At 45.3% G+C, this 72,089-nt stretch overlaps 1 protein-coding gene across 1 annotated transcript; it reads right to left on the bottom strand.

Moving 5' to 3' along the window:
• Positions 1-5,136: 5,136 nt before the first annotated feature.
• Positions 5,137-48,772, bottom strand: LOC146863368 (cytochrome c oxidase assembly protein COX18, mitochondrial-like). The gene is made up of 7 exons (XM_085643170.1): positions 48,681-48,772; positions 45,568-45,690; positions 34,659-34,822; positions 7,483-7,604; positions 6,813-6,910; positions 6,488-6,500; positions 5,137-5,310 (listed from the first exon to the last, which is right to left on the bottom strand). Exons 1-7 carry the CDS (start codon positions 48,770-48,772, stop codon positions 5,137-5,139), a joined length of 786 nt encoding a protein of 261 aa, XP_085499296.1.
• Between the last annotated feature and the right edge of the window lie 23,317 nt (positions 48,773-72,089).

Below are 72,089 nucleotides of genomic sequence, written 5' to 3' on the forward strand. Positions count from 1 at the left end.
TTAATTACACAATTAAATTCAATAATTACTAATTAATTAATGAAAAATTATTTATTATTTATTAATTAATCAATAAGAAAATAAGTTCTTATCACCTTTCACATCATTTACACATATAAACACCACAATACACACCTAAAATTAATTACACAATTGAATTTAATAATTACTATGCGTGCCGACAATGGTAATCCATCTGTATTAGTGTTACTGGTCATGTCGGCCGCATTCGATACGGTGAGTCATACAGTACTGGTGGAAAGACTGGAAAATATAGGGGTGAAAGGACGGGCTCTGAAGTGGCTTCCAATCATATCTATTAGGGAGACAACAGGTCGTGACCATGACACCGTTCACCTCCATTAAGTCTCTGGTGCGCCACGGGGTGCCACAGGGCTCTGCAATCAGCACTATTCTTTTCAATATCTACCTGAGCCCTCTGATCCTATTATCAAGTCCTTTGGAATTGACCTGATCAACTACGCTGATGATACCCAATTAGTGTTTTCCCTTGAGGGGAAACAAGCGGTGACCATGGATACATTCCAGGAATGTATGCGCCAGACATCAAGCTGGCTCAGGAAAAACTCCCTGCAATTTAATGGGGGAAAAACAGAGGTGGTATATTGCTCCACTACCAGAATGTCTCAACATCTACCTTTAGAGTTCAAATTCACCCCCGGGGATGAACCCCTGGCTCCATGGCTGCGTAATTTGGGGGTCTTGATAGATGATAACCTCCAAATGGAGTCACAGGCCAATAAAACTGTCAGTATCTGTTTCTCCCGTTACTGCCTAGTGATACTAGACCTCTTGTAGTAAGGAGCATAATTTGGAGTAGACTGGATTACTGCAACTCCCTGTATCTGGGAGCACCACTTTTCATCTTGCAGGGGTTGAAGAGAGTCCAGTCTATAGCAGCAAAATTGGTGCTAAATAGGCAGCGTAGGTCCTCCACGGCATTGACCTTGAGGGATCTTCATTGGCTGCCTATTAAGGAAAGAGTTTGTTTTAAGTCGCTCTGGATTGTGTTTAGAGTAGTACATGGCCTGGGTCCAGTACCCTTGCAGGAGAAATTTACTTGGTAGAAGCCTAAGAGGCAGCTTTGATCCTACCAGATTCAAGAAGTCTAGGATGGGAGGCAGAGCATTCGGGGTTGCGGCCTCACGCCTATGGAACGAGCTGCCCCAGAGCATTAGACAAGCCAACTCCTTGCTATGCTTCAGAAAAAGTCTGACAGCCTTGCTGTTCGCATGGAACGAGCATAATGCTTCTCACTGATAATCAGGTCAATATTTGGAGTGGTCATCTTCTAAGTCGCAGCGCCAGGATACCCACAGGGTGACAGTTGCACTATAAAAGTGTTTTATACAATAAAATACTAATTAATTAATTGCTTATCACCTTTCACACCATTTACACATATAAACACCACAACACACCTAAAATTAAACAATTAACATAATCAATTATTAATTGACTAATTGAAATTAATTAACAACTAATTATTAAACTATTATTAATCAATTAAGACATTAATTATTCAATAATTTGTATATAATTAAATTACTTCCCACCCTATTCCCCTAAAAACCCACAATCCGTTAAGGGACTAAAAACGCAAAATTCTAATTTAGAAAACAAAATTAACTACTATAAATTAATATTTAAATATATATATTTAAATTACTTCCCACCCTATTACCCTATAAACCCACAACCCGCTACGGAACTAAAAACGCAGAATTAAACTTAAAATAAATTAATAAGTAGTAAAATTCTAAAACATATAATAAAATGACAAACAATTCTCATTAAAAACACTAAAATACATATTATTAATAAATCGATATTTATGTAAACTATATTTTTTGTAATCGATATTACTTACCTGTCAGTAGATATTCTTGTCAACTATATTTTTATTGTCGATATTTCTTCCCCACAATATTTTTTGCGGCGATATTTATGTCCCACGATATTTCTCCGTCGATATTCCTGCTCTGCACCAAAATTTGTTTCTAAATTGCTATGAAACAGACATTATTCTTTTGTTTTCTATTAATGCATGAGGGATGGTAGGAGCTTTGAATTAAAACGTGACATTGAAGTAGCAAATCGATCAACGGCTGTCTTAAAAAACCTTTGATATGGTCAACACCACTTTTTTGGGGGGGCTTAATATAGAGAATGGGATGAGTAGTGGTAGGTAATAAGTAAGCTGGATAATGGGTAGTGTTATAGTAAATACACATCATGCTTAATAGAAAGGACTGTTTAATTTAAATATATGAAATAATTTAATTGAAATTGATGGAAATTGTTATGATTATGGTGCAAATTAATTACTGTACATCTGTAAAAAAGATGAATGAAATTTCCCCCATAATATTGTAACTGAAGAGAGGTGGGAAGCACATTTTATTATCTCAAAGGAAATGGAACGCAACAGAGTGTGTGTACAACAGGCAAGCAGTTCCCCCAATATGATAACGTGTGCTTGAGCTAAAAATAAATGCTATTTATTTTAAAGGGAAAAAACAGTGTGTCCATGACGCTCGTTATTTGGCACAGTAGTGTTGAAAATTAGCTTAGGTTGTGAGGCGCAGTTGCAAATATTGTTTAAAGAATTGAAATACAGCCTTGCTCGAGGTGGAATAAAGGTAAATTAACAAGCCTTCAGACGCAAGGTCCGTTTAGTTTGCTTCCCATGCTGCTTTTACTTGCGATGTTATGGGGGGGGGGGGGGGGCTGGATTATTGTGTTTCTTTTACATGTTCACGTTAACACATTTGCACCACAATCACAAGAAGGTGAGGCACCACTGGGACTTGAATGAGAATCCCCACCTTGAAATAAGATAAAAAAATCCCAGCTGTTCGCAGCTGTGCACATAACGAAACACATAGCAATTTTGGTCTCGTTACCTGCAGGTCAGAGGCCTTTGAAGCTGGGGAAACCCTAAAAGCCCCGGCGTCGCCACAACTGCTTGCGACTATGGGGCAAATTAGATAACAGACTCATGTAAAAAAAAAAGATGAGTGAAATTTAACTTGTAACATTGCAAGAGAAGAGAGCATTGGAAGCACATTTTCTGATCTCAAAGGAAAGAGAAAGCTACAGAGTGTGTGTTTAACAGGCAAGCAGTTCACTCAATGGGAAAATGTGTGCTATAGTTAAGAATAAACAAACACTCATGTGCAAGGTCCCCTCTCAGTCACAAGGGTAACAGAAACTCATGCAAATGAAAATTGCTAAACAAAATAAAATAATAATAAACCACAGCAAGGCTGTGGCTGAGATGCTGTTGCAAACAGTAGTGAAAACTAAGTAAACAAGCAGGGAAAACAAATGGCAGGGAGCACACGGCAGAGCCAGCTACAAAAGGTGCACATTGGAGAGTGGCCCATCAAAAAGAAAAAATTGCTCCCAAAAGTGCGAGCAGTGTAAGGACACAAGTACTTGGGCCATGCTCTAGGGGAGGCAAACAAATAGTAAGTAATGGGCGGCCTTCAAGCCCACGAACAGTAAACAACATTTCTCAAAGAGACTGCGCATGCGCTGTCTACACATGACCTAATAAGTGCCAATACAGGCAACACATTAAATAATATCCCCAGTGTTTTAACATCGACACTCTAGTGTCTCGACTGGGCGGCAATGCGGCATACACAAGTCCCTTTCTAGCTAGGCTGGCTATTCCCTATTCAGTACTGGAGGTGGATTTCAGATGTGGCCCTCCCTCAGTGCTTAATTTGTTTTAAAAAAAAAGAAAAGGTTCCAGGGCTCTCGTAAGGAGGCTACTGCACCTTCCACCACCCATTGCCCCCTGCCATGCTGCCAGTGATAGTAACAACACAACTACTAACATCACACTCTACACATGTGTGACAATACGGACTATTCCAGGCCCCCAAAGCAATAAAAATGACTTGGGTGGCAAGTAATAATAATTGTTAATGTATATTACATTAATAATTAACTGTTGTTGTGGTCATCTCTAAATTGGCAAAACAGCACCACCTTGTGGCAGGCAGACTGTCACAAACTCCGGTATTGACAATTAAGCGCCGATGCTGAGCACCGGAAACATCCAGGGCAAATTAAGTACTGCCCTCGCTAGTCCTAATGCAACAAAGTCTACGTTTGTCCTTAACAGTGAACTTCAGCAAAACTACATTTGTGCAAGTCCCCAACAAGCCTGCCAGCGTCAGTCTTTCTCAACCCAGTGACAGCCTGAAAAGTGCAGGAGGAACTGGGCGTATCTCTGCGGGTTGGCTGGCTCTGCGAAAGGGCGATGGCCCTTACTTCACGGTGGCCCCCATCTGCCATAGGATAGTCCCCAACTAAGTTCGTGCAGCAGTTTCAACTGGAGCTGGTGTCTCACAATTCACTCCCCTCTGGGTTTCGCTTCTTCCAGGTGCTGTCCTCCTCACAGCGTCACTAGTCTCGGCAGCCAGGAAGAAAGCTGCTGCTCCAGACTCTGGGCCTGTAGACTTCACTGCATGAATGAAGCCCATCCCCCACCCACCCACACAGCAGGGAGGCTAGCAGACCTTGGTCCCTAGTGCTGGTTCCAGCAACTAGAAGTCTTGGTGATTTTCTATCCAATTGAACAGTGCCGCTGAATAAGGTGTGGGACTTGCGCTCCCACCTTTATAGTCCTAATCCAGACACAAATTTGATTTAGTGTCTGGTCCTTTCAAAATTGAATTGTGGGAGTCTGCTACTTTCATTTGTCCTATCTTTTGCTAAAAGGACAGTTTACACAGTACTTTCTGGTATAGTCAATACAACTGTATTTTTGCATATCGAAAAAATAAGCGTGCTATGAAAACTAAATATTTCACATAATTCTGGACTAAATCAAAAAAAGGAACGGAATCAAATTTGATTATTACATTTAAAGGGGGATCTGCAGCAATGACTTAAGGTATTTGAATTGAATTATGACATTCTTTAATCACTTGTCCTAGATATAAAAAAGAAAATGTAGGTGAAACATAGTAATTCTTGTGCACCACAAATTATTTTAAATTTGGAGTCCACATAATTCGCCAACAGTGGTATCCCGATGAATACATGACTAGATATTGTTTATTAGAATGTTTAAGTTGCTTAACTTTGGTGAAGGAATCATTTCTTAAAAAAATATTTTGTGTACAAAGCAGTTGCAATATCTTGGTATGGAGTGTCCGAGTCCGGCTTGGTGCTGGGAATCCGGCATGCATGGCGCAGTCTTGGAGAGCGGAGAAGGAGATTGTGTGCTAACCCCACACAACTGGAGGAAAACCAGTACAACGCCATAGACTAGAAGGAGAGAAGAGAGAAGAATTGAAACAGAAGCCATTTCTCTGAAAAAATATATTGAGTACAAAATCTGCTTTGTATTCCTTTAACAAAAAGAAAGATGCAACAGTCAAACAAACACAACAGCAAGAGAGCTCACAAACACACATTAAGAAGCTTGTCTACTTGGCACTTTTCTCAAATAATAGCAACCTCGTGATTTTATAGAGCAGTTCAGGCCTCACCAAAATAAATGCATCAATACTGCACTCTGCAAGCTAATTGGTTAAAAAGTCTAAGCTTGGCCTCTGGCTGGTCGCTTCTTAAAATGACTCATGCTGAAAAAGCAGACGGAAGATTTTGCTTGGTAACAGCATGGGGTAGGACTTATCTAAGTAATATCGCACAATGACATTGGCAATTTGTTGCTTCATAGCAGCAGATTTGAAATCACTCCTTCCACCAGGCCACTTTGGGTCCATTACCCAGCCGCTCAAACTCTCCTAACTGGACACCTGAAACACCAGCTACTTAGGCCTGAGAGATCCCACCACCTTTTAGTTATCCACAACATGGAGCCCACAGTTTTACCACACTTTCTGGCAACTTCAGGACCATCACATCTGTATATGCCTCCACGCTATTAAGACACCTCTTATCTAGTCCTAATAATTCCTTTTACAAGTCGCTGTCTTCAAGTCTAGTGTGCCAGTAGGTTGAATGGGAAGGAACCAAAATAACAAGTCTCAGAAAGGACTAATGTGATCAAAGAAACTCTACACTAAAACAAAGATATCTTCCCAACATGGCATCACATGGCATCCATAAATATCCATTATCTAAAAGGAAATGCACAACCCAATCCGACATTCATTACAAACAAACTTCCCTCAGTCAACAGCACCCACCAGGTCCTACAAACCACCCCTGCTGGAGGACATTAATTTAGTGTCGTGTCCCAACACGTCTGCAGCCAGCCCTTCCCCACCCACGTTGCATCTGCATTAACTCCCTAAGACCAACTTCAAGTATAGATGATCCATCAAAATCTATTGGAGTTCTAAAACACCAAAGCAACCCACGACCAATCTACATACGTTCAAGCATATAAATTACCAAATGATTCAGCCTACCCAGTCAATCTTCTTCTGTGCCCACCCCCCTCCCTTCTCCCCTTATTCTCGCTCAACTGCAAGACCCAACTCGGGATCCTGGATGTCAAAGATTCAGCCATCGATCAACTGTACTAAACAGAGACCCTTGGCTCCTGCTGCTACATTGCTGGAGTCCTGGAGAGTACCGCGAGATGATGAATACTTCTAACACACTATTAAAAGCAGCGCACTGTCCATGTGACATATTTGGCATATGAGAAGAAACAAATATTAATAAGCTTCTTTTCGATTCAGTGTGAGGGTTGTACATGTTGCACTTGGTGGATAAGCTGCCTCAACTGGGATTTATGGAATGATGTTAAGGACAGTGCAACAAACAGACCTATCAGTGGTACTTACAGAAGGAACAATGCAGTGATGGGGATCATAGCTACAGAGACTGCACGGATGAAGTTGGTAACATACTTCTGAAATCTGGACAGCTCGTTTTTTCTTATTGCAAACATCTGTAGAGAAAGATACTTTTGATTACAAAATGGGAAACAGCTAGTTGTCAGAACAAAATGGATTTAAAGTTCAAAAGCAGCAGAAATGTACTAACTCAAACACCACAAACATCCAATAGAGAACACCACATATACAGTAACACATGTACACCAAATGCAACAGTGATATGCCATATTGTTGCCTATCACGTTGCTCACAACTGTGCCCGCTACCCACTTGTCATACACTATGTACAATTCTTTAGACTGTCAAATAAATGAGTTCCCCAACACTACAAACCACCTAGAAACACAAAGTAAATACCTTGCAATTGAGGAAAACAATGTATAGAATATTTAACATACATAGAAAAGCTCTACAGGAGATGTACCTCCTTGTGAGCCATGGACAGGCCCTGTGAGTGATGCATAGATAGGGTTGACATTTTTTGACTCGGGCTTGTTACTGAGACAAACATAGGTGGATGTTTTGTGTACACCTGCCTGTGATGAAGATAGGGGTAATATTCTTGAACGCGAGGCACAAAATTTGAAAGCAATCTTCTGCATAATGAGATTTTAAAAACAATCACCTCCACGATGAGTAAATTCAGGACTCCTAGCGAGATTGGAATAATCCACGGAGAATCTGGAAGAGTGAGGTCAGGAAACCACAAGGTGCCGCCTTCTGCTAACTGCATCCGAACAGATTCAACTGTGACCCAAAAACAAGTATTTAACACTCTTATGGAAACATGATTATGTATAGAAGTGATTTCAGTAAGAGACGTACATTAGGTGACAAACAACTCGCATTAGAAATATATGTTCCCTGTCAGTGTTGCATTGATTGCTCAAACATGTGAGTGAAAAAAAAGTGTAGGTCATTAAAATAGTATATTTGATCTGTCATGAGACTGAGTTAACATAAAATTTGTTTGAGTGTGATCAAAGGCTTTCAGGCATATCTTCAAAGCGTAACATTACAATGATCAAACATGGTTAGCGTGTCTCTACAGCAATGACAGGGAATCCAAAAGTATTCATCATATTTCTAGCAAATGAATGTAACGATGATAAAGACTAAGGGCCTGATTCACAAAGGTAACTTACTCTTTTGAGTAAATTTACACTTTTGAGTAAGATTACTATGTTTCTGTAGTCACAAAATACAGTATTGTAGTTACTTCCACTTTTGTGGCACCCATAGGTACTGCAACACCTTCCTATTTCAAATATTGGAACTAGGGACTGGAAAGAAAACCCTATTGGAAATAATGTTAAATTAAATTTAAAACAGTGAAACATATAAACATAAGTTAATGTTAAAAAGTATGCAAAAACAGCCAATATTTACTACTGAATTATAAATTATTTGATATTTTTAGTTAAAAAAATTAATGTAACAATTTGTACAAAAGTATAAGTTACTACAAAAGTGTCATTTGTGAATACCGAAATAGTAAACTTACTCAAAAGTGCAGTTCTTGAATGAGGCCCCTGGTTTGCTTTGAACATTCCCGAAATGCTTTTACATTTTATGTCTCTCTATCAGGTTTCCCGAAACCACAAACCTGCACAGAACATTAATTGACTAAGATAACGCGGTCATAAGGCCTAAAAATAAGGAAATATCTATAAAGAACAGCAAAGGGTTAAAATAATAACTTGGTTAACTGTACCACCAAGACAGATAACAAAGCTAAGGTGACAAAGTATAGCAGAAAAAAACAACTACAGATATCAGGCCAGAATTAGAGATAATGATGGAAACGCTTCATGACGGATGCCCGAAAGAAAGTATTACGATAAATTCTGCCACTGAAAGTGTAACTTTATGACTGGTTCTTGGCGCCGTTGAAAGGAAGGATGAATTTAAAGGAGACACTTATTGCATGGGAATTCCAGACCATGTTACGGTGTTATCTTGAAAGGTTTCCAGTCATCTCAGTCTACATTATTAATCATATATGGGTCCCTCAGGAACCGATAATATACGCAAGCGTGAATCATCCAATTGTCAATGGTAATGTGTACCACATACACAAGTTCAAGGTTGGAAAATAATGGACATTCTCCTAAAAAGCATTTGTGAATTTGGAAAATTATAATGCTGATTGTACAATTTAACATAATATACTTGTAAAGCGTAACGTGAGCAGGCTGCTCCAAAAGATGAAATGTGACAGTGGCATGGTGTTTGTGAGAATCACACATGGGAGTGTCGGGGAAATATAGTACGTATATACATACAAGTAAGGCTACTACTGATTTATATGCATGGAGGGCTGAGACTAATAATTCCCTCTGGGTATTGTAACTAAGGAGTACTCACAGTTCATAATGTAGGAAGCTGACTCTTTGCACAGTATTGTTCTTATTGGTATACTATATAAAGAGTCCATGTTTTCCCTTATAAGTGAAACCTTCACCTAGAGAACAAATAATATCCTTCCAGTGATTCCTAATAATATAGAGAAACAAATAATATCCTTTCAGTAATTGTTAATAATGTTCCCAAGAGGGATGTAAAGTCGCTTAAGGGAAACGTCAAGTATTTTTTATATAACCCTCACCCACCAAAAAGTCTTTTGGTGGCATGCTTCATCATCGGGTTCTTCTGGCCTGCTTTAGGACGGGGCGTGCTACGACTGACAGAGACGTGGGAGCACTTTTTGGAAGTAAATACTATGTGATATTGTGAGAGTGGAAGGGTCAAGAAAGGGTAGTCTAAAAAATACCTGGCTCCACGGAAACTACACTTTATTATTCCTGTTGCCGGTATTGTTAAAAATGGGGGTTAAAGAACTATACACTATAATTAGTGAAATACTCTCTGGTCTACATGTTTCAAGCCTTCCCCTAGGCTTTTACCCGGGACCAAAAACTTGATCCCTCTAACCACTCACGGTTTAACCTCAATAGGTGTCCCTGAAAAATGTTCAGGTGTGATGTGCCTTCAAAACATGCATGAATACAATACCTAATCGGTATGACTTTTTCTATCCAATCTGAAAAGATAAAGTAAATATTAGTTACTGTTAATGGTACTGCTTAGGAATAAAGAATCACATTTTGCATCAAAGCGAATTGCTAGTTTTGCGGGGGTTCTGCTGTACCGCACTTACTATGTCAAAGCTGCTCTCTCACCCACAATTGGCCTGCCCGTAGCTCCGACGAACACTGTTTGGATGAAAAGATACGGTAAATAAACCCGATCACTTCCTTGTTGTCTAGCGCGTGCGTGTATGCGCTAGATCGCTAACCTAGTTAAAGGTCGCCTATACAGGTACTACTTCCTTCATCCTTAATATGGTAGTTTCCTGTCTGTTCGAGTGTGTGTGGCCGCACTAGAGCATTGACCTGCACAAAATGGCCGCCATATCTGGCATTACTTCCTGGATGGTTATGACGGTCGATAAAGGTTCGAGACCGGGTATTATATTCGGAAAAATAAGAAATATTTAAATAGCTTTGCCAGCATGGGCTAAAAAACGGGTGTAGTCAAAAATATTTGTGACTAACGCCAAGTTTTACTCAAGTAGGACCCCGTGAGTGATATGACTGGTCGACAGAACAAAGCGGGTTTCAGGTCTGGCCAAATGTCCTGGAGTGTATTTTCAGATGCAGGTGGAAGCTAAAATTTAAATATCAGAAAACATTTTGTGTAACAAACACTTTATAGAAACACTAAGGGTCCCTGTACACATACAGTGATAGATTGCAAAATACCATTGTGCAAGGTAGAGGTTGACTAATTTTTTTTTTTCTAGGTTTGTTTGTGGCCTAATTAAATTGGCCCCAGGGTATATCATCGTTCAATCTCCTCATGTGTGTGCCAATGTGGAATACCCAACGCTGTTCCTTTTCAAACAGTAGAGACTCCTTTTTAAATTCAGATTGCCACAGTTCAGAACACGCCAATGTTTATTGATTATTTTTGTGACCTGGTTTGAGCTTGTATTGTATGTTTTAATACAAATGGGTCGGTCTTTTTGTTTTGGTGATCTCAATTCTGACAATGCTACCCTATGGTTGTTTGTGGCACGTTTTGGGGCTTTGTCTACCACTTTTGCGGGGTATTTTCTTTGCTACAATTTGTAATACAACATACAATACAAGCCTAAACCAGGCCACAAAAATAATAAATAAACATTGGCGTGTTCTGAACAGTGGCAATCTACATTTCCCAAAAACAATGTTTTCCCATAGAAGAGGTAAAAGCCTGCGATATATGGTAGTTCATACTAGACCACGCAAGACAACGGAGGATGAACAAAAACCTTCCTTCCACCACTTCAGGGGCATCACCTCTGTGGCAATTGCAGCGTGTGTTATCTGATCAAAAGAAGCAACAATAACGTTCAATGACAACTCTGGATGGGAACAATGTAGTTTCTCAACCTGCAATACCAAAAATGTGGTCATTATATGATCACTTGCCCATGCGATCTCCATTATTTTGGGATGACCACACACCCAAAACATGAAAATGTAAACATAGGAGTAATGGCAGATGCTGAAAGGCAACAACAAAAATGTCTTCGCTCTATATGGAAATAAATCACATGATTCAGGACCTTCAATGGACAGTGATAGAACAAGTAAATAAGGAGTCTAAACTGTTTGAAAAGGAACAATGTTAGGTATTCCGCCTTGGCACACACAAGGGGATTTGAAGGATGATATACCCTGGGGCCAATTTAATTAGGCCACAAACAAATATATATAAAATTAAAACAATTGTCAACATCCCCTTGTACAATGGTATTTTCCAAACTACCACTGTATGTGTACAGGGACCCTTAGTTTTTCGTTTAAGTGTTTGTCACACAAACTTTTTTCTGATATTTAAATTTTTGCTTTCACCTGCATCTGAAAATACACTCCAGAATATGCAGGATATTTGGACAAACCTAAAACCCTCTTTGTTCTGTCGACCAGTCATATCACTCAGGGGGTCATACGGAGTAAAACTTGGGGTAGTTACAAATATTTTTGACTACACCTGTTTTTTAGCCCATGCCGGGAAAGCTATTTCAATATTTCCTATTTTTCCGAATACAATACCCGGTCTCGAACCTTTATCGACCGTCATAACCATCTAGGAAGTCATGCCACATATGGCAGCCAGTTTGTGCAGGTCAACGCTCCAGCGCGGCCACACACACTTGAACAGACAGGAAACTACAATATTATGGATGAAGGAAGTAGTACCTGTATAGGCAACCTTTAACTAGGTTAGCGGTCTCGCGCATACACACACGCACTAGACGAGAAAATGATTGGGTATATTTACCGGATCTTTTCATCCAAACAGTTTTCGTCGAATCCACGGGCAGGCCAATTATGGGTGAAAGAGCAGCTTTGACATAGTAGACTAGAGTCATTGAAAATGACATTCAATCCAAGAATGTTCCCCAACAATCTACTGACCAAGAATCTACTCTTTACTCACAGATGAAGGACCTTTTTAGCTTTCCGATCGAAGTTCCGAAAAACAATGCCAAATGGCACTCCTTCTCACCCATCCCTGAACACGAAATCTATAGCCTACACAGCAACCCTTCACACTCACTTACTCCCTGCTGACGAGAGGCAACTACCTCGAAACACGTGTCCAGGGATGGCTAACGCTACACTTACTTGCACTCAAGACTCGGGCATATGCGTACCCGCCGACGCTGACTTCAGGGACCACAATTCTTTGGGGCAACACGCTGGTAGGTAGAGCAGTGTGAGACCAATTGGACTCTTGTTAATATTCAGGCTCCTTGAGCCGGTGGAGCTGACGAGCTCATGGTTACGCACCTGCGCGCTACGAGAGGTACTTTACCTGAGAACACTTATTTTAGCAGCCTACACAGCAACCCTACACAATCACCTACTCCCCGCTGACGAGAGGCAACTACCTTGAAACACGTGTCCAGGGATGGCTAACGTTACACTTACTTGCACTTAAGACTCGGGCATAGGCGTACCCGCCGACGCTGACTTCAGGCACCACAATTCTTTGGGGCAACACGCTGGTAGGTAGAGCAGTGTGCGACCAATTGGACTTTTGTTAATATTCAGGCTCCTTGAGCCAGTGGAGCTGACGAGCTCATGGTTACGCACCTGCACGCTACGAGAGGTACTTTACCTGAGAACACTTATTTTAGCAGCCTATACAGCAACCCTACACACTCACCTACCTCCTGCTGACGAGAGGCAACTACCTCGAAAGACGTGTCCAGGGATGGCAAACGCTACACTTACTTGCACTCAAGACTCAGGCATAGGCGTACACGCCGACGCTGACTTCAGGGACCACAATTCTTTGGGGCAACACGCTGGTAGGTAGAGCAGTGTGCGACCAATTGGACTTTTGTTAATATTCAGGCTCCTTGAGCCGGTGGAGCTGACGAGCTCATGGTTACGCACCTGCGCGCTACGAGAGGTACTTTACCTGAGGACACTTATTTTAGCATCCTACACAGCAACCCTACACACTCACCTACTCCCTGCTGACGAGAGGCAACTACCTCGAAACACGTGTCCAGGGATGGCTAACGCTACACTTACTTGCACTCAAGACTCGGGCATAGGCGTACCTGCCGACGCTGACTTCAGGGACCACAATTCTTTGGGGCAACACGCTGGTAGGTAGAGCAGTGTGCGACCAATTGAACTTTTGTTAATATTCAGGCTCCTTGAGCTGGTGGAGCTGACGAGCTCATGGTTACTCACCTGCGCGCTACGAGAGGTACTTTACCTGAGAACACTTATTTTAGCAGCCTACACAGCAACCCTACACACTCACCTACTCCCTGCTGACGAGAGGCAACTACCTCGAAACACGTGTCCAGGGATGGCTAACGCTACACTTACTTGCACTCAAGACTCGGGGATAGGCGTACCCGCCGACGCTGACTTCAGAGACCACAATTCTTTGGGGCAACATGCTGGTAGATAGAGCAGTGTGCGACCAATTGGACTTTTGTTAATATTCAGGCTCCTTGAGCGGGTGGAGCTGACGAGCTCATGGGTACGCACCTGCGCGCTACGAGAGGTACTTTACCTGAGAACACTTATTTTAGCAGCCTACACAGCAACCCTACACACTCACCTACTCCCTGCTGACGAGAGGCAACTACCTCGAAATACGTGTCCAGGGATGGCTAACGCTACACTTACTTGCACTCAAGACTCGGGCATAAGCGTACCCCCCGACGCTGACTTCAGGGACCACAATTCTTTGGGGCAACACGCTGGTAGGTAGAGCAGTGTGCGACAAATTGGACTTTTGTTAATATTCAGGCTCCTTGAGCCGGTGGAGCTGACGAGCTCATGGTTACGCACCTGCGCGCTACGAGAGGTACTTTACCTGAGAACACTTATTTTAGCATCCTACACAGCAACCCTACACACTCACCTACTGCCTGCTGACGAGAGGCAACTACCTCGAAACACGTGTCCAGGGATGGCTAACGCTACACTTACTTGCACTCAAGACTCGGGCATAGGTGCACCTGCCGACGCTGACTTCAGGGACCACAATTCTTTGGGGCAACACGCTGGTAGGTAGAGCAGTGTGCGACCAATTAGACTTTTGTTAAAATTCAGGCTCCTTGAGCCGGTGGAGCTGACGAGCTCATGGTTACGCACCTGCGCGCTACGAGAGGTACTTTACCTGAGAACACTTATTTTAGCAGCCTACACAGCAACCCTACACACTCACCTACTCCCTGCTGACGAGAGGCAACTACCTCGAAACACGTGTCCAGGGATGGCTAACGCTACACTTACTTGCACTCAAGACTCGGGCATAGGCGTACCCGCCGACGCTGACTTCAGGGACCACAATTCTTTGGGGCAACACGCTGGTAGGTAGAGCAGTGTGCGACCAATTGGACTTTTGTTAATATTCAGGCTCCTTGAGCCGGTGGAGCTGACGAGCTCATGGTTACGCACCTGCGCGCTACGAGAGGTACTTTACCTGAGAACACTTATTTTAGCAGCCTACACAGCAACCCTACACACTCACCTACTCCCTGCTGACGAGAGGCAACTACCTCGAAACACGTGTCCAGGGATGGCTAACGCTACACTTACTTGCACTCAAGACTCGGGCATAGGCGTACCCGCCGACGCTGACTTCAGGGACCACAATTCTTTGGGGCAACACGCTGGTAGGTAGAGCAGTGTGCGACCAATTGGACTTTTACGAAATCTATAGCACCCTGCTAGCGATCAACCCTGCCAATCATTTATCCGATCCCCTACCACCATCTGTATTCAAAATGATAAAGACCTCTATTCTACCACTATGGGTAAAAATTGTTAACGCCTCTCTGAGGCAAGGTTCCTTACCTGACTGCCTTAAAATAGGGCAGGTAACGCCTATACTAAAGAAAGTCAACTCCCTCTCCAGTCTCCACAGATCTCAACAACTACCACCCTATATCCACCATCCCCACTCTGGCGAAGTTATTGGAAAAATGTGTTCAAATCCAACTTTGCAAACACATCGAGAACTTCAACCTCCTAGATAAACACCAATCCGGCTTCCGGCAAGGTCACAGTACTGAATCAGCACTCACTCATATAATGGATGACATCTTAAAAATGTAAGATCATAACGAATCGTGCTTATTGATACTCCTTGATCTATCTTCCGCTTTCGACACGGTTAAACGCGACAATCTACTGGCCCTTCTTGAACGAAGGATGGGCCTTACCGGTCCAGTGTTACAATGGTTCACCTCCTTCCTAAGCAACAGAACCCAAAGAATTAAGATGAAGCAATCAGTCTCTCAACCATCCATGGTCACCCTAGGAGTTCCACAGGGATCAGCACTATCACCAATCCTTTTTAATCTACTCATGGAACCCTTTGCCAATGCGCTGAACTCCGCAAACATTCTATATCGCCTATACGCCGACACACTCAAATATATATGAAAATCTCCTCACCAGATGACCTCATTTCCCTCAACGCCATTCTACATAATACCCAAAACTGGCTCAATGGCAACCACCTCATGCTCAATACCAAGAAAACTGAGTTCCTCCTCATCTCCCCCCCAATCACACACCCAAGATAGACTTATGGCTGAAGCATCTAACTTCCTTTGATTGTGCCCCACACATCATAGACTCCGCAGAATCCCTGGGAGTCACCTTTGACAAACATTTAAATATGCAGGTACAAATCTACAATGCCACCAAGGGAGCCCATTTTCAGATGAGTATCTTAAGGAAACTTAAACCCTTCCTCCCACAGACTGATCTAAAAATGGCAGTTCAAGCGCTAGTACTACCAAGACTGGACTATGGAAGCACCACGCTGTGCGGTCTTCCAAAATACAAGCTAGCACCGATCAGGGCATCGTTTAACGCTGCGGCCAGGCTGGTCTCCGGAACAAAAAGAAATAACTACATCACACCGGCCCTGAAGGCTCTGAACTGGCTGCCCTACGAGTCGAGAATACAACTAAAGATCGCCTGCATGACACATAAAGCCCTAAATAGCAACACCCCCAGCTATCTAGCGCAAAAGCTAGAGCGGTCAGGAGGTTGCAGACATACGCGAAGCGCAAGCTCACTACTACTAAAACCTCAATCCTTCCACAAAAAGAGAACTGGGTGCAGAGCTTTCTCAGGTATCGCACCGAAGATCTGGAACAACCTTCCACCAGACATACGTAGAATCTCTTCTTTTACCACCTTCAAAAAAGAAGCAAAATTGTTTCTAATGAACAAATTAACATCCTAAATATTTAACACTTTGTTGCCTATTTGCCACAAATTATATCCAAACACCAATGTCTACCTCTTTTGTATTACATGAGATTTCCGACTGTATGTATAACTTGTGAGAATTATGTACTGTAAAGCGCTCTGATACCCCTGTGGGTCATGTTCGCGCTATATACAACTTTATAAAAAAAAAATAAAAAAAAAATAGTAAATGCGGCACAGCCGAACCCCCGCAAAACGAGCAATTCGCTTTGATGCAAAATGTCCCGGCAGCGACGGGTAGGTCACCGGTCGTGTTGCAGACAGCGCAAACGACATGAGGAAGTCCCTTATGCATGACCTGCCGGGTATTGATGAGGCATTTAAAACAGCCCAATTAGGGTAGATCCAGTACTACCAGGTACTTCACACAAATAGATGTTTGAGTGGTTAGCAGTGTGAGTTTTCACCACATCACTACCCTTGTTGGAGATAGATTACATAATTTCTTTAAGTCCTGACGAAACGCCCCCAGATTAATGATTAGGCGAGAAACATGTTGACCATTCACACAAAAGAGCACCTCATCTGAGACATAACCTTAGCCTTGCGCCTCTTGTTTTTCTTTTACTCAGGGTAAGAGACCCATTGATTAAAATTGTTGTTGCTGGTACTCCCAACCCTGTTTTAACTCACTTATTCAACATATTTCGTCATCTACACTCCCTAGGCCCCTCACGGCACCAAACGAATTTAGGAAAAAAGATCTAAGCCAAAGTGCCCCTCATTGGGAGCCCGTCGGGTATTGCAGCGCCGACCCGACAAGAAGCAGCCCGATGATGAAGCATGACACCCATCTGGGTGTGTGAGGGACCTATATTCCAATAAAAGGGATTCCCACCTCTGAACCATTCATGGTCGAGCAATCTTACATTCCCTTCAACTGACTCTGTTTTAACTGACCAGGAACAGCGTATCACTTATTCTTCTATTGACTCTTTATTCTTACACAGTATTCTTACTCAGAATCTTGCCTTTTTTCCACAGTGTTTGACTAGAAGCGCCTCTCCCCTTCCGTGCATTAGCTCATGGGGCTTTAGTTAGGCTACGAACATGTACGTTTTTCTAAAGCCTTTTTATCTATTTATGCTTTATTTTTGCACCATTTTGAATTACAGTGGCATACCCCCCGGAGTCTCCCGTGTGTTTTACTTTCATGACATCTTTACCATCAGACTTCAGGATCCTATGCATAGAGTGTGTGTTTTATGTTGTATGTACTGTCTGTCAAAGTTTGTTTAAAAAATCAAAGGGGTAGCACAACACTCACTGATCATTGATAAGAGTAGTTGTGCACGAGTGAAAATATATCACGTTTTTCTTCCACCTATTTGAGGATAACATTATTCAATGAATGTACCATTAACAATAACTAATGTTTTTTACTTTATCTTTCAAGATTGCATAGAAAATGTCATACCGATTGGGTATTGTATCTGTGCATGTTTTGAAGGCACATTACACCTGAAAATTTTTCAGGGACACCTATTGAGGTTAAACCGTTAGAGGGATCAATGTTTTTGTGCTCAAGGAAAAACCTAGGGGGAAGGCTTGAAACATGTAGACAAGAGAGTATTTCACTCATTATAGTGTATAGTTTTCTAACCCCCATTTTTAACAATACCAGCTACAGGATGCTCCCACGTCTCAGTTGGTCATAGACCGCCCCATCCTGCAGCAGGGCGGGAAGACCTCGATGATGAAGCATGCCACCAAAGGACTTTTTGGTGGGTGAGGGTTATTTTAAAAATAAATTGTCTTTTCCCTTAAGAGACTTTATATCCCTCTTGGGAACTTTATTAGGGAACATTATTAGCAATTACTGAAAGGATATTATTTGTTTCTCTATATTATTAGTAATCACAGCAAGGATATTATTTGTTCTCTAGGTGAAGATTTCATGAATGAAGGGTGGACTCCTTTTGTTTTTTCATAAATTTCCAAGGAGGCAGAGTCCACAGCATCCCAAAAACTTCGTTTCTCCCTACCTTGTTCTTTTGAGTTCCCTTGTAAGTGGACAGGGGCTTGCTCTAGCAATTCCAAGGTGCTTTTCTGGGGCCGTTTATTGTGGTTGAGCAGCTTTAGGCTTATCAGAGAGGAGTGTTGGACATCTGCAATACACACACACACACACACACATTCAAAAATTGATACACATGACTCAATAAGGACATCCACTTCAATTTATAAAAATAACTCTTATCTTTATATAAGTTTTGGCACCAAGATCGCAAAATCAGGTAAGTACGTTTTGAGATAGAAATACTTTTAGGTTTCAAAAGTGACCATGCAATTTTCAGAGGCGGCAATGTTATTGTGTAGAGGAAAAACAAATACTGCATACTGGTACTTCACAATGACTTGTGGGACCAATCTCCTGAGAATAAAGTAAGTACGGGGCAAGGTCCAAGGCAGCACTAATAGGTCACCTCGGGTAGCACTGGGGTGGCCAGGTGCAGAGGTGCTTTTCAGCGTTGGGTGCCCAATGTTATCCGATGAGGAAAAACATGTACTGCATTCGGGCACTTCACTGCGACTTACAGGACCAATCTCCTTGACTTAAGACGAGTATCGGGCAAGATCCAAGGCCACACTAGCAGGTCACCTCAGGAGGCTCTGGGATGTCCAGGTGCAGAGGTGTGTTTCAGTGTTGTGTGTCCAATATTAGTCTAAAGGATCTGTCAGGTCGGAAAGAGGCTATAGGTTTGAACTGGGGAGCTAGTCAGTCTAAACCAACAGGGGGGGTCAGGCCTCACGATGCTAGGGGATGTGGGGACACCTTCGGTCCACTTCCACTTGGGCCAGGGGCTGTCGCGGCCTGGAATCCTCAGGATCGTGCGTTGCTCTATGGGGTCCACCTCTCGACACCCTCAAGGTCTGAAACAATATTCACAGACTCTATGAGGTGGTCCAGTGGGGGAAGGAAAGGATGGGGACAGCGGGGAGGGAGACCTGTAACGAGAAAGAAAGAAAGAGATCAGTACAGCCCTACCCTAGCTGTCATGCTGCTCTATCCCTACCCCTTCCCAATCCTAGTGCCCAAGCCCTACCTGTAAAGGAAAATAACACGCTGCTCTGGCTGGAACCTACAAGACGTAGGGAAGCACTTCCTGAGATCTAGAGCAAAGATAAGAAGCGTTATATAAGCGTTCCATCACCCTAGGGCCTCAAGGTGCACCCCCCGCTATCGGGGTTGAGATAAGAACATACCATATACTCAGAGTCTCACAGTAATACAGGGGAGCGGAAGAGCGGTCCTCCAGCTCACTCACAAAACCCCTGCTGCGAATGATACAAAAGAAAACAGTAAACTTCTGTGCCTGCAGAATACCCCCAATCGTAAGTATCACACACTAATCATAGGAGCACACGTCAGCAATGCATTATGGGGACATGTCTAGAAACAACCAGTGTTCAAAGGACAGGACATTTCATAATCAACAGAGGTATTCCTTGCAAGAATTGGTAACATCCCTGGCTGTAGGCATCTGGAACACGCCCATTCCGTAATGGGCACAAATAGCACAATAGCACAAAAGTACAAAGTTTCCGACTGCTTATAGAATCAACTGTCGGTGTGAATAAAGTACAAAGCAGCCAATCGTGAAAATGGAGTGTTTCTCACCACTCACATCGCGCCCTTTTTCTCCCCGCATGAACCTTGGAATTGCCGGTTCGCCAACGCGGGAGAAAGGCGCCTAAGGTGCACGGCTCCCAGGGGAGTCGGAAGAACCGGAACCTTTTGATTCCACACAATGAATGGGGATTATACTCATGGGTTTGGGATTACGTTTGTCCCACTGAGAGGACTGGTAGTCGCTTCGCATGGACCCCGTAGAGGGAATCCGCCAACGAAGTAACAGGACAACAACGAGGGAATGGCCACAATACCTGGGCTGAGCAGAGGTCCGAGGAATCGGAAGCGCGGTGCTTACAGCACCCTTACCAGCCTCCTGGTCGATCTCGGCGCAGCTCTCGGCATGGAGTAATCGGCACCGTGCAGGTGTCCCGGAAGCTCTATGTCCGCTTCTGCTTCTTGGCGTCATGACATCACTGCCGTCAGCCGCCCGCGAAGGTTCCTGGGGATTGTAGTCTTCCCATTCGTTTGCGCTCGCGCGCGGGTCGTCAGTGTTCCTTGAGACCTCCTCCCATGAGCCCTGACAGTACATCCCCTTCCCGAAGAACACTGACAGAGGCAGGGTTTCCTGGGATAGCGTTGATGAAACAATCTAACATATCGTGGTGCATGAACCCCTTCCGCTGGTTCCCAAGAGTTCTCTTCATCACCATACCCCTTCCAAGCTATGAGATACCACAACTTAGAGCGGTGGATCTTGGAGTCAAGAATACCCCTTACCTCATACTCCTCTTCCTCATTTAATACCACCGGGGGAGCCCCCTTCTTTCTGGCTGAACGCGCTGGTTTTAGTAAAGAAGTGTGAAAAGCAGGATAGATACGTAGAGAAGAGGGTAAGTTTAATTTGACCACTACGGGGTTAGTGAGCTTCACAATGCGATAGGGACCAATAAACTTGGGGTTGAATATGCTGTATTTTTTAAATCTGATGTTTTTGGTGGAAAGCCACACGTAATCCCCTAGTTTATATACAGGTCCTGGTCGCCTATGTTTGTCCGCATAAGCTTTATATCGCCCTTTCGCTTTTCTCAACATTTTTTTCGTGTAGACGATGGTCTTCTGGATGCGCCGGACTCTGTCCTGTACTCCAGGAATGTTTTCTGCTTTCCCCGGGTGTAAGAATGGGATAAACTGTGGATAAACTGTGGATGAAAACCCTAATTACAGAAAAAGGGAGAGAGCTGGGTGGAACTATGTGTTGCGCTATTATATGCAACTTCTGCTAACCATAATGTGTCGATCTACGTAGCCCCTCAAATACTGCTTAAGTGTTTGGTTCACCCTCTCCGTCTGTCCATCTGTTTGGGGGTGGAAGCTGGTGGATAGATTAGGGGTTATTTGTAGTGAGGCACACCATTCCCTCCAAAACTTCGCAGTGAATTGAGGCCCCCTGTCCGAAACTACCTTCAGCGGTAATCCGTGTAACCTGACTATATGTGTCAGCAATAATTGCGCTAACTGACCGGCGGTAGGGAGCTTTTTACAGGCGATAAAATGTGCCATCTTTGTCAGGTAGTCCACTACTACTAGGATCACCGTATGCCCTTGATCAATAGGCATACCAACGATGAAGTCCAGGGAGATATTCTGCCACGGTCCTTCCGGAGTGGGCATGATTTGTAACAGACCTGCCGGACGGGCGTGTGAGGCCTTCATCTGTTCACAGACAGCACATTCCTGGACCCATTGACGTATGTCTGCCTGGATCGAGGGCCACCAGAACTGGCGAAGTACTCTTTGAGTGGTTTTTTCCACCCCGTTATGACCGGCGCTAGGGAGGGTGTGACACCAATGGAATACTTGTTTTCTGAGTACGTCGACCGGAACCAACAGCTGTTTACCACAAATGGGTAGCCCTTCTTTCATTCCCCACTCTGGATGCTGTGATAACCATGACTTCCATTCGTCGGTTTTCATAGCGGTGCCACACTATTTAGGAACGGTTCTGTAACTGTGGTACGTAAGACCTTGCTTGGTTCAATAATGGTCTGTTTGCGTGGTTCTTCAGTGATTTCTGAGCTGGATTGCCGCGTTAATGCATCTGCCTTTTTATTGTCCTTTCCGGGTCGGTAAGTGACCAAGAAGTTGTATTCCGCGAAGAATAGCGTCCACCTCAACTGACGTGGCGACAGATGCCTGGCTGCCTTCATGAATTGGAGATTGCGGTGGTCCGTGAATACCGTTACCACGTGTTTGGCTCCTAGAAGATAATGTCGCCACTCCTCAAAGGCGTCTTTAATGGCCAGAAGTTCTTTCTTCGCGATGGTATAGTTGGATTCTGCGGAGTTTAGTTTGCGGGACCGATAGGCCACAGGGTGTAGTTGACCCGTAGACGGGTGGCGCTGAGACAACACTGCTCCCACAGCATAGTCAGAGGCATCCGCCTCCACGATATATGGTCTGTCCGGGTCCGCATGTACTAATACCGGAGCTGACACGAACGCCTTCTTTAACTCCTTGAACCCCCTCTGAGTTTCTTCTGTCCAATGAAAGGGTACCTTCTTCCGCAACAATCGCGTTAACGGGGTTGCCAATGCTGAGAAGTGCCCAATAAATCTCCGGTAGAAATTGGCAAACCCGAGGAAGCATTGAATATCTCGGACGGTCTTGGGGATGGGCCACTCTTTTACTGCCGCTATCTTACGCTCTGACATCTCCTGGCCGTGAGGAGTCAAAATCACCCCCAGGAATTCGACGGTGGAAACGCCGAATTCACATTTGTTAATCTTGCAATAGCGGTGATTCTCCTGTAGTGTCTGCAAGATGGCGCGTACATGATGGACATGGCTCTCGACAGAGGGGGAATAAATGAGAAGGTCGTCGATGTACACCACGACAAAACGATCAAGCTATTTGCGGAGGACATCGTTTAAGAAGAACTGAAAGGCAGCAGGCGCGTTACATAAGCCAAAGGGCATGACGAGATATTCGTATAATCTGTACCGCGTTTTAAAAGCGGTCTTCCACTCGTCGCCCTTTCGCATGCGTACCAAGTGGTATGCCCCTTTCAGATCCAGACGAGTGTAGATGACGGCCTTCTCTACTTGTTCCAGTAGTACCGGTATTAATGGGAGGAGATAACGGTTCTTAACGGTAATGGCGTTTAACGCCCTGAAGTCTATGCAAGCTCTTAGTTCACCGTTAGCCTTGGGAATAAAGAACAGCGGCGAGGCTGCAGGAGACATAGAGTTCCGAATAAAGCCTAGGGCTAGATATTTGTCCAAGTACTGTTTTAGAAAGATGTTCTCTGGCTCGGTCAAGGCATATACCCTCCCCGTGGGTACCACGGCTCCTGGGATTAAGTCAATCTGGCAATTGTATTGCCTGTGAGGCGGTAACTTTTCGGCTTTGTCTTCGTTGAACACCTCTTCATACATATGGTACTCCTTGGGTAACGTAACCGGGTGTTCCGCCGCTGTGGCTACGTGGTGTATGACTGCCAACATCCTCGCCGGGGGGTGTTCTTGGGGTAAGCAATGCAACATACAGTACTCCGATGTGAACCGCAAATTTTTGGTCACCCAATCCACGAGGGGATTGTGTTGTTGTAACCAGGGTAACCCGAATATCAGTCCGTATTGAGGAGTCTGGATGACATTAAAAATCAAGTATTCGGCGTGTTCCAGACCCAGGCGTATTTCCAGGGCTTCTGTCTGAAACCGAATGGGTCCTGCCGTTAACAGCTTCCCATCCACGGCATACACGTTTTCTGACGTCTTCTTTTCCTCAAGTGTGATGCCTAAATGAGATACTAGAGCCTGATCTATGAAACAACCAGTGGCTCCTGAATCCAACATGGCCGTCACGTTATAGGATGTTCCTCCTACGAACAGTGAGAGATCGATATTGAAGGCCTTCGGCCTTGCTTGTTCCAAATGAAACTCAGAGGGTTAGGGATAAACGGGATGTAAGAAATATGGGTATTGACGAGTGTAGGAGTTCCAGCATTGTCAGGGGTATAAATTGTAGGGAGCCCCAGGTAGAACTACCACCAGAAGCCGTTCCCTATGTGGTGGTGCTAGCAGGAGTTCCAACACTGCCAGATGGCAAGAGGGAGGGGTTCTTTCAGCTTAAAAATAAGATTGTACATTGGCTGAGCCAAAATTGTCCACTCCCCTATTACATTAATGGTGAGATCCTTCATGTTCGCCGACTTGTCTGGTTGGGAAGTAGGGCGAAGGACATTAAGGGGGATTTAATTGTCATTAATTTTAGGGACCCCGCGGCCGTAAGGCATATTCTTAATTGGCCTGTAGGGAATTCTGGTACTTCAATTGCTACTTTGGAGCTAACTTTCTTCTATCCCAGAATCCAAGGGAACAGAGCCAGGCACCCTGGGGCCCTTGCCTTCTCACAGATTAACTCACGTGCACTTTGTAACAATGGGCATACAATGTTTGAATCTAACTCCAAATCAACAACCTTCGATAGCATCCCAAGGTGGGATACTGTACTGCCAAGGAGTTATGGGAATCGTACTGGGAGGATGCACCATCTGGTTCCATTTACGCCACTTGATGTTTCAAACCGATACGAGGCCCTTTCTAACCTTGACGGTTGCGATTGACAGATGAGGCAAATGATTAAACCACCCCTTGTTGAAATTCAGTCTGACCCATTAATTAATTTTGGGTTATTGCATAACGGTAAATCTGATTTAATGGAACGACTAAGTCCTTTAACGGGGATTTTGATACCAGAACCAACTGCTTCTCCCTTTTCTCCTCACTCTTCTTTAAATTGTGTACCCAAGCAGGGGGCGGATGCCGGGTCCTCTATCTTGAGCAATTCCTTTGGTTTACTGGAGACTCCAACATCTAAGCAAGCCTCCAATGCTGAATGTGTTAAAATCGTTTCGTGGAATGTGGCAGGTCTTAAAAATAAACTCCCCAATCCTGAGTGGGGTGCATTTATCACTTCTTTTGACATCTGTATGCTGCAAGAAACCTGGATGCTTAAAGAGAGTGTGGCTCCGGGCTTTGCAACATATGATATTCTGGCAGGTATGAGTAGCAGGGGCAGGCCTTCGGGGGGGCTGTCCATATGGGTTGGCTCCCATCTGGGAGTTAAGGCATTAGACATCCCAACTGATTCTCGGGATGTGCAACTTGTTTTATTGGACGTAGTGAATGGCCCCAGTATTGCTTTGATAAATGTTTATTCAAGACCTATTAAGAGGGGCCTTGAATCGGAGACTATTACTGTATTGTCCAAACTTATACAGTCACTTGACTCCTCTACTGTGCTAATTTTGGGTGGGGATTTTAATTGCCACTTTGAGCCTCTTTTGGACCCAAATACAGGAGATCCAGATGAAGTGGATTCACTATGGAATATTCCTGACCCACTGACCTCTTTGGTTAAGGTATGGTCTCCCCTTGTCTTGCAACTGCAGTCACTCTCTTTAGCTGCATCATTGCGAGCATGTAATGGAAGGGTGAAGCCAGATAGACCTGGGAAAGCAACGTTCAACAGAGCAAACCATACCTCAATAATCGACTACATTTTTATCGAAGTAAGGCATTGGGACAGGCTCTATGAATTCGCGGTCATTGAGAGGTTTGATAGTGACCACAATGCTCTAGCTTTGACCCTTAAACCGGGGAGCTTTGGACTCAAAAAACCTGCCCCGGTTGATAACTTTGTCACTGCTCCATTGATAACCACAAATTGTAGAAGGAGAGTTAAGTGGCCAGAACTCCAAATGTCCAATAGTAAACTTGCGGAACTGTATGAAATAATAATACCATTTATTGAAGAGATGGGGAGAGTTGGTCCTCTGGGTAGCCCCACTGATATTCATGGTCAATTGGTTGTTGCACTAAAGGACATCTTGTACCCAGTAAAAAGGGTCACACAGTCTCGGACTGTAACAGCTCGATGGTTTAACAAAACCTGCCGTACAGCTAAAAGGCTCTGTTGCTAGTAATAAAAACAAACGACAGAGAAGCAATCAGGGCAAATCGCTCCCTGTATAAAAAAGCAATCAGTGATGCTAAGAAGGAAGGGGAGGCTGCACTGTGGGAAGAGCTGGGCCTTGCGCTCAGTTGCAATGATGCTAAATTATTTTGGACTATTGTTGCAACTGGAGTCAGTGGGCATTCTCATGCTCCTGTCCCTAATATTGCTTCCTCAATTTGGGAAAACCACTTTGGCGATCTTTATGGCACATGTAATTCTGATAGTCTGTCTGTTGGCACCCCTGAACCATTACCAGCCCTCGTATGCTGTGTTCCATCTGAACTTTTTACTCTGGTTGAGGTGGAAACAGCAATAGGAAAAATACTCCCTAATAAGGCTCCTGGCCTAGATAAACTGCCTGGGGACCTGTTTAGGGCTCAACCAAAGATATGGGCTCCCTATCTGGTCATCTTATTTAATTGTATTTTGCAGGGGGGTGATGTGCCCTATACCTGGTTAGGGGCAGAAATAGTACCCGTTCTTAAAAAGGGCTGTCCACTAACTCCCTCTAATTATAGGCCTATCAGCCTTATTGATACTTCACAAAAATTAATGGGGAGGGTTCTTTTGGACAGGGTTTTGGGATGGATCGAGGAGAATGGGATTCTGTCCACATTCCAGGCAGGTTTCAGGGCTGGTACTTCTACTCTAGATCAGATTTTTCGCCTGGAGGTCTTGTATTGGAAAACAGTTTTGGTGGAGGGTGGCAGCCTCTACCTAGTGTTTGTGGACCTGCGGGCAGCTTTCGATCTAGTCCCACGAGCTAAATTGTGGCAAGTTCTGGCAGACTTGGGTCTTCCGCCCTATCTATTGGCCGTCCTATCTAGGCTCCATGATAACAATTTTGCCCAGGTAAGGTGTGGTAAATACGGCGAGCTTACTGACCGTTTTCCTGTTCAAAAAGGCGTTCGCCAAGGGTGTGTGTTGGCTCCCACACTGTTCAGCCTTTATATTAATGGTCTTATTGACCATCTGAATTGTGTGGTAAACAACGATGCCCCTAAATTGGTTTCAGGTCGAGTGCCCGCACTGATGTTTGCAGACGATACTCTGTTACTGTCTAGAACATCATCGGGCATACAAAATATATTGAATGGTTTCGTGAAGTTTTGTGAGCTAAGGGGACTTGAAATAAATCAGGGGAAAACAAAATATATGATTTTTAACCCCCCTAAGCGGGTGCGTCCAAATCCAGTATTATCTGATATTCCCCTTGAAAGGGTCAAAACTTTTGTTTATTTGGGCGTCACTTTAACTGAGAATTTTAGTTGGACCACTCAGATTGCTAAGTCGACGCTCAAGCTTGTCCAATTGGCAGGGGGTTTAAATAAAGTTTTTAAAAAATCGACTTTTAAACCAGTGTCTCCTGCCTTGGAAATCTATTGTCGGCAGGCAAGAGTGGCTGCAATCTATGGGGCTGAACTTTGGGGACATAAGCAGATAGTGTCCCTCATAAAGGCTGAGCAGTCCTTCTTAAGATCTCTTTTAGGGCTTCCTCCCAGTACGCCTTTGATCCCCCTCAGGTTTGATCTTGGTTTAGTTTCAATAGAGGAGATCATTAGTGAAAGACCAATCTTGTACTGGAAGGGGTTATGGTCAGTGCCTGAACTGGCCTCATATAGATTAGAATTTGCAGAGATTTGGCCTGCCCTTAAATATAAAAAGATCCCTTGGCTCCTGCATATTAATGCAGCCTGTATTCAACTAGGACTCCCGGAACTGTGGGCAAACCCGGAAGTAAATTGTCCCGGGATACCAAAGAAAGAACTTCTTTCTCTGATATCCACACACAACTTTTTATCTCTTTCGAGCTCTTCAGCAATGGGTAGGTTGACCTCAGAATTCCTCATAGTTAAACAAGATTCTAAACTAGAGGAATTCATGGACCAAATTGAACCCCCACTTGCTCGAAAATTATATATTCAGTTAAGATATGGTACCCTTCCGGTTAGGTCCTTTTCATCTAAGTGGCAGACACAAAATCAGAAAAGTTGTCCTGCATGTAATTACAAAACGGAGACTGTTGCACATGTGCTGTTTTTTTGTCCTGCCTACTATGTCATCAGAAAATGTTGGTTGACTCCCATTTGCAGGAACTTGGGATTTCGTTATTTTATGCAGGCTTGTAGGTCTTTAACTTATGATACTCATCCCCATATTGTTTTTGCAGTATCTCGCTATTTACACAGTATGTGGCGCAGGAGACAAACCTTTTTAACCTAATCATTTTTCCATTGATAACCTGTAGTTTAATCTTTTTTTAAACTTTTAACCTTTTATGTTTATTTATTGTCTTATTGTAATTGTTGATGTACGTAAGTGCACTTTTATGGTCTTACGACCGAAATAAAGTTATCACTGACTGACTGACTGATATTGAAGTGCAGGTTAGGGATTGGTGTCTTAGAGCACAATGAAGGGATGTATCGCTGGCTTAAAGAATTCCCTTCTTCTTTCTTTAAGCAGACTCGTTTCCCAATGCACCTTCCGAAGTAGCTGCGAGCTGTTTGCGGGGTTCTGTGCGGGGATTCTTACTCCTTAAGCTGCATTCCCTGATAAAATGCCCTTTCTTCACACAGTATATACACAGGCCTTTCTTCCTCCTGTAGTCCCTCTCTTCACTCGTGAGGGCGGAACGTACAGCTCCTACCTCCATAGGTTCGGCTCTAGTAGTTGGCGATACGTCCGGGATACGGGAAACCTCCGCCCTCCAAGACCCACGGTCCTTTCTTCTTGTATCGACTCTTCTTTCGCTAAGACGATGATCCAAGCGAAGGACCAAGGATATCAGCTCTTCGCAAGTAGTTGGTTGGGGGTCGATCTGAGCTAGGATGTCCTTCATCTCCTCCTTGTGCCCCCGATGGAACACCGCAGCCTGTTTGACCTCGGGCCAGTCTGTTTCTGCGACCAAACGCCGGAAATAATTTAGATACGCAATAAGATCGCGATTCCCCTGTCTAAGTTCTAGTAGGTCTTTATCCGCCGAAAGAGTTGCTGCTCGGCGGTTGAAGGTTTTCTCGAAATCCCGGATGAATGAGTCCCAATCATATAACAAGGGATCATCTCGTTTCACCAACGGGACTGCCCACTGAGCAGCGTCTCCTGCCAAGTAAGAAATTAGGAAGGCTACTCTCGCATGATTGGTGGAAAAGGCCTTGGGTTTGCATGAAAAGTACAGCATGACCTGCATGAGGAATACCTGCACCTTACTGCCTTCTCCATAGAATCTTTCCGGGGTGGCTAATGGGACCGGTGTGGGTATTTCCACTACTAAAGGAGCCGAATGAGAGGCTCCAGGGTTCCCTATACTAAAAGGGTTTCTTTGTATTCGGTCAACAGTGGCCTGTAATGCTGCTGTTTCAGCTCTAGAGGCTGCTAACTCCGTTTGTACTAAATGCAAGGCAACGAGGACGTCTTCTAACGACGCCATCGTTTAACGGTCAACCAACGCACAACCGGGAGGATTATAATTCGTGGGCCGATTACTCTGTCGCGGCATGGAATCCTCAGGATCGTGCGTTGCTCTATGGGGTCCACCTCTCGACACCCTCAAGGTCTGAAACAATATTCACAGACTCTATGAAGTGGTCCAGTGGGGGAAGGAAAGGATGGGGACAGCGGGGAGGGAGACCTGTAACGAGAAGGAAAGAAAGAGATCAGTACACCCCTACCCTAGCTGTCATCTTGCTCTATCCCTACCCCTTCCCAATCCTAGTGCCCGAGCCCTACCTGTAAAGGAAAATAATGCGCTGCTCTGGCTGGAACCTACAAGACGTAGGGAAGCACTTCCTGAGATCTAGAGCAAAGATAAGAAGCGTTATATAAGCGTTCCACCACCCTAGGGCCTCAAGGTGCACCCCCCGCTATTGGGGTTGAGATAAGAACATACCATATACTCAGAGTCTCACAGTAATACAGGGGAGCGGAAGAGCGGTCCTCCAGCTCACTCACAAAACCCCTGCTGCGAATAATACAAAAGAAAACAGTAAACTTCTATGCCTGCAGAATACCCCCAATCGTAAGTATCACACACTAATCATAGGAGCACACATCAGCATTGCATTATGGGGACATGTCTAGAAACAATCAGTGTTCAAAGGACAGGACATTTCATAATCAACAGAGGTATTCCTTGCAAGAATTGGTAACATCCCTGGCTGCAGGCATCTGGAACACGCCCATTCCGTAATGGGCACAAATAGCACAATAGCACAATAGTACAAAGTTTCCGACTGCTTAGAGAATCAACTGTCGGTGTGAATAAAGTACAAAGCAGCCGATCGTGAAAATGGAGTGTTTCTCACCACTCACATCGTGCCCTTTTTCTCCCCGCATGAACCTTGGAATTGCCGGTTCGCCAACGCGGGAGAAAGGCGCCTAAGGTGCATGACTCCCAGGGAAGTCGGAAGAACCGGAACCTTTTGATTCCACACAATGAATGGGGATTATACTCGTGGGTTTAGGATTACGTTTGTCCCACTGAGAGGACGGGTAGTCGCTTCGCATGGACCCTGCAGAGGGAATCCGCCAACGAAGCAACAGGACAACAACGAGGGAATGGCCACAATACCTGGGCTGAGCAGAGGTCCGAGGAATAGGAAGCGCGGTGCTTACAGCACCCTTACCAACCTCCTGGTCGATCTCGGTGCATCTCTCGGCATGGAGTAATCGGCACCGTGCAGGTGTCCCGGAAGCTCTATGTCCGCTTCCGCGTCTTGGCGTCATGACGTCACTGCTGTCAGCCGCCCGCGAAGGTTCCTGGGGATTGTAGTCTGCCCATTCGTTTGCGCTCGCGTGCGGGTCATCAGTGTTCCTTGAGACCTCCTCCCATGAGCCCTGACAAGGGGCGATGGGTGCAGAGTTGTCTTGAGACGTCAGGATTTTCACAGCCTAGTCACTTGCATTCAGGAGGGCTGCTCAAAGAGACTGAAGTCCTGCCTTAAGGCTGTAAGGCATACCAATATTACATGGAGTGTTAGGGGACATGGCACACAAGTGTGTCATTTTGTGTTTTCACTTTTTAGTGCACTGTGAGAAAGTGCCTCTTTTTTTTGCATGGTTAGACCCCACTTTTTGCCTGGTTTTGATGTGGTTTCAAATGTAGTGAACAGAGTCTCTGCCAACCAGGTCCCCTGAAGCAATGCTTCTTCCCAAAAAACAAATCCCCAATTGGTACTTCTACCCACTGTAAACCCCTAGTAAATGGTACCACGAGTACCTAGGGCCTGGAAGCTGAAGAGGGTCCCTTGGGACCCTGGGACAATGCCACTGCCTTTGCAGCTTGCATGCTCCTGTGAGGGAGAAAACTACAAAGTCAACATGGCAACCTGCTGGGTGACATGCCAGCTAACACTGCCTGAAGGCATAGGTAAGTAACCCCTTAATCAGTCTGCACAGCCCTAGGACAGGGTGCACTTCACCCAGGTAAGGGCATATCTGCATGAGCAGGTATGCCCCTGCAATATTGGGGTCAATTTCCTAATATTGCCAGGGAAACTATAGAGAGTACATGGACTGGGAACTCAACAACTCAAATTCAACAGCACCTTGATGGCTTCACTGAACACAGAGCTGTTTGGTACAAAATTGCTCCTTAAAATAAATCCACACTGATGCTATTGTGTGATTTATTGTACCATGTACTCAGAGGTGCCCTCTGAAAATTTACCAATACTGGAGAGGTCTCTGACCAGCAGCAGACAGCCAGCCAGCACACATGTTTCTGGACCCCTGGGTAAACAGCCCCTGCACTCTAGGACCAAAAACAATTCACATCCAGTGCAGAGGTGTCATACCTACTTCCCCAGGATGGGCCAGGGCTCGAAGAGGGTATCTTCAAAGGCCTGCCGCCTTTGTAACGCGACCCCCAGCCTCAGCTATTAGCATCAGATGGCAGCCTCTGGTTTACACCCCCACCTTGGGCAGGAAAAATTAAAAAGAATAGGAGGTGTGTCCACCTCTGCCAGCCCCATCCCTAAGGTGGGAGAGGAGAGGTGGAGCACAACTTTCAGTCCCCCGCCTTCTTGAAGATGGGCAGACACCTCCAATCAGGGCTAGGTCTATGCCCCCTCCAACAGAAGGGTGGCATAATAGAGGGTGCAGTCACCACATGTAAGGTGCCCATTGGGCCTGCCCGCTACTCCCCCAAAAAACCTCCTAAATGTAGTATTTAGGTGACTCGTCAGATCTAGAAACTAGATCTGCGACAACCTGAGAAGAAGAAAGACGACCCTGCAAAGAAGACTGAAGGAGAAGACAGCCCTACCGACCCGTCTCCAGCTACTACAAACCTGAGCGAGCTCTGAAACCCTGGTAGGACTGCTGCCTTCAAAAATGACTCCAATCTCCCGTGGACAGCCGACCTGTCCAGAAGAAACCTACTCCAAGGACTCCAGATCCATGCCGATCCACGTCCCCTGCCCACTCTGCACCCAACACCCATTGCCCGAGTGGCTCACCTGTGCAGTGAAGTCTGCCCAGGAATCCTGACCTTGTGTCCATCATTGGCTGACCTCTCCTGCCCTCCACGAAGACACCTGCAGTGTGAATCCAGAGGCTCCCCCTGACCAGTTTCGGTAAGAAGACTCCGACATCCAAAGGCATCCCTGCACCAGAAGCTCCTGAGCCTTGGTAAGCTGAACAGTCTGTGTCCTTTGACCCCCCTACATCTCTACTTACCTCTGCTGTCATTGATCTTCCTCCTGCATCCTCCGGTGCAATGTCTGCAGACTTTTTGGCAAAAGAAGAATACCCATGAAAAAGCATTGGGCTCCTGATGCCGAAATTGCACCCTGCACCCGGTCACCTCTGTGCCGCTGGTGGTGTATACTTGGTTGGTGCTGCTTTGTGGCCGCCCCTGTGTTTGACCTAACTTCCAAAGCTTGGCCCCTGCACCCAATCTACTTACCTGCAAGCAGTGTGGCTTCAGGCACCCAGGCTCCATTGGAAAGCATTGGGTCGAACTCAGATTTTGGCCTCTGCACCCAGCCACCCCTGTGCCGCTGGTGGTGCGGTTTTGGTATTCACCTGGCCCTTGCTGACTTTTGGCTCCGAAGACTGGGATTGTAAGTGCAGTACTTACCCGTTTGACCATATTGTTTTACCAATAGGATAACATTGGTCTGTGTTGAAGTTTCTAAGTGTAGATTTTTCAAAGTGAAAAGTTTTTTTAATTAAAAAGTATAATTTTCTAAAATTGCTCCTTCTTGAGTCCTGAGTCCATTATTGATCACAGTTGTGCAATAAATGTCTTACACTCCTCTGTGTTAGGCCTAAGGCTGCTCGCCCACACTACCACTAATAGAGCACTTTGGGTTTTACATTGAACGCTGTACACTTTTGGAAAACCCCTGGACTCTGAACAGTATTACCACATAGCAGCAATATCATATACAGGGCCAGCTTCCTACAAGCACCTTGTCACTCAGCCTGCAGTGGCAGTCTATAAGAGTTTGGAGCTGGTTCCCTTATATTGAAACAAGATATGCTACTGCCCTTAGGGACCCTCTTCAGTCCCTATACCCTAGGAACCAGAGGTACCACTTACTAGGGACATCACAGAGGTGCTAGCGGCCTGGCCACTTGGTGATCAAGTGACCAGTTGTCTTGTTTTGGGGAAGAACACTGGCATTGGGGACCTGATTAGCAGGAACCCAGTGCACTTCAGTTAAAGTGGTGGTGGTGTCTCAATGCCCCAACTGGCCAGCTGGATCTCAACAGGAACAGGAAACAACACTGGATCTACACTTCTTGCGCCTGTTTACTTTGCATTCATTACACTTGGAGATACATTCTTTGCCCTCGGTTTTCCTGGACATTGGGACACCATCTGGGAGCTTTCTCTTGTGATGCCCGCCACAGGGCAAACCGTATGAGCATTATGCTTTACTCACCACATCCGCTCTCCAGATTCAATTTGCTTTGTTGCTTCCAGCTCACCTTGCCCTTCCACACCTAAGCAATGGATTCTGGCATTGTTGACTTTTACACTTTGTCATGGGTTGCTTTGTCTGCTATCTCTTGACACCGGTCTAATGAAGCCCCCATCACGTTTCTGTTTGGGGGCAGACGGGGTATTGAGGATTATGGACTGCCAATATGCCTTTGTGTACATACCGCATCAAGCTGGCAACCGATCGATCTACAGACACTGCTTTAAATTGCTGTTACGCCTGCAAGTACCATAGGATCCACTTGGTACCCATGAGCCAAATGTGCCATGACATGCTCAAATGTCACCTTTTATTCATTAAATGAAGCTAGATCATACTCCAAATCACATCTTACAAATCTAAAAAAGTCAACATAGCATAAAAATGACTTCAAATGAAGTATTATTTAAAACCTGATGTGCTAAGGCTTACCCGTACAGTAGTTTTTATTAAGGCTTACCTCCAAAGCTGGCAGTAGGAATGCTGAAGATCCTGAGTGCCAAATAAACAAAGACCCACATTGGGATCTGAATCCAGATCAGGAGGCTGGCCTTGAATGGATGACAGTTATCACAGACGTACAAACCCGATATGATCCTTCGGAGATTTTTCCTGAAATGGAACCTAAAAGGAATCCAAAATGGTCAAACAGTTTATACTTATTTTAGAGATACACAAAGGTTTTAGAAATGTATCACTGTAAACAAACAAGACATTATCCTTTTAAAGAAAATGTAAGAAATTTGCATAGCTGTCATAACACAAATCTTTAACACTGAAACACAGCTAGCCACCCAAGTTGCCATGTTGGAGTAGAAAGCCTCTGTAAACCACACACACAGTAGTAGTATGGCGAAGATCAGAGCAAACACATAAATACGTATGAAGGTGCAGGATGCAATAGGTTGAGTGAGATAAAAGTAAAGATTCAAATTACTGTACAATTTCTAGTTAGTTGGGGGATCTGGACATCCTCTAGATTGTTGGAGGATCTGAGATTAGGCTTGTCATGCAGTAATAAGACCTGGGAGGCAGTTCACCCATGGAAATCTAGCAACTAAGCCACAATCTCAGCAAGCCCTCATACAAGTACAACCATACGCACATGTAGTGAGCTAAGGGGAAGAGAGATAAGGATCCTAGCAAGGTGTTGGTAGAAACACTGATTGTGTCAGTAACAATAAGTTTGTTCTGCATGTAGAAAAGTACTTCTTTATCATACAATCACTTCAGACCAACAGGTGGTTTGAATATTTGGAAGGCAAAGCATGAATAACAATACATTGAGACATTTCATAAAAAAGCCTACAGAGCCAAAGGCACACATCAGCTGAATGAGGTGACAGAATCATATGTTCTCAAACTCACATAAAAGAAGTGAGGACCCATTAGATCAGCTTTGGCCTTTAATATGCTGCTCATGGTGGTCTTAAGGAACTGAGGGGTCTTGGCATAGTAATCACCATTACAATACTTTGTTGTAAAGGTCTCTACTCTATACTGGACAATATATTATAACACCATGTCATTATTACAAAATAGAAAAGAAACCCAATCATTAATGAGACTTGTACTTAGGAAAAAGCAAGACAGTGGTGCCGATTACGATCCGGTAAAAACCGGGTACGAACCGTCGGTCGGAGCGTTTTCTCCGTCCGACTCGTACCCGGTCGTAAAACTTTACAAACATGGAATTACGATTCGCACGGAAACACCATTTCCGTACGAATCGTAAAAAACACCGACCGACGAAAATATACATACGAATGTGATCCGGGAATGCTGCGACGTGACGTCGGGACGTATTCAGGCAGCGTTTCACGACCCAGGAATTACGATTCGAACCGACAGCAGTCTGGACGGCAATATTTTCACGGCACCCAAAAAGTGCCGGAAAAGCGAAGTACGGCGTGAATCGACCAGAGTAGGTGGCCCGGTACGCACCGTACCCCCCCCAGCCCCCGTATGTACGCGCCGACCCCCCCCAGCCCCTGTATGTACGCGCCGACCCCCCCCAGCCCCCGTATGTATGCGCCGACCCCCCCCAGCCCCCGTATGTACGCGCCGACCCCCCCAGCCCCCGTACGTACGCGCCGACCCCCCCCAGCCCCCGTATGTACGCGCCGACCCCCCCCAGCCCCCGTATGTATGCGCCGACCCCCCCAGCCCCCGTACATACGCGCCGACCCCCGTGTATGTACACCCTTGTACGTTCGAGTCGAGTCGAACCCCCCCGTGTATGTACACCCTTGTACGTTCGAGTCGAACCCCCCCCGTGTATGTACACCCATGTACGTGTCGAACCCCCGTGTATGTACACCCGTGTACGTTCGAGTCGAACCCCCCCGTGTATGTACACCCGTGTACGTTCGAGTCGAACCCCCCCCGTGTATGTACACCCTTGTACGTTCGAGTCGAACCCCCCCGTGTATGTACACCCGTGTACGTGTCGAACCCCCCGTGTATGTGCACGGGGTCGCGTGAGTTATAGTTGCCTGCACTAACTATAACGCGGGAATTTTATTGGTTTTTTACGAGTGAAATGTACAGCTAACTATAACATGTGTGAAACCTATGGTTTTTTCAGTGAATTTGCAAGGTTTTTTAAATGCTAATTCCTAACTATAACGTGTGTGAAACCTATGGTTTTTTCAGTGAATTTGTACGGTTTTTTAAATGCTAAGTTACTTTACACCATTCGTGGCGTGCGCGCCCAGTTAACGCAGTTCGTTCCGTGCGCGCACTGTGCGCTTCGAGCACCGCGCGCCCACTTTACGCAGTTAGTGCCGTGCACGCACGGTTTTTTTGGGCTTGGGGGTTGTTTGGGGACCCCTGTATCAATGCTGGGTGGTTAGGATCTCATGAAACTGCCTCTTTACACATTTTTGGGGTTTGTTTTTGCTGCCCAACTCAGGGAGCGAGAGAGAAAATGGCGGCCGCCGCTTCCTGGTTTCGACCGATTCGAATGTTTACTAAGAGCTAAGAGCCAATCAAAATCGCGCTCGCGCACGCCACCGTACGCGTACGGTAAGCGCACCGTAAGCGCACCGTAAGCTGGCTCAGATATATATATTGATTTAAAGGCTATTTTCTCAGAATCTACTGAACAGATTTACACCAAACCTACAAAAGGCACTTCCTTGACCTGAGGACTACCTCTCTGCCAAATTTCATTAAATTCTGTTCAGCCGTTCGGGCTGTAGCTCTGTCTAAAGGTCCTATGGAAAAATGCATGGGAAAAACGCGTTTTGGGACCCCCCTTTTATCTCAGCCCCCGCTTGACGAATCCCCCTGAGACTTTCAGGGTAGGAGCGGAGCTCAACGCCCCACCTATTTTGAAAATTTTGCGAGGATTCGTCGACCGGCGCCAAAGTTATTCAAAATAGAATGTTGCGGATTTCCTATGGAAACAGGGTCCTAACTATAACTATCTACTGGCGACCGCCAGTAGATAATATTTATATATATATATATCTCCTACTCTTTCCAATGCACTACCCTATTTCTCACCCTATACCTCTATCAATATATCTTCAACATCCACTCTCTCATTCCTCTCAAACCCCATACCACTACTATGATCGCCAAAATAACCCTTTCTAGACTCTCAGCGTACTAAAGAAAATGGAACTTTTATTCATTGATGAGGTGAGCATGGTCTCAAACTTAATGCTTGCCTTTGTACACTTGAGAATGCAGCAGATTTTTAAATGTTATGATGTTCTGTTTGGAGGAAAACATTTAATTGTATTTGGGGACCTATTACAACTTACTCCCATTAAAGGACAAACTGTTTTTAAAACACTTCTGCATGATGACACAAGGAATTCTTTGGGAAGTATTGGAAATGTAAATATTTGGATAAACTTTGAATACAAAGAACTTGTTAAAATATGCGACAAGTAAATGATGAAGATTATGGAAATATTCTTAAAGACATAAGAATTGGTGTCTTGACAAAACATGGTAAACAACTTTTTAGAAAGTCGGCTACTAAGGAACCTGGAAAAACAGCAGCTGAAATAATGTACAATATGCTTGCAGAACACAAGTCTATAATCTGTCTAATGCCTTCACTGCAAGAGTGTTCTACATTTAATCAACAACTTCTTAAACTGGAAAAACAAACAAATTGTGGAAATTGAAGCTATTGACAAAATCAAAAACTAGGGAGTGACAATTATTCTTACTGCGAAACTACAGGCTAAATTGCATTCTTTGGAAAAGTCAGGGGCATATTACCAAGAAACAGTGTTAAAATTATTGCCGCTTTAGCGGCAGACAACTACAGCTAAAGCGGCGATAAGGGGCTTGATAATATGCCCTTGGGAATTCCCATAGAAGCTCATGTTCTGGTGTCAACATGGGCTTCTATTGGAATTCTCTGTGGCATATTATCAAGCCCATTATCGCCGCTTTAGCTGCAGTTTTCTGCCTCTAAAGCAGCGATAATTTTAACGCCGTGCTTGATAATATGCCCCTCAGTATCTAAAACTGCAGGATTAGAAAAGACTTTACATGTATGCATAAACGGTCGAGTAATTTTGTGGCGTAATTTGAATGTAGAAGAAGGATTAGTAAATGGAGCAATGGGAAAAGTTGTTGGTTTTGTAAATGTTCAAAATAGAGATAGAATAGAATTTTTGCTTATAAAATTTGATCAGATTAATGAGGTAAGACAGATCGGACTTTGTGTTGTGCGTTTTTTGCTTGTAAAAGACTTGTACGTTCGCAGACAACAGTTTCCTCTGTCTCAAGCATATGCAGTAACTATTCATAAATCTGAAGGTTTAAGTATAGACAGAGCTTTTGTAAATATTGGAAGTACTGTGTTTCTGAGGGAATGGCATACGTTGCATTGTCTCGAGTAAAAACATTGTCTAGTTTGTATTTGATAGATTTTGATGAGAAAATGGTTAGTGCTGATGTAAATTGGGTAAGAGAGTACAATTGTTTAAGAAGACTTTATGCTCCTGATTTAGGTGAATATTCCATGTATGAGAAACGTGTAGTGTGTCCAAAACGGAAATATATCAAAAATGCAATTGAGGTTCAAAAAAAGAATAAAACTGAAGAGAAAGTTGAAAGTGTAAAGAAAAGGTAAATGGAAAGTGTTGATGACATTGTAGGTTACCAGTTTGAAAACAGTACAGGTATCAACTGTTTCATCTACCAGGGGGCCGATTCCAATCCTGGAAAAAGGCTGTACGTATCGTTGTACGGAGCGTTTTCTCCGTACGACTCGTACCCGGTAAACTTTCCTTACAACCTAGAAAGTACGATTCGTACAGAAAGCCTCTTTCCGTATGAATCGTACAAAAGACCGTACGGGTGAAAAAAAACAACGATTCGGATCCGGAACAGCCTGTACGCGACGTCCGGACGTATTTAAGCAGCGGTTTCCGGCCCAGCAAGTACGATTTGCCCCTACGGCACTCCGTACCGCTCTTTTCTTACGGGAGCCAAAAACAGCCGTAAAAGCAGAGTCCCCAGGGGTACGAGTCGTACAGGCATACACCCCCATGCGTTGTGTATGTACGGTGCGTACCCCAACATTGCGTATGTACGGTGCGTACATACGCAATGTTGTTGTAAGGTGCGTACATATGCATGGGGGGCCTGTACGACTCTTACGACTCGTATGTACAACTCGTACCCCTGTACGACTCGTACCCCTGTATGACTCGCACCCCGGGAACAACTTTTCCCGGGATACGAGTCGTACAAAGTTCGCTTCGTAGCGGGTCAAGTCATTCCCCGTGTACGGGACGTTTTCCATACGATTCGTTAATCGGAAAGCCGGTCCGGATCGTACTTGTACGGTCGGACTGTATTTTTACGATTTGTACGGAAAAGTGTCCAGGTCCGTCTCGTACAGCTTTTCCTGATCCGATTCATACGGATCGGGCCGATCCGTGTGTATTTTTCCTGTACGGATACGAGTCGTACGTAAAAAAAAAATACAGGATCCGAATCGACCCCCAGATGTTCATTATGAAATCATAGGAAATCATAAAAAAATATTCTGTTCTGCACTACATCATGTAATTCAACAGTTGGTAAGTGACAGAAGTAAAATGCTTTTTTATTCTGGCATTCGGCATCTTTTAGATACATGTACTGGTTAATTGACATTTACTCTCATCATACAACAAGATGCACGAGAATTGTTAATGCTTAAGCTTGGAGTTTTAGAACATGAAGGAATACACATTGAAAAGATATTTGGACTAAGTTACAGATGGGAGCATAACTGACAAGAGTGTTCATTTACTTCTACCACTCATATACAAGCAGAACAATTCCTATACTTAACAGAGCCAGACTGCAAATGAGTAGCTTTTAAGAAATTGATAAAAACCAGCAAATCAGGATATGACTTGTTCGCATTGTAGATCAAAGATGTTGTCTACATTACATATAGAAAGATTTGGAAAATACCTAATTCTAATGTGACAACATTGTAGAGCAAATGGAAGAAAATTGGATACAAAAATTACAGATTTTAAAGGAAGTCAAGTATCTATTCAGGAAGAACTTTTTCATGATGAACCCACTATAACATTTAGACACTATACTGCACATTGGAAGTGTAACAAGGGATGGACGCTTTGCAATGATGCCCACCTGGAATCCAAATTTTTATATGTTATTTCTGAAGCCAAAGTTTTGAGTACATCATTCAGCCTATTGGCAAAGATGTCAACAGAAAGTAGGGAGCCCTGCAAAGTGTTACTGTTTAGGGAGCACTGCAAAGTGTTACTGTTTATATTTATTGTTCTAATTTTTATTTGCTCAAATTGATATTACTTTTGGAAAATTGTGTTTAAAAGCAAATAGTTTATGTTTATTGTCTATATTTTACCAGATGTAAATAAGGTTATACATTTTGTGAAATATATTTCAGAAAAATAATACAGTTAATGTAGATGAAGAAAGTAGTTACACATATTGATAATAATGTTCTATGCTGATTTGGGGGGTTTTCCTAACCCTGGGCGTAGTTCGCGCAATCGCACTCCGCTACGCGAAGTGCACTTTGCACTACGTCGTGCTACGCGTAGCTACGCGAACTGCGTAGTGCGGTAGGAAAATTCTGTTCGCAATGATTGCACAGTGCCGGATGCTTGTCCGCACTGTGCAATCATTGCGAACGGCATCATGCACAGTGCAAGTGGTCATTTTCTGCCGCTCGAGCGGCCGCTTTCTCAATGCGGAATGGTAGTTTCTCATCGCGAGCGGTTGCGAGCATACGCGACCACTCGCAATGAGAAACCTGACATCCCTGCGTTGAGAGTCTCACCGGGAGGTTTATTTTCCACGCTCGCAATCGGCAAATTGATGTTGTTGATCGCAAACGAGGAAAAAGTCTTGCCGGAATGCTAGTTTTGCTCGCTCGCGATTGCCAACCGCGAGCGAGCAAAAAATGCCCACTACGAAGATACATGTATTACTTTCTCCTCCTTATACAGGACAGGTGGGTATTGAATGTATTTTTTATTATATTTGAAAATGTGACACTTTTGAAGTATGATGTATCTTCTCATTTGAAGAGGTATTTTAAGATATATTATAGAACTAATAGGACTATGTTTTAATGGATAGAATCTACTGTCTATGGTACAACACACGCACTCATCCTATTTTTCAAACACTATCCTTGCACTAATTCATTCATTCAGTCACTATGCATTCATCCATCCAATGATCCATATACTACTTATGCACTCATTCACTCACCCAGACACTACTCTTGCACTGTTCCAATCCCCCAGGCAGTACTCATACACTCAACCATTCACCCCGGTACTACCCATGCACTGCTCTATTTACACAGGCACTGCATATGCACTCATGGAACCAAACAGGCACTATGCATGCACTCATCCAATCACCCAGGGACTAACCATATACTCATTCATTCACCCAGGTACTATCCATGCACTCATGCAATCACCTAGGCAATTCCCCTGTACTCAACTATTCCCTAAGGCACTACCTATGCACTCATATATTTACTCACACACGGAGCATGGACTTATACAGTCATCAAGACAGTAGCCATTCACTCAGCCAATGACCCATGCACTACCCATGTACTCACATACTACCCATGGAGTCATCCAATCACTCGGGCACTATGCTTGCACTCAACCATTCACTCAGTCACTACCTATGCGCTCATGCATTCACCAGGCACTATCCTTCAAATGAACCATTTACTCATGCAGTACCTATGCACTTACACATTCACTTAGAATGTACTTATATATTCATCCAATCTCCCACCCACTACCCATGCACTCATGCAATCATACAGGCACTATCCGTACTCTCATTCATTCATCCATTTAGTATCCATGCATTCATTGAATCACTCAGACAGTATCCATGCGCTCACTAAATGAGCCATGCACTACACTTGCAATAATTCACTCAGGCACTATGCTTGCACTCAACCATTCACTCAGTCACTACGTGTGCAGTCATGCATTCACTCAGACAGTACTCATGCACTCATCCTATCATCCAGGTACTACCGATGCACTCATCCAATCACTTGGGTACTATCCTTCAACTGAACCATTCACTCATGCAGTACCCATGCACTCTTACATTCGCTCAGTTAGTACTTATCCACACATCCAATTTTCTAGCCACTACCCATGTACTCATGCAATCACCCAGGCACTCCTAGCACTCTCATTCATTGATGCAGGTAGTACCCATGCATTCTTCGAATCACTCAGACACTACCTATGCACTCACTAAATGACCCAGACACTACCCTTGCAGTAATCCATTCACTCACACACTACCCATGGACTCATATATTCACTCAGACAGTACTCATGCACTCATCCAATCTCCCAGCCAGTACCCATGCACTCATCCAATTACCCAGGCACTACCTGTACACTTATTCATACACCCAGGTAATATCTATGCAGTCATGCAATCACCCAGGCACTGCTGTTGCACTCAACCATTCATCCAGGCACTACCCATGCCCTCATCCATTCTCTCAGGCACTCTCAATGCAGCCATGCAATCATCGAGGCGGTATCCATGCATCCATCCAATAACACAAACACTACCCATGTACTCACTTAATGTGCCATGCTCTACTCATGCAGTCATCCAATCAGCCAGGCACTATTCGCACATTCTTTCAATCACTCAGGCACTATCCATTCACTTACACAATCACGCAGCCACTACCCTTGCACTCATACATTCACTCAAGCACTAGTCATTTACTCATCCAATCACTCAGACTCTATGCACACACTCATCCAATCACACAGACACAATCAATCAATCAATCACGTGTTTGTTAAGCGCTACTACTCACCCGTGAGGGTCTCAAGGTGCTGGGGAAGGGGTTTTCGCGGTTCCAGTCCATCAAGGCAGGGGTCTGTCGAACAGCCAGGTTTTGAGATTTCTTGTGAAGATGGGGAGAGATGTTGTCTGTCTGAAGTGGAGCGGTGGGCTTTCCAGCCTCTTGCCGTGAAGAAGGAGAAGGAGTGGGCGCCTAATCTGGTCTTTCTGGTACGGGGGACCACGGCGTAGGAGAGCTGGGATGATCGTAAGGGCTTTTGGGGTGCGTGGAATTTGAGTCAGCTGTTCAGGTATTCTGGTCCGGTGTCTCGGAGGGCCTTGTGAGCGTGGGTGAGCATCTTGAAGGTGATGCTAGTTTCAATGGGGAGCCAGTGGAGTGTGTGCAGGTGCTGGGAGATGTGGCAGTGCCTTGGCAGGTAGAGGACCTATCTTGCGGCGGCGTTCTTGATGTTCTGTAGCTTGCGTGTGAGGTTTTTGCTTATTCCGGCGTAGAGCGTGTTGCCGTAGTCGAGTCTGCTGGTGACCAGGGCGTGAGTGACGGTCTTTCTGTGTTTGAGGGGGATCTATTTGAAGGTGTTCTGTAGGAGGCCGAGGGTGAGGAAGCAGGAGGACGAGACAGCGTTGATCTGGCAGTCCATTTTGAGTTCGGAGTCCAGGATGATTCCCAGGTTGCGTGCATGGTCCCTGGGGGTGGGTGGACTTCCGAGGGCAGGGGGCCACCAGGTGTCATTCTAGGCATCAGGGTGTAGGCCCATGATGAGTACTTCTGTTTTGTTAGTGTTTAGTTGAAGGCAGCTGTTTTTCATCCATTCGGTGACGGCTTCCATGCCTTCTCAAAAGTTGTGTCTGGTGGTGTTGGGTTCGTTGGAAAGGGAGAAGATGAGTTGGGTGTCGTCTGCGTATGACACGATGTTGAGTCCGTAGGTTCTGACGATGGGGCGAGCGGAGACATGTAGACATTGAAGAGCATGGGGCTGAGGGATGACCCCTGGGGGACTCCGCAAGTGGTTGGTGTAGGGTCCGAGAGGAAAGGGGGGAGTCTGACCCACTGCAATGTGCCAGAGAGGAAGGAGCATATCCAGTTGAGGGCATTGTCTTGAATCCCTGGGTCATGGAGTCTTCATATTAGGGTGCGATGAGAGACTGTTTTGAACACCGCTGAGAGGTCGAGGAGGAGGAGGGCTGCTGTTTCTCCTTTGTCCAGTAGGGTGCGGATATCGTCTGTTGTGGCGGGGGGCGGTTTCCGTGCTGAGTTTTTTTTAAAAACTGGATTGGGAGGAGTCGAGGATGTTGTGCTCTTCGATGAATGTGGCGAGTTGGCTGTTGATGGCTTTTTCGATGACTTTCACTGGGAAGGAGAGCAGGGAGATGGGTCCGTAGTTTTTGAGGTTGGTGCTGTCTGCCAAGGGTTTCTTGAGGAGGGGGGTTGAACTCTGCGTGTTTCCAGTTGTCGGGGAACGATGCGGTTGCCAGGGGAGTGGTTGATGGTGTGGCGGAGCATGGGTGCAATGGTGTCGGCGGCTCTGTTGAAAATGTGGTGAGGCAGGGGTCTGTGGGGGCCCCGGAGTAGATTGACTTCATTGTCTTCAGGGTGTCTTCAGTGGTGAGCGCTTTCCATTTGTCGATTGCTGGCTTCATGGTGTCGGGGGTGGTTGGTGAGGGTTCAGTGTGTTGATTGTCTTCGTCGAAGTTTTCTTAGATGCTCTTGATTTTGGGGTGGAAAAAGGTTGTCAGGATCACAAGCACTCTTACCTGTAAGTTGCTTGTGTGTTGATTTCACAGAGACGTTATGGACCGACTTCCTAGTACCCTAACTTATAACCTTGGTCGGTAAAAAACACTAAGGCAATGCAGTTGGGATTCAGGGAGGAGGGCCAGATTGTGGACGCTAGTTGCTCCTAGTTATCGACCTGCGAGGCAACAAGGAAAAACAGTACAACTAACTATAGACCCTCGACTAGATTTTGTTTAACATTCAGTATTCTTAACTGTAACCTTTTTCTGAGTATTTTTGTGTGGTCTCCTACCTGCGATCTAGAAATGTTGTACTTCGCGTCCTTGTAGTCGGTGTGAAGTTTTGTTTCAAGTGCTGTGATGATTGTTCTGTGATGATGTGCTGATTTTTGTAGGGGACAGCTGCTTGTTCGTACCTGTGTTTTAAAGTAATGGTGAAATAAGTTACAGGTTTTTAAGTTATTCAGTACAGTACTAAACATTGTCCACTGTACTGTTCTTTTGAATTCACTTACTCAGTATTGTTCAGACTCTAATATTCTTCACGACCTGTATTGATGAAAGAAACATAATATGCAAAACATACAACAAAATCCTTAATGTGCTCTTCGCAAGAGATATCTTTCCAATGTCTTTTAGAATTACAATGTTCATTTTTTTATGTATTGTACGCTTGCTTCCTGCTTTCTTGCGTAGGGCGCCTGAATTAAACTTAGAAAGCTTTCACTTAGCACATGGTTTTCTTTTTCTTTGCAGCTCCAGGAATGCGGTTGCTCGAAAGAACTGCAGCGGTGAAGAAAATGGATCTTCTGTGAAGAATGGAGTCCCTTCGGCAAGGAGCAGGTAAGCGGAGATCTCTTCTCGTCTACGCGGCGGAAGGCAAAGCGTTTTCTGGATGATGGGTGTGGCAATATATAGTCTTGCCCCACCCAAGAAGACTGCTGACGTCTGTTGCATGTTTACGAGACGTGCGCTTAAGATGAAACAAAGGTCTAATAATGTCCTACACATTTCCATAAGTTTAATAATGCACGAAACATATACACATATTCAACTATGGTGTGCAGGATGCACGAGACGGGGTGGGTTTTACTCTGTGAAGAAGCGTGCATAATGCAGGCCTCTAACACGGCATGCACGTTTGTAAGGTTTTAGGGTAGGCATGGAAAAACATGACAAAGGTTCCGAGTTTGTCGTAGAGGTCTTGTGAGGGTGGGATGTCGGTGGACTTGCTTGTAGGTTGGGCGAACACCTTAATGATGTTGAAGAGTTCTTTGCTGTTGTGTGCGTGGGTGGAGATTCTGTCTTAGATCGCTTTTTTCATTGTTTTTCTGATGAGTTGGTGGTGGACTTTGGTGGTGGCTCTGAAGTTGTTGTGGGCTTCTGTGGATTTGGTGTTCCTCCAGTCCTTTTCGAGGCGGCGGCAAGTGCGTCTGGACTCTCGAGGTTCGGTGTTAAACCATCTGGCTTTCTTGGCATGGGTGTTGTTGTTTTTCTTGAGGGGGGCTAAGGTGTTGGCGCAGTCGGTGATCCATCTGTGCAGGATTCGGATTGCTGCATTGGGGTCGTCATTTTCCGCGACGGTAGGGGTGGAGTTGCTGAGTGATGAGGTTAGCTGGGTGTCGGTGATTCTGGTCCAGTTTCTTTGTGGGAGCAGGTGCTGGTGTCTGTGGATGGTGGGTGTTCTGTCTGAAGGTGAAGTGGATGCATCAATGGTCGGTCCATGGGAGTTCAGTGGTGCGGCTGAAAGTGATGGAGTTTCCTGTTGTGAAGAGGGGGTCGAGGGTGTGTCCTGCTGAGTGCATGGGTTCGGTCACGATCTGGCGCAGTCCAATGTTGTGGAGGTTGTCCAGGAGGGATATGGTGCTGGGGTCCAGTTGGTTGTCGAGGTGGAAGTTGAGGTCTCAACAGGGTGTAGTTGGTGGATGTGATGGTCTGCGGGGAGATAATGTCTGTGATGGATTCGGCAAAGGGTCCGCAGGGTCCAGGGGGTCAGTAGATGAGGGTTCCTCAGAGGGTGGTGGTGGGGGCTGTGTTCAACTCTCCGTCCATCATCCCCTTTGGTTTTTGCTTTGTTCGCCCTAAGTTGGTAGGATATGCCTAGACGTGGGTCCCTTGCTCACTTTGCCACTGGATTCAAGCTAGCCTGGCTGATGACGGCTGATTAGCTAGAAACCGGTCCCAGGATGCTTGTATCCGGTCCAGGGAAGACGTGGCTTGGCAGTTCGGGCAGGACTGTTTCCATGTGGCACAGGGTCAGACTGATTTGCATATGGCCATGCCTGAACTGGGGTGGCGGAGTGAACTAAAGAATGATGATGGATTAAACCCAGATCAGTTGACTGGGGGTGAGTGCTTGCAATGTTCAACACTCCATCCATCATCCCCTTTGGTTTTGGCACAGCAACGGCGTGCCTGCTGCGCGTGGCCGCTGTGCGGCCACCATTAAGTAGGGGTCGGGGAGGGCTGGACATCTTCGAGATGGGAGCGGGGTGGGGAGCAGGATTGTTCACGCTGGTCATGCTGGGGTGGAGGGGCCGTGGGGGCAGCAGCGGTGGGGAAAAACGGGCGGGAAAAGGAGGATTAAGGGGGAAAAAAGGTGAAAAAGAGTGAAATAAGGCTGAAAGCAGGAAAAGCACATACAGCAGAAAAGTGCAGAAACGATCTGAAGAAGGGTGAAAAATGAGTGAAGAACAGAGCGGACAGCGGAATGAGGCAAAGGAGAACAGAGGTCCACTGGACCACCAGGGAGGCTAAGTGAAGTAAGGAAATAAGTGGAAAAAGAAAAAATGAGAAAAGGCAGAAAAAGTGCAGAACAGAAAAAGACAGAGGGAGAAGCAAAAACAAGTGAAAAAAAGTGGAGAGGGGAGCGGAGCGAGGCAAAGGAGAACAAGGTCCACTCGACCACCAGGGATGAGGCGCAGGTAATCCTGCGGGTGGAGGAGGGCCTCGAACACCAGCAACAATCAAGACTGCCGGGGCTCGGGGAGGGCCTCACTCAATAGTGGAGCTGCGAGGGTGGGAGAGCAAATCCACTGATAATTAGTCAGTGTTCTTGCACTATCCATTGACTCATGTATTCATACAACATATACCTTTTCTTTTTTAAACCAGAATAGGCGGTTCCATAAGAACCTTCTTTTTAACAAACTAATTTATATATTTTTTTTTTCTAAAACATTTGTGGGTTTATTTGTGTTTTTTAGATATTAACAAAGAAAAGTTAAACACAAAAACAAGCAAAAAACAACTTGCCTAATTCGGGTAAAATTAACAACGGTGATTGTTAATAGTGTCTAACATGGTTTGAACAACCTGTTCTCCAATGCTAAAAACAGTAATACACTTAGGACAAAAAAGTCCTGCCTTTGAAAAATCTGGAAGAGTCGGTGGGATGGACTCCAACCTGTCGCTAGCTCTAGAAGTGGAAGGCTGTGCATCATTGTTGCCATTGTTCTGTCTTGCAAGATCAGCTCTTGCAAGCCTCTTCTGGTGCATGGTTGTAAGATGTTTGTATATCAAGGATGTGCCACATGAATATTTTCGGGTTTTTGCCATATCCTGAAACTAAAACATATAGAAATGTGAAACACACCAACTAAACCTGTGCCCTGACACATAATTCAGTTATACATGGACCTCAATGATTAAACCAAGAATTCAGAGTGTATACCAACATCAGCCTAGGGCAGAAGCATGATGCTATTCCCCCATAAGGCAATAGTTCCAAATCACAAACCTCGCACAAAAACTGTCCTTTTTTAACACCTGCATTCATTACTCAAAAAAGCAGGAAATGGCTTGGGGTACCACAATTCAAGAGGCAAAAATATCTTAAGGCTAGAAATATTCAGAATGTAATGAATGCCTTCCAAATCTTGCTCCACCTCTGGAACATCTTCTGATACGCTTCGCTATCAACTGATAACACCGAAAAACACAGAGGTCCCGATTATCAAAGGTATATTTGATTTTAGATATAAGTTTACAACCAAATTTTCCTTTTTTGTATCTGCTAGACATCTACAAAGACTGCAGGGACATCAGCACTGGTAATCACACTCAAGAGATGAGAAATGGGTTTTCCAAGGTGTGGTTTGCTTGGAAGTTTGGGAATGACGACAAACGCGTATCTTTAGGGGCATCCAAAAATCCTCCTCACCTCTTCCCAATCTTAAAATGGTTGTTTAGTCCCTTTTCCGGGATCAGAATGGGAACAGGTTATTTTACAGTCTAATAGGGGTTTAAAGCTTTTTCCAGTGAATAAAAAGTGTGCTTTTGGATCGAGGGCTCCAGTCTCCCTCTGCAGACTTCTCTGCTATTGAGAACTCTGCTCAACAGGAATAGGACCCCAAGGGAAGAGGCCAGCTCTGATACAGAGTGCAAACCAGAGGGACATGGATGTTGTATGAGTGTTTACACTATATGTTTAGCAGGATGAATGTGGAGAATATGTGTTGTGCTTGACTGTTGCAGCCCTTGAATCTGTTTTGGATAGCCTATGTGTAGATGGCTCATCATACATGCCAGAGAACAAAAGTGTGAAATTGCAGGTCTAATCTAAAGTATTCATTATGTCTTTTCAAAAGCACAATACTCAATGGTGAATAGGAGACAAAGTGTCCTTTTGAAATGTAGGGACGATCTTAACTACCTTCTTGTTCCATTCTTTCTCAGATGTGTTAACCCCCAACAGTTTGGGGAATAACTGAGTGAGGAAGCCTCTCTCTCTTTTAGTTTAGGTCTCCCTGACAGGAAGCTTGCAGCCCACCCAACATTTATATTCACACCATGGGTTTGGCCAATGTGGAAGGAATACTCACAAGTTAGGAACATTCTAAATTTGGCCCGAATGATGGACTGGTGGAATGCACATCTCTGTCCACAGACTAAGTATACATATGAAGCAAAACTCCAGTTTATTTAGTCAGAATTTCCTGTTGCCCAGTGTCAGGAGACCTCACCAAAGAAGGCCAACAAAAGCAACTGAGCAAAAGTGTTTGGCTACTGATGGACAACTCTCATTGTTGAGTTTGGCAACAGGAACTTGGATGTTCTGCATCCTGATAGGAGAGCTGCCTTGAAACCTGCTTGCGGAAAGATGCCCACTGACTGCTGTGAAAGAAATGCTTCCTCAAAACACCAGACTATGAGGTAAAACTAAAGTTGAAACATTGTAGCACAGAGAAGGATCTGAAATGCCAAGCTGTGTGGTGATAAACCCTGCCTGGTCTACAGTGAGTTGCAGAAGGAGGCCTGCAACAATGGAAGCACTTTCAAAACCTATGAAAATGCTTTTCTTTTGTCTGTGAGATTGTTGAGGCAGCATGGAGTTAGCAGTCCAACGAAATCATGTAATCACCACTGATGATATTGTTACAGTGTCTACATGGCGATATCATGGTGGTTGGCAACAAATAATAAAATAAAACAATAAATAAAATAAAAACTAAACAAGTAGGTGCAATTTCATTTCGTGTGGGGGAAACAACTGAGAAGTTAGTGTAGTATCTTCATGTTGTGTTATTATGTTCTATGATATCTTGTTTCTAGCTGCTCAGCCAGAGTGAGAGTTCTGTGTGGAATGTTGGTTTGTGGGCCATGAGTGGAATGCTTGAGTGACTGGGATGAGTGGTGATAGTTGGTGGAACGGCCGAGCAATTAGCAGGCTGCTCCTGGTGGGGCTGCTCTACTGAACTTAACTACCTACTGTACAGGATCTATGCTACATGTTGTCTACTTTAATAAAACTTCTTAATCCACATCCTACCAGCGTGAACTACGTTATTACATTTATTTTGGTGACATGTTGGAGACTTACTCATGCTCTACAGTGAAAGAAGCTCAAGATGACATCTACAAATAGTCAACATGTTGGGACGAAGCGTCAGACAACACAAGGAAAAGTTTGCAACAAGTCTGGGTCACAAGAGGCTACACAGATACCAAAGATGGCACAAAGGAAACAAAGGAAAATGAAACAGCACGCCTTGCAGCCCCACCAGTGTCCATTACATCAGACAGCCCAAGCCCAAGCGTGCTGTACTCTATCCATCTGGCACATATTGACAAGAACTGTGCCTTCAAAGAAAGTAAAACACTTCATTTTTGACATAACATTGCTTCTGTTGGTCTGTTAAGGAAGCAAGAATAGTGTGCTACATCTGGTTAAAGGAAAATGCAGTTAGACTTACAATTTGCATTATTGGAGTTCCTGTTTTGTTTTGCCGTGCATAATGAAATTTTCATTGACACTGGATTTTTTTGTACGCACTGGGAGATGTTTAGTTCATCAACTGTGATAAACTGCTGTGGAAAGTTGTTCAAAGAAATGTCTTGAGGTTTAGTCTCAGTGGGATGGAGTTTCAGCGTTGGATTTGTGGAAACCCTACTTGTGCCTTCTTGCTGAGTGAACATTTCTCTTCTTGATACACATGGGTATGGGACATCTGCCCATTTACGTCGGGAGTGCTGGACTTTTGGTGAAAATTCATGTGTTTTGAAAATCTAATGATGGTAAGGCCCATTATAAGTCGCACATGAATGTTGTTAGTACAACTGTTTTAAAGAAGGTTTGAAAATGGGTGCGCAGGTCATTTGCTGCACACGTTCTTACTGTCATTAGGATTTGCGTGCAGGCCGGTACACAGCTGACAGAGAACGTCCATCTGCACCGCTGCTGTTGGATGCTTTAACACAAAGACGCGCCCTGAGCCATCCAGCTCCGCGTTAAATACATGCCGCCATCTTGGGGTTTCGAGGAAGTCCACGTCAAGCTGGTCAGCATCTTCAGTCAGCCGGAGTTTTCACTTATGTTTGTCAAGATGCTTCCAGTCTGAAATTCTATGTCAGGACAGGAGGCCCCGATTATGCTTTCTCATTTCTTTATTAGAAATGCTCAGCAGCCAATAAAAACACAGTAGATAAAGAAAAAACTACAATCCCCATAACACAAGGGTATCACATGACCAACCATAGAGACCATAGAAAAAACTACAATACCCATAACACAAGGGTATCACATGACCAACCATAGAGACCCTAGTATAAAAGGTCATGTAGAAAGTATCACATCCTCTTTCTTTGCTGCTCCGCAGCCAGTTAAGTGTTTCTTCCTTTATTTGTTACATTGTTGCATGCGTTCTGAAATTGCTTTGATGCTGTGAAATGCCTTCGGGCGCTCATACGCGCGTAACGCGCTGTTGTTAGGTTTCCATGGTACCCGGTTTAATGTTTATTCGGCTCTTCGCTCGCCGCTTTTGCTTGCGGGGAGCGTGAGGTTTCTTCCACCTCCCTGAGCCGGGCGCTTGCACCCGTGCCTTTTCTTAGACATGGAGAGGGAGACGGGAGTGTGTTGGAGGCTCGCGCTTGGTCTAAGCGAGCGCTCCAAACTTCAATTAAGGGCGGCCGTTACCACGCATGCGCGGCGGCCATTTTGAATGCCAAAAACGGACGAAATCTTCGTCAGAGATCGGTCGCTTGCAGCGTCCTGTGCCCACAGCCTGGTTTTGAGCCCCAAAGACGCCCATTTGCTGTCAAATCCTTTTGGGCTGTATAATAATTCATAGGCTTTGCCTAGAGTGCTAGGTTTTTTCTATTACAGCAAGCCCTCCCTCCACATTATATTTTACACTGTTCAGGTTTCTACCTGCATATTTGGCTTGCTGTGGGGGTTTTTCACTCCCCCTGCATTGTGCCTTTGGCCAATATTGATCCTTGTCATCTTTGTGGGCATTATATTTGGCTACACTTCTGTGTCATTATGGAGGAGTATTATTATGAAGATGACTCTTACTTTGACGAAGATGCCTCTGGCTCTTTGGAGCATGATTTGGTTGAGGCTTTGGATCAGGGTGTGCAGCAGTCAGTTAACAAGGCGCTTGTTCGGGCCATTAATCCCTTAAAGCGCCATTTGTCTCGTTACGCCCAGCAACAGGGCTGGTTACCTGCTGCCTCTGCATCCTCTAAATCTCCTGTGAACCCACACAAATCAGATTTTCGGAAATTGGCAAAAAGTTTGTCAGACAAGTCCATTCCTAAGGCGACGGCTGGGACTTCGTTTTCCGCCTTCCAGGACTCGGATGCTGATGAGACTCAATCTTCGGCTTCCTCTGAAATAGAACCTCCTTCACGGAAGAAGGCTCATAAAGATCATTTTGTGGATGCTCCCTCACATCCCCCTATTCTTACATTTGAACCCTCGGATATTGTTCATCCGAATTCCTCTTCATGGTTACCATCTGCTGTAGTGGCAGAATACGTCCAGGCTCATATTCGCCAGTCTTTTGAGAAGGATGTTAGGGCCCGCCTGAGATCCGAGTGTCCACGCCCGGATTTGGCCGACCATTTGGCCGATACCCCAGAAGTGGATCCGACAATGGTCACTTACCTGAAAAAGTACGCCAAAGACCCGAAGAAGGGTCTTGACAGGTCCTGGCGTTCCTGCCAAGACAAGGTATTGGATTTATTGGGACCGCTTACAAAAATCCTTGACCTGGGTGTCCTCGCCAAGGAATCTTCAGCTCTTGTAGACCCCGATGAACTCATTGAGTGGTCCCAAAGGGCCATTTGCCAGTTGGGAAATGCAAACTGTGCAATTTCTTGTGAGCGTCGTCGCTCCATTCTACTCAAACTGGATCCAAAATTAGGCAGAGCTCTCTTCGTCTGAGTCCGGCCCCTTGGCTCAGGGTCAGTTGTTTGGTCAGCCTTTCCTGAAGGAACTTACACATTTTGTGGCCACTTTCAGTGGCCTTGACAAGGCTCAGGCCTCGCTTCGGCGAGCGTTTCGGCCGGTTTTTGCAAAGGCCGGACGACATAGGGGGCGCTCGTTCGGCCGGGGCTCTCAGCAGAATTCCCAAAGAGGATTCCAGTCCCAGTAGATGGGTGGTCAAAATTCCGGATTCTCCACCCGTTCCAATTTCTATCCCTCTCGCAAAGGGAGAGGATAGTTTAAGAGAGGTCGTTTCGGAGGACACCAAGGTGGTCATCAGGATTCCAACACTTCAGGTGAGGTTAATTTCAGCTTCCGAAGTGATTTTGGGGGGCAGGCTCCAATATTTTCTCCACAATTGGCATCTAATCTCAAGCGATGCTTGGGTGCTGGAAACGGTTCAGGGTTACAAGATAGAGTTTTACCAACCCCAGCCGCAACTTCTTCCTCCAACCCCGTTGTTTTTCTCTCTTCAAGATCAGGAGTTAATTTCAGCGGAGATAGATTCCCTTCTCGCAAAAGGGGCAATTCTTCAGACCTCCCGGCATCCAAGAGGGTTCGTGAGCACAGTGTTTCTGGTCCCGAAACGAGGGGGCGGATCCCGCCTGGTTCTCAATCTAAAGGAGTTCAATGGAGGGGTAGTTTACCGCCATTTCAATGGAAGGGATCCATCTGTTGAGAGATCTTCTCCGGGAAGGGGATTGAATGGTTCGCCTAGATCTCAAAGATGCGTATTTGTCAATTCCAATCATCAGCCCCCATCGTCGGTTTCTTCAGTTCCAATGGCAGGGGAATTGGTTCGAATACAAGGTTCTCCTGTTCGGCCTTTCGTCAGCTCCTTGGTGCTTCACGAAGCTTATGAAGCCTGTCGTGGAATGCTTGCGTGCTCGGGGGGTCCGTCTGATTGTATACTTGGACGACATTCTGATCTTGGCAGATTGTCCACGCACGTTGATTTCACATCTCGAATGGTCGATCGACCTCTTACAATCTCTGGGTTTTCTGGTGAACCGTGTCAACAAAAGGAGGGATAGATGGGTAAGTTTAACGAGGTCCAGTGTACATACCCAAGCGACTAGTAAGACAAAAAGGGTACAAAGTTCCTCAGGTCAGCAAAGAAAAAGTAGTGATTTCAGCAAATAGTGTCGTCTGTCATGGAAAAGGGGGGAAACCCTTTAGTTGGAACTAGGGCCCTCACACACCCAGCAAGCTAGGTGTCATGCTTCATCATTTGAGCCTGCCCCTCGTCAGGTCGGCGCTGCAATTCCTGACGGGCTCCCAATCCTCCCGGTTTTTTACTTCAGGACCCACGTTAGGAGTCCTTTTTACCCGCCGGAGACTGCTGCAAGATTGCCTTGCTAACGCAAGAGGTGAGTTTTCAACCTCCGCTCTGTCTCCGCCCCCAGTCCTGTCTTTTGATTTATTCTGTCCTTTGAGACCCTCCAGTACTCGCCCTGAGAGCTTCACCCCATGAGACTCTCGATGATTTCAGCTCAAGTTGTTATGTATGTATTGTTTATCCTTACAGTATTTTGTCATGTGTTTTCTGTCTCCAATCTTTCCATAGGTGACTCCTGAGCACCTTTCGGGTATGTAAAACACACATACCTTGTTGTAGATAGTTTATGTTTTCCTGATCCTGACGAATTGCCGTGACCAATTACTGGCTTAAAAGGCAAGAAACATGTTGATCCTTTTGAGAGTAGGGCATACACAACTACCGTCATAATCACTAGTAGCTATCCCCACCTCACTTTCCTTTTAACTAGGCTGTTTACCACTCTATTAAACACATTTTTTGTGGACTAACAGTACCTATTTTATCCGTACACCACATCTACACATTCTAGGGCCCCTTACCCCCACAGCACCCTTCGGCAGGAACAGAAGATCCCCGCCAAAGAGCCCCAATATTGGGAGCCCGTCAGGAATTGCAGCGCCGACCTGACGAGGGGCAGGCTCAAATGATGAAGCATGACACCTAGCTTGCTGGGTGTGTGAGGGCCTAGTTCCAACTAAAGGGTTTCCCCCCTTTTCCATGACAGACGACACTATTTGCTGAAATCACTACTTTTTCTTTGCTGACCTGAGGAACTTTGTACCCTTTTTGTCTTACTAGTCGCTTGGGTATGTACACTGGACCTCGTTAAACTTACCCATCTATCCCTCCTTTTGTTGACATATTTGCACGGGCTTACACCCGTGGGATTTTGAGGCTACCAGCAGATCACAACTATTGGTGTTCAGTGCTGGCCCATACCATTTCTCTGGGTTTTATTTAATTCCCTTCACCTCTACTACTACGCATCATTCGCGAGACCTCACTAACCCACCATGGACTTCCATCAGGGTTTGAGTTTCGGCGATGACGTTGTAACGGACATTTTAGATAGGACTCCGTCATTATTAGGGGCCGATGGCAGCGCGGCAACAGGTTCACAGTCGGATGACTGGACAGCATTGACACACCTGAAGAGGGAATGGCTTAAGATCACCCTACATGGGGCACTTATGACAGAGTACCTTCGGGCTAACATCGCACCCACAGGCCTCATTGTCAATAACTTTCCTAGACTGTTTCTAGAGGATGCCACTTTCAAGAAGGAGTGGTCCCTGGTGTCATGGAAATGCACCAGGGACTGGCTGGTATTGATTATTAATACCGCGAAGAGATTGGCAGACGCCATCCTCGTGAGGATTCAAATTGCTGAAGGGGCCCTAAAAACAACTATACAGCTAACAGCCTACAAAACCAGGCTGGCCGAGATCAACGCCGAGATTTCTGACAATAAAGACTACCTGATGAAACAGAAAATAACTAAATTGCAAAAAGACATACAGAAATTTGATAAGGAAAGGGTCTACCCATACCTGAAGGCCGATTACACCTCAGATAAAACGAGCTACTCCTCTGACGAGACCTCAGATAGGAGAGACTCCAGCGATAGTAATTCTAGCACTAATAGCTGGGGGAGTAATAACTCGAGAAAAAATCAACGGAATAATCGACCCTACAATGGCCCTCCCTTCCAGGGCCCCCCTATGTTCCAAGGTCCTCTCCAACCACTACCATACTGGCAGTTTCCTCAATACCAACATTGCCCCCCCCAGTTTTTCAATGGTAACAGCCAGCCTTTTTTAGGAAGAGGCTGGGGCAGAGGAAGAGGGCGCAACAGAAGAGGCGCACAGAAACAGGTCCACTGGCAAGAACCGCCGACCAGCGGCATGGACACCAGGAGCAGAACGAAGGACAAGAGGAACTAGTAGTGAACCTCTCACATAGGGTCCTCACTGCTTCTGAGAAATCACTACTACAGAAAGGCCTTGGTTTTGTCCCCACCCCAAGGGTAGACAGATTCAGGGATCACTGCGAAATCCACAGTCTTTTTCGGAAGATACGCCTCAAAGCCTTCTTTCAGGACCAACCTCACAACGAGGTTATCGATTCTGGATTAAGAAACCCCTCCACATTCACTCCACAAAATAACATGGTTTCTGTGGAGATTCTTACATTTGAGAAAGCGGTGTTGAAAGAGCTAGATTCACCCCACAGGGAGGCGCCTTATCATAATTTGACTGGGCATGAAACCCTGCTCTTGAAAAACCTCTCTGAGGATTCCACGATTACTATCAAACAGGCGGACAAGGGCGGTGCGATCGTAATCCAGTCTACAACAGACTACGAGACTGAATGCAGACGCCAACTCACAAATGAGAGATATTATACTCCCATAGCGTCTGACCCAACTCCCCGTCTGAAGACCACCATCTGCACTATGGTCTATGAAGCAGAAGCCAATGGCTGGATTACCCACAAAGAGGCAGATTTCCTGATAACTCGGGAACCGAGGATTCCCTTTTTCTATACCCTCCCGAAAATACATAAGGGCACGATTCCGGTCCCAGGACGACCGATTGTATCCGGCATTGGTTCGCTCCTCGAACCTCTGTCCAAATTTTGTGATTACTTTTTGCAACCCCTGGTACGTGACATACCCTCATTCATTAAGGACACCACTGATGTCCTCAAAATCATTGATGACTTTCCAGACACTAGTGCCATTAACTATCTTTTGACCTTGGATGTGGAGGCCCTCTACACCAACATCCCCCAGAGGGCCTCTTTGGCTGTTATTGAGTCAACACTACGGGCACTAGACTGGTCGTCACCCACACCAGTCACCTTTATCATTGATTGTGCTACCTTGGCTCTCACTGAAAACTTCTTTGAATTTAACAAACAACTATACCACCAGAGCCAAGGCACATCTATGGGTAGTACCTTTGCTCCCAGTGTAGCGTGCCTCTATATGGCTGATTTCGAGAAGAATGTGATCTCTTGTACATCTAACCCTTTCCATGACAACATCTCCCTTTGGAAACGGTTTATAGACGATATACTCGTCTTTTGGCACGGCACACATACTGAGTGTATGAATTTCATACAGTGGATTAATGAGCAGAATGAGTTCCTGAAGTTCTCCCACACTATATCAGAACATTCGGTACCATTCCTGGACCTGAACATCACTCTTTTTGAAGGCACCCTAACCACCACACTGTACAAGAAACCCACTGACCGCAATAGTCTTTTACGTTATGATAGCCACCACCCTAAAGCATTGAGGGACAACCTGCCCTTCGGGCAATTCCTACGCATTAGACGTAATTGCACTCAGCTAACAGACTATAACTCAGAAGCTAAGTTATTAGCATCAAATTTGCGGGCTAGGGGTTACCCACCTAGGTGTGTCGGAAACTCTATGAAAAGGGCCAGGAACAACCCACGGGAGACACTACTGGTAACACACACCAAACCCGACACCGATGTTTTGACCTGTGTCACGTCCTTTACATCTGATTCAAGCAGGATCAGAAAGATCATTTTGAACAACTGGGGTATTCTAGACAAAGGGAATCTTAACATACCCAAACCCAGATTTGCCTACAGACGCACACAAAACATCAAAGACCTACTTGTCCACACTAGACCCAGACTGCACACCATTGGTCCACAAAGGACGATATGGGAGCTACCACCGGTTAAGGGCCATTTCCCATGCGGTTCATGTGTAGTGTGCAAACTGACTAACACCTACAAGGACATAACTTTTACGAATAACTTCCACTGGACACTAAATAGACACACGAATTGCAACACTAAGAACTGCATATATATGATCAGGTGTCCGTGTGAGTTGGTATACGTAGGCATGACAACCCGCATGGTGAAGACCAGGATTATGGAACATAAGAGTAACATTCGATGTCAGAAAGTGACCACCAAACTCTACACCCATTTTAAAACGATGCAACACCAGACAGACTCCATCAACTGGTTGGTCCTAGAAGCACACCCTCAGATGTCCCAAAATGCATTGTTTAAACTTGAGCAAAGATGGGTCCTTAGAATATCTTCACACCTGACTGGTCTTAACGACGACATCCCATGGTCCACACTCATTAGGTAAGCATGCTCCTTGGTAGGACCTGTGACCCTTCCTGAATACACTACGTGTCCTTGTTACGCCTACGACCACCTTGGCCATACCTGTTAACTTGGATGCGGACCTTTAATCCTTAGCAGTGATGTTAACTGAAAATACACCTTTTAATAGATCACGAACCATCTAGATCTCTTTTCCACTGCATTAAAATAGATACACTATACTGGTATCTTACTTCTTTTTCGTTTTATGTGCCTCCCTCTGTGTGTTTTTAGTGTGTCGGTCCCCGATGTGGATGGTTGCCGCTCTGTTTTTAGACCCCCATTCACGGGTTACATCCCCGTACAATTTTGTGGGACATTGATACTTCATCACGGCCCCCGCGAACCCCATCACTACCCCTTTTATAATTTTTCACATTCCTATGTGTTGCCCGTGGCATTTAGTCTGGCCACCCACCCCTTGCCTGGCTTTAATTATATCGCTATGGTAACCAATTCTGTGAGTACATCTACCCACGAAGAATCATTTCCTGATTCAGACCGGATTTCGATAGTTTTTCCACACCACCTGCTCCAACATGGCCGCCCCTCTATCCCCAACCAATGGGATTGATACAACCGCTCTGGCAACCAATCCCTGTGAGCACACCTACCCACTAAGTATTACTTCCCGAGTCATACCGGATATGGATGGCTGCTCTCTCTACCTGTTCCAACATGGCCGACCCGCTATCCACTCCCCGACCAATGGGCCTTGAGACTCCCTTGGTCATGTGACACAATCCACACCTCCCGATATCCTTATCTGGCCAATACCGGCTCCATTCGGAACCCATCCCAGGTCCGGCGGTAGGGGTAGGTCTTCCATCCCACGCGTCTCTAGACGCAGGTGAGTGCATCAGGGTTCATCTGCGCCGTCTTCCATAAGGTGAGTTTGGGTATTTTTTAGGGGGATTCGTGACGCCTCCATGACTTCATTGGCAGCTTGAGCGAGTACGTCCTGCTCTGACCCATCCGCTACCAGGGGCGATGGCGGTCGCCCCCCACTTTGCTCTTGAGTCTCTCGTGGCAACCCGTTACTGACCTCATTGACCACTTTTGGGCGGCGATACACCTTGGCCCCTGAGCATGAGGGTCACCATGGCTGCACACCTAATCGCTCATGTTAGCATTTTTTGATATTCAAGGCTGTCATTACCCTCCAACACTGCACTTACCACATGGATTGCCGGGCTGACCATGTCACTTTAGATTTTGTCCCTACTTGGTTTCTTAATTGCTCCTCCCGGTTTTTTACTTCAGGACCCACGTTAGGAGTCCTTTTTACCCGCCGGAGACTGCTGCAAGATTGCCTTGCTAACGCAAGAGGTGAGTTTTCAACCTCCGCTCTGTCTCCGCCCCCAGTCCTGTCTTTTGATTTATTCTGTCCTTTGAGACCCTCCAGTACTCGCCCTGAGAGCTTCACCCCATGAGACTCTCGATGATTTCAGCTCAAGTTGTTATGTATGTATTGTTTATCCTTACAGTATTTTGTCATGTGTTTTCTGTCTCCAATCTTTCCATAGGTGACTCCTGAGCACCTTTCGGGTATGTAAAACACACATACCTTGTTGTAGATAGTTTATGTTTTCCTGATCCTGACGAATTGCCGTGACCAATTACTGGCTTAAAAGGCAAGAAACATGTTGATCCTTTTGAGAGTAGGGCATACACAACTAGCGTCATAATCACTAGTAGCTATCCCCACCTCACTTTCCTTTTAACTAGGCTGTTTACCACTCTATTAAACACATTTTTTGTGGACTAACAGTACCTATTTTATCCGTACACCACATCTACACATTCTAGGGCCCCTTACCCCCACAGCACCCTTCGGCAGGAACAGAAGATCCCCGCCAAAGAGCCCCAATATTGGGAGCCCGTCAGGAATTGCAGCGCCGACCTGACGAGGGGCAGGCTCAAATGATGAAGCATGACACCTAGCTTGCTGGGTGTGTGAGGGCCCTAGTTCCAACTAAAGGGTTTCCCCCCTTTTCCATGACAGACGACACTATTTGCTGAAATCACTACTTTTTCTTTGCTGACCTGAGGAACTTTGTACCCTTTTTGTCTTACTAGTCGCTTGGGTATGTACACTGGACCTCGTTAAACTTACCCATCTATCCCTCCTTTTGTTGACATATTTGCACGGGCTTACACCCGTGGGATTTTGAGGCTACCAGCAGATCACAACTATTGGTGTTCAGTGCTGGCCCATACCATTTCTCTGGGTTTTATTTAATTCCCTTCACCTCTACTACTACGCATCATTCGCGAGACCTCACTAACCCACCATGGACTTCCATCAGGGTTTGAGTTTCGGCGATGACGTTGTAACGGACATTTTAGATAGGACTCCGTCATTATTAGGGGCCGATGGCAGCGCGGCAACAGGTTCACAGTCGGATGACTGGACAGCATTGACACACCTGAAGAGGGAATGGCTTAAGATCACCCTACATGGGGCACTTATGACAGAGTACCTGCGGGCTAACATCGCACCCACAGGCCTCATTGTCAATAACTTTCCTAGACTGTTTCTAGAGGATGCCACTTTCAAGAAGGAGTGGTCCCTGGTGTCATGGAAATGCACCAGGGACTGGCTGGTATTGATTATTAATACCGCGAAGAGATTGGCAGACGCCATCCTCGTGAGGATTCAAATTGCTGAAGGGGCCCTAAAAACAACTATACAGCTAACGGCCTACAAAACCAGGCTGGCCGAGATCAACGCCGAGATTTCTGACAATAAAGACTACCTGATGAAACAGAAAATAACCAAATTGCAAAAAGACATACAGAAATTTGATAAGGAAAGGGTCTACCCATACCTGAAGGCCGATTACACCTCAGATAAAACGAGCTACTCCTCTGACGAGACCTCAGATAGGAGAGACTCCAGCGATAGTAATTCTAGCACTAATAGCTGGGGGAGTAATAACTCGAGAAAAAATCAACGGAATAATCGACCCTACAATGGCCCTCCCTTCCAGGGCCCCCCTATGTTCCAAGGTCCTCTCCAACCACTACCATACTGGCAGTTTCCTCAATACCAACATTGCCCCCCCCAGTTTTTCAATGGTAACAGCCAGCCTTTTTTAGGAAGAGGCTGGGGCAGAGGAAGAGGGCGCAACAGAAGAGGCGCACAGAAACAGGTCCACTGGCAAGAACCGCCGACCAGCGGCATGGACACCAGGAGCAGAACGAAGGACAAGAGGAACTAGTAGTGAACCTCTCACATAGGGTCCTCACTGCTCCTGAGAAATCACTATTACAGAAAGGCCTTGGTTTTGTCCCCACCCCAAGGGTAGACAGATTCAGGGATCACTGCGAAATCCACAGTCTTTTTCGGAAGATACGCCTCAAAGCCTTCTTTCAGGACCAACCTCACAACGAGGTTATCGATTCTGGATTAAGAAACCCCTCCACATTCACTCCACAAAATAACATGTTTCCTGTGGAGATTCTTACATTTGAGAAAGCGGTGTTGAAAGAGCTAGATTCACCCCACAGGGAGGCGCCTTATCATAATTTGACTGGGCATGAAACCCTGCTCTTGAAAAACCTCTCTGAGGATTCCACGATTACTATCAAACAGGCGGACAAGGGCGGTGCGATCGTAATCCAGTCTACAACAGACTACGAGACTGAATGCAGACGCCAACTCACAAATGAGAGATATTATACTCCCATAGCGTCTGACCCAACTCCCCGTCTGAAGACCACCATCTGCACTATGGTCTATGAAGCAGAAGCCAATGGCTGGATTACCCACAAAGAGGCAGATTTCCTGATAACTCGGGAACCGAGGATTCCCTTTTTCTATACCCTCCCGAAAATACATAAGGGCACGATTCCGGTCCCAGGACGACCGATTGTATCCGGCATTGGTTCGCTCCTCGAACCTCTGTCCAAATTTTGTGATTACTTTTTGCAACCCCTGGTACGTGACATACCCTCTTTCATTAAGGACACCACTGATGTCCTCAAAATCATTGATGACTTTCCAGACACTAGTGCCATTAACTATCTTTTGACCTTGGATGTGGAGGCCCTCTACACCAACATCCCCCAGAGGGCCTCTTTGGCTGTTATTGAGTCAACACTACGGGCACTAGACTGGTCGTCACCCACACCAGTCACCTTTATCATTGATTGTGCTACCTTGGCTCTCACTGAAAACTTCTTTGAATTTAACAAACAACTATACCACCAGAGCCAAGGCACATCTATGGGTAGTACCTTTGCTCCCAGTGTAGCGTGCCTCTATATGGCTGATTTCGAGAAGAATGTGATCTCTTGTATATCTAACCCTTTCCATGACAACATCTCCCTTTGGAAACGGTTTATAGACGATATACTCGTCTTTTGGCACGGCACACATACTGAGTGTATGAATTTCATACAGTGGATTAATGAGCAGAATGAGTTCCTGAAGTTCTCCCACACTATATCAGAACATTCGGTACCATTCCTGGACCTGAACATCACTCTTTTTGAAGGCACCCTAACCACCACACTGTACAAGAAACCCACTGACCGCAATAGTCTTTTACGTTATGATAGCCACCACCCTAAAGCATTGAGGGACAACCTGCCCTTCGGGCAATTCCTACGCATTAGACGTAATTGCACTCAGCTAACAGACTATAACTCAGAAGCTAAGTTATTAGCATCAAATTTGCGGGCTAGGGGTTACCCACCTAGGTGTGTCGGAAACTCTATGAAAAGGGCCAGGAACAACCCACGGGAGACACTACTGGTAACACACACCAAACCCGACACCGATGTTTTGACCTGTGTCACGTCCTTTACATCTGATTCAAGCAGGATCAGAAAGATCATTTTGAACAACTGGGGTATTCTAGACAAAGGGAATCTTAACATACCCAAACCCAGATTTGCCTACAGACGCACACAAAACATCAAAGACCTACTTGTCCACACTAGACCCAGACTGCACACCATTGGTCCACAAAGGACGATATGGGAGCTACCACCGGTTAAGGGCCATTTCCCATGCGGTTCATGTGTAGTGTGCAAACTGACTAACACCTACAAGGACATAACTTTTACGAATAACTTCCACTGGACACTAAATAGACACACGAATTGCAACACTAAGAACTGCATATATATGATCAGGTGTCCGTGTGAGTTGGTATACGTAGGCATGACAACCCGCATGGTGAAGACCAGGATTATGGAACATAAGAGTAACATTCGATGTCAGAAAGTGACCACCAAACTCTACACCCATTTTAAAACGATGCAACACCAGACAGACTCCATCAACTGGTTGGTCCTAGAAGCACACCCTCAGATGTCCCAAAATGCATTGTTTAAACTTGAGCAAAGATGGGTCCTTAGAATATCTTCACACCTGACTGGTCTTAACGACGACATCCCATGGTCCACACTCATTAGGTAAGCATGCTCCTTGGTAGGACCTGTGACCCTTCCTGAATACACTACGTGTCCTTGTTACGCCTACGACCACCTTGGCCATACCTGTTAACTTGGATGCGGACCTTTAATACTTAGCAGTGATGTTAACTGAAAATACACCTTTTAATAGATCACGAACCATCTAGATCTCTTTTCCACTGCATTAAAATAGATACACTATACTGGTATCTTACTTCTTTTTCGTTTTATGTGCCTCCCTCTGTGTGTTTTTAGTGTGTCGGTCCCCGATGTGGATGGTTGCCGCTCTGTTTTTAGACCCCCATTCACGGGTTACATCCCCGTACAATTTTGTGGGACATTGATACTTCATCACGGCCCCCGCGAACCCCATCACTACCCCTTTTATAATTTTTCACATTCCTATGTGTTGCCCGTGGCATTTAGTCTGGCCACCCACCCCTTGCCTGGCTTTAATTATATCGCTATGGCAACCAATTCTGTGAGTACATCTACCCACGAAGAATCATTTCCTGATTCAGACCGGATTTCGATAGTTTTTCCACACCACCTGCTCCAACATGGCCGCCCCTCTATCCCCAACCAATGGGATTGATACAACCGCTCTGGCAACCAATCCCTGTGAGCACACCTACCCACTAAGTATTACTTCCCGAGTCATACCGGATATGGATGGCTGCTCTCTCTACCTGTTCCAACATGGCCGACCCGCTATCCACTCCCCGACCAATGGGCTTGAGACTCCCTTGGTCATGTGACACAATCCACACCTCCCGATATCCTTATCTGGCCAATACCGGCTCCATTCGGAACCCATCCCAGGTCCGGCGGTAGGGGTAGGTCTTCCATCCCACGCGTCTCTAGACGCAGGTGAGTGCATCAGGGTTCATCTGCGCCGTCTTCCATAAGGTGAGTTTGGGTATTTTTTAGGGGGATTTGTGACGCCTCCATGACTTCATTGGCAGCTTGAGCGAGTACGTCCTGCTCTGACCCATCCGCTACCAGGGGCGATGGCGGTCGACCCCCACTTTGCTCTTGAGTCTCTCGTGGCAACCCGTTACTGACCTCATTGACCACTTTTGGGCGGCGATACACCTTGGCCCCTGAGCATGAGGGTCACCATGGCTGCATACCTAATCGCTCATGTTAGCATTTTTTGATATTCAAGGCTGTCATTACCCTCCAACACTGCACTTACCACATGGATTGCCGGGCTGACCATGTCACTTTAGATTTTGTCCCTACTTGGTTTCTTAATTGCTCCTCCCGGTTTTTTACTTCAGGACCCACGTTAGGAGTCCTTTTTACCCGCCGGAGACTGCTGCAAGATTGCCTTGCTAACGCAAGAGGTGAGTTTTCAACCTCCGCTCTGTCTCCGCCCCCAGTCCTGTCTTTTGATTTATTCTGTCCTTTGAGACCCTCCAGTACTCGCCCTGAGAGCTTCACCCCATGAGACTCTCGATGATTTCAGCTCAAGTTGTTATGTATGTATTGTTTATCCTTACAGTATTTTGTCATGTGTTTTCTGTCTCCAATCTTTCCATAGGTGACTCCTGAGCACCTTTCGGGTATGTAAAACACACATACCTTGTTGTAGATAGTTTATGTTTTCCTGATCCTGACGAATTGCCGTGACCAATTACTGGCTTAAAAGGCAAGAAACATGTTGATCCTTTTGAGAGTAGGGCATACACAACTAGCGTCATAATCACTAGTAGCTATCCCCACCTCACTTTCCTTTTAACTAGGCTGTTTACCACTCTATTAAACACATTTTTTGTGGACTAACAGTACCTATTTTATCCGTACACCACATCTACACATTCTAGGGCCCCTTACCCCCACAGCACCCTTCGGCAGGAACAGAAGATCCCCGCCAAAGAGCCCCAATATTGGGAGCCCGTCAGGAATTGCAGCGCCGACCTGACGAGGGGCAGGCTCAAATGATGAAGCATGACACCTAGCTTGCTGGGTGTGTGAGGGCCCTAGTTCCAACTAAAGGGTTTCCCCCCTTTTCCATGACAGACGACACTATTTGCTGAAATCACTACTTTTTCTTTGCTGACCTGAGGAACTTTGTACCCTTTTTGTCTTACTTTTCTGGTGAACCCTCAAAAGTCGGTTCTTATCCCATCTCAAGTGATAGACTTTTCAGGTTTCCAGATCAATTCTCTGACCTGTCAGCTTCTCTTACCCAACCAGAAGATTCGCTACATCAAGAGGGAGTTGGCTTTGATTATCTCCAAACAGATTGTATCGTTGAGATCCATAGCACGTGTCGTCTGTCTATTGGCATCTTCGATTCAGGCGATTTTTCCGGGTCCTTTCCATTACAGAGCGCTTCAACGTTTGAAAATCCGTCATTTCCAAAAAGGCCTTCGCTATTCCGATCAGATTCCTCTCTCAGAGGAAGCGAAGGGGGAGATGCAATGGTGGTTAGACCACATGGACGCCTGGAATGGGCGAGCCCTGTTCGGCTCTTCTCCGGAGATGGTGATAGAGTCCGATGCCAGTCTGTGGGGCTGGGGAGCCCGGTGCGGTCCGATATCAACGGGGGGTCGGTGGTCTCCTCACGAGTTGACTCTCCACATAAATTACCTGGAACTCCTGGCGGGGTCTTTTGCGATCCGTTGTTTCTCTCCTCTTCGGTCCAACTGTTGCATTCTTCTCCGCATGGACAATGTGTCCGCGGTTCGTTATGTCAACAAGTTGGGCGGCACGAAATCCAAGATGTTGGCGGAGATCGCCAAGGACTTTTGGCATTTTTGTCTACAGCGGAAGATCACTGTTTTGCCGAGTATCTTCCCGGTCACAACAATCAGATTGCGGACTGGCACTCGGGTCATCTTTGGGACTTCAGCGACTGGAGGCTTCACCCTCGCATATTCCGTTCTCTTCGTCGGGTTTGGGGCCAGTGTCACATCGACCTGTTTGCCTCTCGCCTCAACACTCAGCTTCCTCGGTTCTTCAGTTGGAGGCCGGATCCGGAAGCCCTGGCCACGGACGCATTTCTTCAGACCTGGCCTCCCCTTCTGTGCTACGCCTTTCCCCCGTTCACGATGATTCCCAGAGTCCTGGCTTGCACAAAGCATTATAAGTCGGAACTGATTCTGATTGCTCCTCTGTGGAGGGCTCAAGCTTGGTTTCCAGTTCTCCTGGAAATGTGTTGTGCAGTGCCGCTCCTACTTCCCCAGAGGTGGAATCTCTTGCTGGACCCTCTCGGCAATCCGCATCCCCTGATCCAGTCAGGCTCTCTCCGTCTTCTGGCATGGCGACTTTCGGGGACCGTTGGTCGGTCCCAGGCCTTTCACGAGACGCTTGTAAATTTATCGGTGGATCCTGGGCACCCAACACTCACAAACGCTACTCAGGCTCTTGGAAACGATGGTGTGATTGGTGTGCTCAACGAAAAACTGATCCCGCTGCAGCGGATGTATCTCTAATCATTAACTTTTCAGCGTCTCTTGCTTCCTCCGGTTTGGCTTATCGGACGGTTAATAATTTCCGTTCCGCCATTTCGGCAGGCCATGGTCCTATTGATGGTAAACCCGCGGGTGAGCACCCTTTAATTACTAAATTACTTAAGGGTATACGTCTGGCGACTCCTCCATGTCCTAAATACACGTCTTTATGGGATGTTTCCATTGTCTTGAAGTTCTTGGAAGCTTGGCCTTCCAATTCTTTGCTCTCCCGCAAACAACTGTCAGCCAAGCTGACCATGTTGTTATGCCTGGTTTCCTGCAGACGGGTGTCTGATGTTCGTGCTTTGGACTTGTCGGGTCGCAGTTTTACACCTGAAGGTGTCACTTTTCGTCTTTCCCGACGTACCAAAACTAATACTTCTTCGATTTCCTATCCTTCTTTTCCTAACCATCCCAACCTTTGCGTTGTCCAATGCGTCAAGGATTATGAGGTATGTACTGCTCCTTTACGTTCAGATATGCAGGGTCAACTTTTGATTGCGTTGCAGAAGCCTTTTCGCCCTGTTACCCCAGCTACTCTGGCTCGTTGGGTTCGATGGCTCATGGCTGAGGCCGGCATTGATGTTTCCATTTTTGGTGCTCATTCGGCACGTGGGGCTATGGCTTCTAAGGCATTCTCGATGGGTGTTACTTTGTTTGACATCATGAAGGCCGCAGATTGGTCTTCTGATTCTATGTTTAAAACCTTCTATTACAAGCCAATTGATCATATTGCTTCAGTAGTGGTGGATAAGCTTTGAACAAGCATAATCGGAGCCTCCTGTCCTGACATAGAATTCAAAATTTGCGAACATACATGACAAGAATTTTCAATTCTATTAAGGACAAGGAGGCGAGGATTATCCCACCCGTTGTTATTGTTATATACATAATATGCATTTATATTGTTGCTTTTGAATTTGCATTATGTTTCGTATAATTCATTGTTTCTCTAATCCCCCCCTATTGTGTTTTAAACTTTATATCGGATGTGTATTACTGCAGTCTATTTCTTTTCAGGCTCTGACCCGAAGTAACGGTGTTCCGGTTCCACCTGGCTTCTCCTGCATTCGATGGTCTTCTGTTTCTCAGGTCCTGCGGCCGTCCAGTCTGGTGTTCTTCAACATGGCTTCTGCTGTTGCTGATGGCTTTTATCCTTGATGTTCAACGTTGTTCTTGGACTTCCTGTTTTTATTTGAACTGTTTTCCTCACCAAAGAAAGAGGATGTGATACTTTCTACATGACCTTTTATACTAGGGTCTCTATGGTTGGTCACGTGATACCCTTGTGTTGTGGGTATTGTAGTTTTTTCTTTATCTACTGTGTTTTTATTGGCTGCTGAGCATTTCTAATAAAGAAATGAGAAAGCATAATCCTCGCCTCCTTGTCCTTAATAGAATTGAAAATTCTTGTCACGTATGTTCGCAAATTTTGAATTATTTTTCATGCCCACAAAATCCATCTGCTGCAGCCCGGATTAAATTAACTTTGTTTTCCATTTGTCACGGAGACACACTCCAAAGACAAGTTCTTTCTACCACTTTGTGCACTAAATAGGTTGGTGCAGTTTTTTTGTCTTGGACTTATTGGTTCTGCCTTCACTCTGGCTCAAATGTTTTCATGATGGTAAATTATTCCCAAACTCAACAGGCGGGTATGATTCGCTGGTTTTGGCAGTTTGTTCAGGCTGTCTTCGCTCTGCCTCTTTGGAGACTTTCATTTCGGTAACATTCCAAAGCAGCACTTTTATTACAGTCCTTGGGGACACATATTCAAGGAAATTAACTTTGTGCCCGATTCACAGAACTAACTGAAGACAAAATCCTAAACTTACTACCATTTTCGTATCCACAGAAGGCACTTACTCATTTTGGTATTCACAGAAGACACTTACTCACTTCGGTATTCACAGAAGTTAGGAGTCCTAACTTTAGGACTCCTAAATGCCTTCTGTGAATACCGAAAGTCTTAAAATTAGGATTTTTCTCAGTTTAGGAGTCCTAAAGTTAGGACTCATAACTTTACTACTACTAAACTGAGAAAAATCCTAATTTTAAGGCTTTTGGTATTCACAGAAGGCATTTAGGAGTCCTAAAGTTAGGAGTCCTAACCTTATTACTACTAAATTGAGAAAAATCCTAATTTAAAGACTTTCGGTATTCACAGAAGGCATTTAGGAGTCCTAAAGTTAGGAGTACTAACTATACTACTACTAAACCGAGAAATATCCTAATTTTAGGGCTTTCGGTATTCACAGAAGGCATTTAGGAGTCCTAAAGTTAGGAGTCCTAACTTTACTACTACTAAACTGAGAAAAATCCTAATTTTAAGACTTTCGGTATTCACAGAAGGTATTTAGGAGTCCTAAAGTTAGGACTCCTAACTTCTGTGAATACCGAAATGAGTAAGTGCCTTCTGTGAATACCAACATGAGTAAGTGCCTTCTGTGAATACCAAAATGGTAGTAAGTTTAGGATTTTGTCTTAAATTAGTTCTGTGAATCGGGCCCTTTGTATTTGGTGTACCCTGGATGAGGGTGTATCCAGAGTAACATGTCTCGGGTGAGAGATCGCTCACGGGCAAAGGGTTTCCATGTTTATGGTCATTGTATTTTCATTTTACCATGTTCTACATTGTGTTATTGATTTTTGCTTTTCAGGTCAAGTGGATGTTTTCATGACGTAATTTATTGACTCTGGCTACACATATCCTACATGGATTGTTTATGGGTAGTTTGTGCCCATTTTGTCCTTTCCTTGTTCCTTCTTACACACTCTTACAGGAGGGTGGTCGTTTTGTGCTTTGGTGTTAATGTTGTCCAGTTTTTCTTGTTTGTTTCTCTTTCTTTAGGGTTGGAAGGGGTTTTAAGGGGTTTTAGTCCCACTTCCACATTGTAGCCATTGTACCCTTACTTTAGGGTTGGCTTAAGGGGTTTGGTTCCCTTTGACGATGGGAATGGGTTTTTGTTCCATGTCCACACTGTAAGCCATTTCATCCTTACATGAGGGTTGGCTTTGGGGGTTTTGTTTCACTTTTACACAACTGTGCCACTGGATTCAAGTTAGCCGGGCTGATGTGGGGTGATGCCCTGAAACCGGTCCCAGGATGTTTGTTTCTGGCCCTGGTAGGATCTGGCTTGACAGTTCGGTCTGAACTGCTCCCAAGGGGCACAGGGTCAGAACTGATTTGCATATGGCTGGGTCTGAACTGGGGTGACACAGTGAGCAAAAGATACATGGATTTAAAACAGATCTATTGACTGGGGGAGAATGTTTGATTTGCTCTGTATTCCGTCCATCATCTGTGTGTCTTTTGGAGAAATTTCTTTAAAGCTCTCATGATCCCAAAGCAGGTTCCAACCAACCTATTAACTTGGATAACAAATGACATTGTATTATCAAACCAAATCACCAAATATTTTACCTAATCTCTTTGGAAATCCGGCAGAGATGCATCATCTGGCCAGAATGATATCAATTGCACCTTTGATAGCCAATGAAAAACTGAAATGAGACAGAATTTAATATGCCAGGGCGACTGGGGATCACGGTTTGATCCCCGGTGCCGGCGGCAGATTAGCCCAGCACCATGTGACTCTACTAACTGGGTCAAAGGTGTGAGATAAATATAAAATGTGTAGGTCTCAGTGCTGACCCCTGATGGATCCCTGTATCCACCTTTTGGGGACCTGCGGAACAGGGGTAAATCCAAATCTGCTGCCTTTTATT

Source organism: Triturus cristatus, chromosome 2_2, assembly GCF_964204655.1.
Source record: "Triturus cristatus chromosome 2_2, aTriCri1.1, whole genome shotgun sequence".
Taxonomy (NCBI): Eukaryota; Metazoa; Chordata; class Amphibia; order Caudata; family Salamandridae; genus Triturus; species Triturus cristatus.

Coding starts and splice junctions, on each gene's coding strand:
- LOC146863368 (XM_085643170.1), bottom strand. CDS start 48,772: ATGCACCAGAAGAGGCTTGCAAGAGCTGATCTTGCAAGACAGAACAAT. Junction 7,605..34,658: donor TCCTACTGCCAGCTTTGGAG/GTAAGCCTTAAT, acceptor TTTGGGTCACAG/TTGAATCTGTTCGGATGCAG. Junction 6,911..7,482: donor TGAATTTACTCATCGTGGAG/GTGATTGTTTTT, acceptor CTTTCTCTACAG/ATGTTTGCAATAAGAAAAAA.